The sequence below is a fragment of the Cyprinus carpio genome, chromosome B14, assembly GCF_018340385.1.
Source record: "Cyprinus carpio isolate SPL01 chromosome B14, ASM1834038v1, whole genome shotgun sequence".
NCBI classification, from domain to species: Eukaryota; Metazoa; Chordata; class Actinopteri; order Cypriniformes; family Cyprinidae; genus Cyprinus; species Cyprinus carpio.
The window spans coordinates 13,100,028-13,172,116 of NC_056610.1; the positions used below are offsets into that span (position 1 = coordinate 13,100,028).

Below are 72,089 nucleotides of genomic sequence, written 5' to 3' on the forward strand. Positions count from 1 at the left end.
CTCAACAGCTCTGGGTGATACAAGCAGAGTTATATATATGTAGATTACATATAGATAGACATAGAGATAAGTCATTAGCGACTGTTTCTATGGGCTGCTATACATTTGCCATCTGCCATATTGTAATTGTCAGTTTGTGTGTAAATGTATATTACTGACTAGCTTTTGCACTTCTGATGTTATTTCTAGTGAGAAATCAGTATTTTAGTAATTAAATATAGTTATCACCAAAACTCGTTCTATTTTGTTGTAAATCATTAAACTGTTATGCTGCCTCAGAAGCTTGTCTGAAATCAGTTTCATGAGGTGCCTTCGTGCAAAAACGCTGCATGCAGAGTCATTCATTGCCTGATAAGGCAGTGAGGCAGCAAGTCAGCATGCAGTTTCTGGGGTGTTCCGTTAGGTTACAAGGCCATTGATATGCATTTTCTAAAGTATTCTGGGAAGTGTTCTGAGTGATTAATGCCGCATTCCAGGGAACCCGTAACCCGTGTTTTTCCAACCTTTTACCCGTGAAAGTGCACTGGAACGGCAGTCAAACCCGTGACTTCCCACCTGTGAACTCGTACTAGATCGATGTACTCCCAGTTCCGAGCTCTGACGTCACATAGCCCGTGAAACAACAATGGCAGCCCCTACGGAATATTGCCTATGGATGCGGAGTTTATGCAAGTGGTACACGGCGAGAAATAGACTTTAGGGCAATATAATGTTTCAATAAATTTAATAATCTAGCTACAATTCCTTGCACTCAGGCAGTTTGGCGTGACTTGCCTGGAACACTACAAAGTCGTGAGTCGTGGTTTGAAGTCGTGATTTACGGCCTCAAAAACCTGCCTGAAACGCCGCATTAGTGCATTGATAAGCAGTTGCTAATTTTAGCACATATGCCACGTTTCCACCGAAATTACCCGGAACAATTGTACCAGGAACTTTTTTCCCCAGTAACTATTTTCCCCCCAGACCTGTTGCTTTCTGCGTTTCCACCGCGGTCTAAAGTACCGTGAAGATTAAGCAAATAGTCTGGTGACGTAGGTCTGTACGCGTTTCTCAATACAAAGTGCACAAATTTCGGACTTTCATCCTCGGTAATTCGGACTTTGCGTATTTGACTCAGGAGTGTGATCTCCTGCACACGGGAAGACACAAGTCCAAGTAATTCTGCAAACAGCAGCGTACTTGATAACATCAGTAAGCTCGCCTTGGCTACTGCAATTTTCCTCACTGTATATTTAAAATAAAATGAAATAGGATATCAAATACCACTGCCGCCTTTCGTTTTCATTTAAACATAATAGTCATTTAAACATAATAGCCGCAGAAATGTACTTAGTTCAGGGAAATGTGTATATATACAACCATTACAATAAAATGAAATATTATATCAATTGCCTCTTTTTATTTTCTTTTTAACATATAAATAAATTAAATACAGAACAAAGATTACCTGTTAGATTTAACCAAAACAAATTATATTTTATGTTTAACCACTAAAGACACATCAGAGCCAGCGGCAAATCTCAGAAGGATTAGCCGAGTTGAGACTGCTCTAGGCGGATACATGAGCGCTGAGCTCCTGCTGGTCGCGTGGAGCTGATCGTCTCCGAAACACATTGGCTAAACACATTTTTAAATAGGCGCTGTCTTTATAAATAAACCACAGATTTGAGTTTTAAACAACTACATTCTCACCTGAAATACTTTTAAAACTACATTTCATGACACAATAAAGGCCCGTTCACACCAAGGACGATAACTATAAAGATGACGATAAAGATATAGTTCTAAAAATCGTTTTCAGTATTAAAGAACAGCAGCGTCCACACCACAACTATAACGATAAAGACAAAGAAAACGATATCGTTGGAATCACTTTCAAAACGATTTTTTTTTCCAGCTGAAGAACGATAAAAAATTGACAGCCAATCAGAATCCATCCTGCTGTAACGCGCTCGAGAATTTAAAGCGCCAGACGAGCGTGAGCTTAGAATAAACAGAAGATATCGTTCGCTGGTGTGGACGCTAATATCGTTATCATAATAAATATCCCAATAGATATATACCCTCTCATGAAAATTCCAAAAAAGTATTTTTTTTTATTTATTATCCGAATAAATGGTGGTTGAAATCACAATGCTGCGTGAACTCAACCAATCAGCATGTTTAGCGCCCAAGTCGCGCCCCCGAAAGTTCCGGACCTTTGAAAAAGTACTACATCGCGAGCAGGGACTTTCTGAGGGGCATTTTTTTACCCGGAACTTTATTTAGATCCTGGATCCTGTGTTGGAAACACACCGAGTACCAGTCCAAAGTCCCTAGTTCCTGGGTAAAGTTCCAGCGGTGGAAACGCAGCTATAGCTATCCTGGCACTATGTTTTTCTGAGTGTATTTCTAAGTGGTTTCTGGATGGTTACAGCATGTTGCCATGTATTTGGCATTATTAGGGTGTGAGGTTGCTAGGTCGTTACTCACCTGCCCAATTCAGAACAGCTCAAGATCACATTTGATATTCTCATCCTCAGATATGGCTTGCCTAAGCAAGTGCCACAAAGCAAATTATAATACAATATCTATTGTCCTCTGTACAGTACAGTACATAAAATCTGTTTTGTTTAGTACCTGCATTGGTTTGCCAAATTTGGCCCGTAGATGCTGCTTTGTATAGTATGTGATTTATGTGCAGAATCCATTCAGTGTATTAGATTACAAACCATAAAGTAAAAAGCCAAAAACACTCTTACTGACTATTCAGCAATTCAAAGAAACAGTAGATCAGATGATTTTCAAGTTTTGTTTAGCGACTTTATATTACTACTCACAGTAACAGTCTGCAATGAGACATATCAAGAGCAGAGGCTTCTGGGAAATCTCTGACTGCAATGCATATAATGACAGCTCAGTGGATTGAGGTACAATGGTGAAATACAGCCCGAGCGGATGGCAATAAATGTCCAGTCACTGGCCCTACACTGCACTGTAAACAACCCGTGACTCTTTGACAGTTGGATATATCTTCAATCGTGGCAAAATGACTACCTTAATGCACTGTCAAGTACGGTTTATCATGTTTTATTTTAGCCTTTCGATGCACCCAAATAAGATGGTTAATACTGTAACTTCCCTGGCATATATTGCCAGCAGCAATGCCATGTAAGAGAGAAAACAGACTAAAAAAAAAAATAATGGATCAGATGCAGCCAAAAAGTTATGCTTCTGTTTTCAGACATGCCACAAGACAGAAGAAACTCTCCACTTCTGACAGCCTAATAAACTGCTAAGACTTCCATAGAATAAAAAACAGTTCTACCTCACTGTGCCTGCATCCACAACGCTAATCATGGACCCCATTATTAATTAGATATCTGTAGTTATTACACACATGTAAACTGATTGTCTGAATGTCTGTATACTGCTTATTGTTTGGCATTTTAAGAAGGCCAAAATCTAAATTGCACAATGTTGCATTTTCACCCCGCATTCCCTAATTGACAGGAACACACAATTTTCCAAGAATTGATGCCATGTGCTGTAGTTCAGACTGCACGGTGGTTATTAAATACAACTCTAATGGGTAAGAAAACATTTTAACCTTCTCACAGAACACATTGCCATTTCATTTTTCCCTGCTGCTCTCTCAGATATTGAAATATTTGAAAACACATTTGCTCTGAACTGTCTGATTCACCCGACTCTTCCCGTTTTGATACAGGGATCAATTTGTGCAATTATGAAGCGCAACTCAGACGGCATGCTTTCATTAAATTCCACATGATCACAAGGACATTTATTCTTATTTGCATACAGGCAATTATGAAAAATGATTATGAATTGTTGATTCAAATGTCTGTTCTTGTTTAGCAGGCTGAAATTTATATCTAATCCACAATAAACATCAAGAAACACAGCCGGGGGCATTTCAGTGGCTATTAGGACATGTAAGTACACCATCTGAGCTCCATATAACTGTGATACAAATCAAAAATTTATTTTTTTTTTTTTCTGTCGCATTTCATTTTCTTCTATGTCTTTCTTGTTATTGAATCAAGAAATGCAACAGAATAGCAGATCCAGAAAAAACAGTGTTCATTATTGATGTAATGTTCATTACTTTGTTCATTTTTTATGGTCCTTCTACAGAGTAAAGTAAAAAAGGAGACACAGGGGCGAGACATGAGGGCATTGAAATGTAAGGGCATATCATAATAGCCGTTGAGTGCCTTTAACTTATGAATTTAAGAGAGCCACCCTGCTATAGTATGAATGCCAGGTCCTTTCCCATGCCCCATTCCTCACTGTGATTGCTTTGGCCTTTTTTTCCATAGTAAATATTTCATATACTGTTCAAGGTAACATGCACATGAGAGAAGCACTGATATAAAATATTGATGCAAACAGATGTTTAGGTTTGCATTCCTCAAAAGGTGTGTAGGCATTCAAACTGAACAGCATGGATTAAATCAGACTTTATGTGATGCTGTTGAACACATGTGATACATGTAGAACAAATGTACACATCGACAAATGAACAGCAACCCGCAAAGTGTTATCACTGCATATGACACCGGCTCCTGAAATGTCTCTATTTGAAAGGAGGTCATGCACTGATTGTGTAAAGGGAGGCCACATGGAGGCCAGTCAACAGCTTCTGCGCTCTTGGCATTTGTCCTACTGTCTACTGTGACTGGTCTCTGTAATTGGTTGCAGCTCTGCAAAGAAATATGGGTAACTGTCTTGCACTAGTCACATCATAAAGCACAAGGGACTGGCAGCATTTAGCCAGCCATCCTCCAGCCAGAGATATCAGGGCCCTAAATGTCTCCGGGAATAAAAAAAATTGAGAGTAGAGCATATCAGCAATCCAGATCTATATGCCACTCAAACTCGTAACATGCACAGTGACATAGCATAAAGGGGCTGCCTGTCAGTTTCTCCTTTGCTGCTATGTCTCTATGCTGCAGCTCTGCATTTGATTGGCTGACAGAAGAAAAATGGGTCATATGTTCCAAGGTTATTGTGTTTTACCACTCACAAGTGGTTTGTATATTCATCCACTAAAATGGGTTAGAAGAATTACCTGAATTGTCTCGAGGGTCAAAGTGTTTGCGGTAGAAACGGAATTAAGGAATAAAAGATGTATGGCCTTGTGTATTTTTTCACATCTCACATCACTTTGTTGAAGACAAACTGAGGTTTGCAGTAGCTAGAACTCGTCTTGCGCCACCACACCAAAGAATGGCATAAATGAAGTAATTGAATTGGGAAATGTGAGCACTGGGGCATTAAAGTTGGCCATGCGGTCAGTGAACAGCATGCCAAACAAATTTAAAATCATTTCTGGTAGCATTGATTGTTATGTCATGTACCTGTATCTCTCCCTATCTCTCTCTCTCTCTCTATTTATATACTATATGTACTACTGTTCAAAAGATATTTAATGTTCTTGAAAGATGTCTTTTAAGCTCACCTAAGCTGCATTTATTTGATAAAAATACAGTAAAATATAAATTTTATGAAATATTACAATTTACAATATATATACACACATCCTTTTCTGTGATTAATCGTGATTAATTGTTTCCCAGAGTTTAGTGGCTTAAAATGAACTGTTCGCAAGCAGAGAAGCAAAATTGGGTTAAAGGGTTAGAATAGAAATTGTGCTTCAGTAATTTTGCATTAATTGCGTTAAATTATTTTAACGCATTAAGGATTGTAAAATTAATCGCATGCGTTAATGCATTAACATTGGCACCACTAAAAAATATAAATTTTTGATTTAATTTTGATGATTAGGGCTTACAGCTCATGAAAGTCAAAAATCCAGTAAGCTTGAGAATACTGTCAAGCAAAGCCAATTCAAACACTTGGAAGAGCTTCACAAGGAATGGACTGAAGCTTGAGTCAGTGCTTCAAGAGTCACCACACTCAGACGTCTTCAGGAAAAGGGCTACCAAGCCAGAAACAACTTCAGAAGCATCTTACCTGGGCTAAGGAGAAAAGAACTGGACTGTTGCTCAGTGGTCCAAAGTCCACTTTTCAGATAAAAGTAAATTTTGTATTTCATTTGTAAATCAAGGTCTGGAGGAAGACTGGAGAGGCACAGAATCCAAGCTGCTTGAAGTCCAGTGCGAAGTTTCTAAAGTCAGTGGTGTTTGGGGTGCCGTGACATCTGCTAGTGTTGGTCCATTGTGTTTTATCAAGTCCAAAGTCACTGCAACCATATACTAGGAGATTTTGGAGCACTTTATGCTTTCATCTGCTGACAAGCTTTATGGAGATGCTGATTTCCTTTTCCAGCAGGACTTTAGCACCTGCCCACAGTGCCAAAACCACTGCCAAGTGGTTTGCTGACCATAATATTATTGTGCTTGATTTGCCAGTCAACATGCCTGACCTGAACCCTAAATGAAATCTATGGTATATTTTCAAGAGAAAGATGAGAAACAGTCGATCCAATAATACAGATGAGCTGAAGGCTCAATAGTGCCTCAGCAGTACCACAGGCTGATCGCTTCCATGCCACACCTCACGGCATCAACATACCTAAGTTCACTAGTTCAATCTTATGTGCCATCCCAAAGAGGTTCAAAATCACTCTCACTGACCTTTTCCTGGGTTGTGCCCAGCGGGTGGAATGACCTCCCAATCTCAATTCAAACAGCTGAGTCTTTACTCATTTTCAAAAAACATCTAAAGACTCATCTTTTTCGCCAGCACTTAACCAAGTAATACTAGCATTTATCTTTTCTTTTCTTGTCTAGCATATTCTAGCTACGTGTTCTGTACTAGACTAACTGAGACTTGTCATGGCACCTGTAAACTGTTGTTGTTCTCTTGTTGGTCTGATTGCTTCTATTGTTCTCATTTGTAAGTCGCTTTGAATAAAAGTGTCTGCTAAATGATTAAATGTAAATATAAAGGTAAAAATGATTAAATGATGCTGTCTTTTGTGCTAAAGGAGCCCCAGACAAGTGTTAAGTGCATAAATGAACATACTTTAAAGAACTTGAACTTTTCTGTTTTGCAAATCCTATTTTTGATTGATCTTATGAAATATTCTAATATTTTGAGAAACTGGATTTTCGACTTTCATGAGCTGTAAGCTCTAATCAAAGTTAAAACAAAAAAAACTTGTGAAATGTTTTACTTTATATGTAATGAATCTAGAATATATTAAAGTTTCACTTTTTGAAATTTTACAAAAAAATAACTTTTTCACAATTGTTGAGATGCACCTGTATATACTGTGCTTTTGTATTCCAAAGCACTGCAGCATAATTCAGCAGTATAAGTGAACTGCACAAAAAAATGTAATATAAAAACAAAAGAAGTGTGTTTTTTTTTCATTAAACATACCATTGAAACATATATTTATTTCTGTATACAGTATTTCTTCATTTTATTTATATTTTTGTTTTAACATTTTTTGTTTTATTTTTACATTGATATTTAGAGAATGTAATTTTTTTATGTACAATTTTTATATAATATAGTTAATTAAATGTAACATTTACTTTTGGCCGACGATCAAGTTTAATATTTGGCACTTTGTAGTAAAACGTTTGGGCACCTCTGAAATAGATTAACTATGTGCCTGAAGAGTGTAATTATTTTATGATAATATTTTCTTCTCTTATTTGCAGAAATAACAATAAGAATGACATTTGGATTTATTTCTGTGTGGTGTTATCAAACCATTGCTTTGTGTGTGCACCTCAGCCAGCCTGCCACAGAAACACCGGCTCAACCAATGGCATGAATTTGGAGGCGGGGCTATCTGTTTAAAAACAAACAGAAATCAGATTTTTTTTTTTTTTAACTATCGTTTGGTGATGCTACTGTGATCAAAAAAAAAAAATCTTAACCTTTAACAAATAAAATAAAAATATCTTTCTCTCTTGACTGGCTCTTTTGTTACAAGAGCGCCATTATTCAGGGCTCCAAACTGCGACTAAAAATAATAAATTGTGAGTAAAGTTTTTGCTGAGTTCACCACTGGCGACTAGGCCTATGTATTTGCATGTTATAACTTAAAAATTGGCATGCAGTCCCTTTTTTCCTGATTGTTTTGAGATCGCATCATTTGCTATGTTCATGTATTAAACTGAGGCGATGCGCATCAAAGTTTTAGTGGAAAAAAAGAGTTTCAAACAGTCCTCTGCCACGCAGCAGCGCTGACACACACCTGATAAACGCAGCTCAGTTGTTATGGAGGTAAGTTGTGCAGCACGAGAGAGATCGAAATGACGGAGACATAAGAAGTGAAAGAGCAGAAAAGCAGCGTCTTGTAGCGTGAACAACTTGAACAAACTACAACAGTTAAAGCTGTCAGCTGTGTGGATATTGGCAATATCATTGACAATACTTGTTTATAATCATTACTAATATGGCTTCTTCTTCACAAGATCTTAAGTCTCTGCTGTGTTCTGTTAATGTGTGAACTTCATTATTTGAAGCTGCCATCTAGTAATTGCAAAAAGCTTTGTGCTCTGTTACTTTTTAATAAACAAAGTATCAGCTTTAAAATTATTCAAAATTCATGGCGAAATACAAAGAAATACAGTTTTGGCGTTCTTTAATGCTGCATGCGCGGTCCCTTTAGAGCCTCAGTTCAAGCGGCATGTAACCCATTTAATCTTTCTCTTTACTACTATAGTAGGCTACATAATGATCATGAATTAATATCAAAAGGTAGGCTATTTTATAAGAGAGCCTTAATTTAAAAAAATAAAAAGTAAATAAATAAATAATAAATTGTATTGTTAACAAATTACAATTGTAGCTCTCATTTACCTATGGCTATGACTTTATTATGACTAATTTATTTTATAGTCTCAAGCATTCAGAAATCATGCAAAAGAGAATTAAGTAGTTTTACTAAGATAAAACCAGGGTTTATTTTTGTAAGGGCTGTGATGTCCACATGTTTTTTGTTGAAAAAATTATAGGGTCTGTGTCATCTATAGCAAAAAGGTTGCCAAAAATGAAAAATTGAGTGAATATTTGAATTAAATGTTTGGCCAATAGCCTAAACAAGGATTTGATTGTCCTGTAAGTGTAACAGCAGCAATTACCCTTTGGCTCCTTTTGCAGCCATTTGTAATAACATGTTATGTACATAAATTGTTTATTTTGTATTAGCCTACATTATGTATTTTAACAGTGTTATTAAACAATCATTATTGCCTCATTGTTTTTTATATAATGCATTTTAAGTCATTTTAAAGGCCATTGATGGCTTAGGTCTGTTTTTATAACCAAAATATATATGTTATATAAATACTTCTTTGTAAATTATTATTTGAAGCAACAAAACCATGGTTAATTTGCAGTAACCATGGGTACAAGAAGGATGATTTTTGTTGTTATTCTTGTTAAAACCATGGATAATTTTCGTAAGGGAACATGGAAAGTCAGAGAGAATATTAGATGCGTTGGTGGTGGTGAAATTTTTTCCGACATTAAAACTCTTTATTAACGTCAACAGCCAAAAAAAGGTTTCACAGGAATGTGCCTGAAAGTGATACACAGGCCTCGTTTGTATAAAAGTGTATAAGGTTTGCATTGTAGTTGACACCTAGATGAACAGTTTACAGTTGTTTTTATGACTGTAAGTCTTTCTCCTCAAATGCTATTGACGTTAGAAAAGTGTACATCAATATCACATGTAACTTTAGAGGCGGTCCCTAAATTTGCGAATATCGACTGTCCAACGTTAAACCAAGTTTATGCTTTATTTTTTTTTTACTTTTTTTTGAGCAACTGGGATGGTGCCCCCATGGGAGTTGGTGCCCTATACGCAAACTGTGTACTCTGCGTATAGGGAGCGGCGGCACTGAGCGCAAACTACACTCAGAGGCCAAGTGATGCTTATTGTGTGTGATATTGGTAGAGATAATGAACAATTCTTTGTAACTGTATATTTCAAGTTGGAAAAGACATTTAGTTCCCACTTTAAGTGAACCTTAGTTCCCAGGTCATCTACAAGCTGGATTAAAATGCTGATAAAGTCAAGAAAAGATGAGACATAAACACATGACAGTATGACTGAAATGTTAAAATGTAAAAATAAATGAATTAATAATAATAAAATAAATAAAACAAGCTTATTCTGTGGCACCTAAAAAAAATATTTTTTTCTTATAGAAGCCAATGGCTCCTTACTCAATTTTTTTGTTTGGAGCCCTGATTATTGTAGAATATTACTTACTACTGCAAATGGAACATTGAACAAACACACACATCTGTTCTCATAAAAAAGGCAGAAAGGGGGACAGGTCTTCCCATCTACTGCATCATGAGGTTATTTCACCGTAATCTGTTATGTTGTTTTGACTATTATTATTGGTTTCCCTTTTCACCTCTGTTTCATCCCAGCCTCATCACATTTAAAAACTGTCTTTTAACAGATAGAAGCACACACACACAGTGCTCAAGGTCTCTCCATAACTGAACACACGGGTCACAAAATGAATGATTTCCTCCCCTCTCACCCTGTGCATCCTCTCCCGCCCTCCTACACACCTCACACAGGCAGACAGGGTCCCGCAACAAATACGCCAGTTCACTAATGTCCTCCACGGAGATGCCAGCCATTCCATCTCGGTGATTTCAAATGCCATCATCATCTCCATTACCGCTCACATCAGCATGCTGGTGCTACTGGACAGTTCTGCTCTGTGTGGCATGACAGTCTGCAGAGATGTTTGCCCAAGCTTTGCATTCTGTTATAACAATTCATCATTAACCAGCTTGCGCATATCTTTCTCTTCATTCTCCTACAGCACACTACCCCCCATGGCCAGCGTCCCATAATTCACACAGCTATACTTACGCTTCTCTGATGCACCCAGGAGCACAATGAGCTACCTGCAGATTAAAGGCTTATATTGCGGTTTACTCCCAGGCCCCATCAGCATTCTAGCGTACCATCTCTCCCAGTCACTCTTTCTCTTTGAAATCATCAAATCTAATATTCCCCATCGAGCTGCACGCCACACACAGATGCACATATGCGCCTTCGTGGAGCACAGCATGTGCATTTCGTTCCTTTCAAACCCCGTAGCTCTGTTCTAAAACCTAGTGAGCTGCTACCGTAGGCCGCATCTTAAGACATCTTAGGCGCTATCATACTGAGAAGGCTGTTTTAAGATGTTGGCATATTAATTATGCAGCCTAATAACATATCTTCTCTTGGCCAAATAAGAAGGCAGCACAGCATGAATCCATCGCAGAGGAGGCAAACTCAAAATGCATTGTTCTAAGTGCTTATAAAAATCCTTATATTAAATCAATAAAAAAAAAACTGTAAATATAAAACATTTTAAATAAGAAGAAAGCATATAACAACCCCAGGGGGGCACAAGTGGATGCTATGGGTCCACAGAGAAGGAAAATAATAATAATAATAATAATTATTATTATAAAAAATTTCCACAATTTCATAGTTTCTTATAATTTTTTATTCTATTTATTTATTTTATTCTATGACAGCCATAGATTGTATTCAGCCTACGTCTAACAGTAATGGTGGGCAGAAAAAAAGTGGCAAGTAACTATCCATTAATTTCCATATCACATTTTTACACCTTTATCATATTTTATTACACATTTATTTATTTCTCATTGCAGAAATTCATCTTTATTCATTTATATATGCATTTATACTGTATATAAATTGCTGCCAAAAAAGTGAGTCCTTGGATCATATAAGCAATTGTAATCCTACATGTACATGAAATAAACTCAGGAGTAATTAGTCATATGACATTTGGTTATGATTCATGTGATTGGCTTAAAAACTGTGGTTCTCAAAGATGACAGATTTCAAATCACATACTTTCAGTAGAAAAACACATCAACACAAAGACGGGAAACAGATCATGTCCAGCAAATTCATGGGGTCTGTAACACCCGACGTATCACTCTATGTTTTTTCTTTACATCTGCAACATTCTTTTTTAATTCACTTTTGTACCTAATTGCATTTCCCTGCGTTTCACTTTCATTCTGATCCAATAAGTCAAAATCCACAGATTTCAATTTCAGCTTAAGAGAGTGTGCGTATAGTTACACTCCATTTCCCTATTCTCATCACACTCTTCTCACAGTGAGACACCAGGCTCGTAAATTAAATCAACTCTGAGTGGGCCGATGCTATTTTTACCATTATCATGAGACCGCCAGTCAATCTAGAGGATGAGAATGCTTCTAAATGATATATAGGCACACCATATTCTAGGAAATGATAAAACAGTCAACACAAACTTGCACTATACTGCTAATCTCTCATTCTTACTTGTGTATGAGAGCCATTTTTCCTACTGTCTGATTTCAATGTTAACTGTGAAAGAGTTTGAGGGCTGACCGCACAGCGCCGGTCACTGATAACGAGATCATCTGTCCCCCCCGCACAGCGTGAGACTGGATGTGATGCATGAGAAGACTCAGTAGGGAGGTGGGACACCATTATCAAATTCATTATACTGACTTTTATACTCATCGAGACCTTTACGTCTTCTCTGGCATTTACTGAGAAAGGGTTCCTGGAAGAGGTCAGATCTGTGCCTAGTGGTAATGGTCAAAGTTAACAGACAGAGGGCATTTTTATTCCAAGCATGCTAAACTTAACATAGTGTGGGTGGTCATGGAATGGGTGAACAAGTGTGCAATTCTCCAGTGTTCTTACATGCCACAAGGCCTCCTGCTGCTGCATATGCTGTGAAATAGTCATTTTAATTGAAATTTAAAAAAAAAAATATATATTTTTTTATAATTATATATAGAGACTACTCTGTGAAGTTGGAAATTAAACTAAGAATACTGGAGTAAGAAAATACTATTTCAGTCTTTCTACTTTGTTATTTCGTATTAAATTTGTTACTTGTTATTTTTTCAAAGTTAAAAAAAAAAATATCTTATCTGAAAATGTATTTTGTGGCTGCCTTTTCCCATACAATGAAAGAGAATAGTAACAATGGGCTATAAAGCTCCAAAGTAAACAAATAAATAAAACAAAAATAAAAGGCACGATAAAAGCACCCAAATATGTACACCCACATATACTTATGTGCCCTCTAGAAGCTTGCGTTCTGCAAGTGAACGTCGCTTTATTGTGCCATCCCAAAGAAGCACAAAATCACTTTCACTGACTTTTAAATTATATGTTGCCTCCTGGAGGAATGACCTGCTCAACTCAATCCTTAGCCATCTTCAAGAAACGGCTAAAAACACATCTCTTCCATCTTTATTTGACCCTCTAACTCTAGCACTCTATTCTAATTCTATTCCTTAAAAAAAAAAACTTGTCCCTTTTAACTTGCACTCTATTCATTTACTGCTTTTTTTTCTTTAAAAAACAATAGCTCTTCTAATCTTTTTGTATTCTATTTGTTTTCTTTTTATATATTATACAGACAGAAAAGGCCTCTAAGACTAGCTTGCTCTATTCTTTTTCTATTCTATCTGTTTTCTTTTTATTTATTATATAATTTTAAAAACAACCTTGCTACATGTACTGTGTCTAGCTAACTGATACTTGTTATAGCACTTGCATATCATTGCTCTTTTGTTGATTTTGATTGCTTCCATTGTCCTCATTTGTAAGTCGCTTTGGATAAAAGCATCTGCTAAATGACTAAATGTAAATGTAATCTAAATGTAAATATGAAAATTCTGTCATTTACTCACTGTCATGTCGTTCCAAACCTGTGTGACTTTCTTTCTACTGTGGAACACAAAAGAAGATATTTTGAAGAATGTTGGTATTTGAACAGTTTCTATTGACTTCCACTGTATGTAAAAAAATAACTGATTCTTGTCTGCTCAATGGTTCTTGCAAGACACCTAGCCAATCAGGTTGCAGTAAATTTGAATATGCACATATTACATTTGTACAACAAATAGGAAGGTTTTCACTGAGTAATAATATTTACATCGTTAATTGTGAACTGTAAAATATATAAGCTAATATAAAAAAATATATATCTTGTGATAAAACATAAAATGTTAGCAGTCATTTCAATATATTTTTAACAATAAAACATGCACCGAATCGTGACACATTAAACGAAGAAATAAATAATTTATTTCATCAGTTAATCACTTACTGATTCATTGATCGACAAAACCCATTCAAATAATGCATGACTGAGATTAGTGCTCACTAGAAAGCAGATGCCACACTTTTATTTTATTTATAGGCCTGTTAGAATTATGACGTCGCTTTGCTCCATGTCACACACCTCTTCATCTCACGTGCTGCCCTTTCCCTCAAACACTGCAAAACATCAGCTCACTGTTTGTGTACGGCTCTGTGTTTGAGCAGAGAATATGAACCCTCCCCGCAATTCTCTGATAGCTTGTGTAAATATACAGAGGGACCGACGCATGCAGTGCAAAGAGCGAAATAGAACTGTCACATTACATTTGGTTAAACAGGCACATGAAGATTTGAGTGGCAGGAACAAGAGATAAAATAAGAGTGTAGATGACAATGGGTTAATTGCATGTCTTTTACACAACTGGATTCCATGGGAACCAAAAGTAAAGCTCAAGTTTTAAATTTAAATTAAATTAAAATTAAGGAATGAAAACAGCTGGTAACTTATTTCATTTGTTTTCTTCTTTCTGTTTAATTGAATACGTTCAGTCTAACACATGTTAGAATTGTTGCAGTACAACCAAAATCCTCTAGGTGGCACAGGATTGTCAATACAGGGATGGTTGAGGGGAAATATCTGCTTTCAGGTTACAACTAAGTTGCCTATTAATTCAGAAATAATTGTTTCTTCGCTCTATGAACCTTTAAACTGAGTTGGGAGCTTCTAAACAATAGCATAAAAGACTGTCATTGCTGCCCTAGTATTCACTGTGACCACAGCACTCTCCCAGGAACCAATTAAAGAGACTTATCACACTTGTCTTCATACATTTTAGATTATGTCTCTGCTAATAAAGTTTCAAAAAGTCGTTCCATACATTACCAAGAGACAAAACCGAAAGCCTGGATGAGTTGCCTGCAGCTTAACTTCTACATGGAAATGAGTCTTGTTCACTTCATCCTTTGCCATGACAGCCCGTCGAACTTCAACTAAAACAGGGGTATAAAAACTCAGTTCTTGGAGGGCCGCAGCCCTGCAGAGTTTAGTTCCAACCCTGCTCCAACGCAAAACATATATTTTTCAAATAAGCGTGAAGGACGTGATTGGCTGGATCAGGTGTGTTTAATTAGGGTTGAAGCTAAACTCTGCAGGGCTGTGGCCCTCCAGGAATCGAGTTTGACACCCCGGGTCAAAAGAGACATTGCATGGTCAACCGTGAAAATACTTGTCTGTGCCAAACTAGCAGATTTAACAGATAAATTCCATTTCCTTAGAAGACTTTGAAGCCACAGTGTACTTCTGTTGGAATGACTTGACTCAGATAAAGCTGTATAGCCTACATGCTTGATGTTAATTTGTAAATAGTCTAATGGAATAAAGCTAATTTAAAAGTTAAAACTAAAAGATACATCAATCATGCGTGACAAATGCTCACAGGAAAAAACAGCACCGACTCTTATTAACAAAGCACAAGTCTCATATGTGCTTCCCTCAAGTGCAGTAAGTGTAAAACTCACCATATGTCGGTGAAAATTAATGCTTACAAAACTCAGTGTACAGCAAATTAAATTAAGCGTTACATTTTGCAAAACACAAGTGTTATATTTGCTGTAGAAAAGCTCCTGAGACCTGTATGCAGATTTCAAGCAGCTAATTCTGTGTGCACAAACCACCAAGGAAGAAATTCATCATCACTTTTCATCTTGTCCCCAAACTCCACATACATATCTTGTATCTGCAGTTTTTCAGTCAGCTGAAATCCTGACCACAGCGAGAATTAATGACACAGTCTAGCATGACTTTGCCCACGCATTACATGCGTCGTCCCCCTGCACAAAGGCACCAGCTGAGCCAGGGTCACGATAATCACATGATTTAACACCTGTGCTGTGTGCATACCTGATATAAAATCCAATATGAAATGAATACAACCTCCACATCTTATTCCACTCATGGCAGATTTGATTGCCTCTGCGTGTTCAATACAATACAGAAATGTAGAAGTTTCTCATCTCATTTCACATTGATGTTTCTAGTTCAACAGTCTTGCAGTGTAGTGTGTGTGTGTTAACAATTACTTCTGTATTTGCACTGCGCCTGTCTGCGTGACTGTGCCAGTATTATTCTGTTAAACCGGAGTTATGCATGTGCTGCCTTCTATTGCCATGGAGTCATTATGTGGCATAGATCTCAGAGCTGTTTTAGTGTGAAACAAACCATTAAATACCACGAAACATCAAATAATTCATCAAAGTAATTACTAATACTTACTGAGGTTTTAGTCCAAAATTATTTAAGCCAATCACCCATGCCTTATGAGTCTGACTAATTACTTTATAACAGCAGGTAAATGGTGTCAATGTTGCAGTTACAGTATCTAACTGTATAATGTTGGACTGGATAATACCATTTTTAATTTTCTATATAGTATGAGGATTTAAACATACTATAATAACATCATTGTTTTTTTGCCATTGACTGCAGACCCTTTAACCTGTAGTGTTTTCTCAATTTGCGTAATTATCACTGCAAGCTAAAATAGCCACGTTTCCAGTGGTTCATAGACTGCTCATAGCCTAATCACTGTATGCTATTATTTTTCATTGCCTTTGGAGATTTATTATTAACACGAATGTGCAATAACATTTAATTTACTGACATGTAGCTTAAAGGCTTGTTGCATGCATCAAGAACTCTGAAAGAATTATGCAAAGAACACTGTGAGGTTAAAAAGGCAGTTTCTTGCGGGTGGTATGTCCATATGCATCCATAAATCTGAGCTTTCAGTGATTAAATAACTCTCATTGAAGAGGAGTGTCACAAAGTGCACGTAGCCTTTATTATTTCAGCGATTAAACATCTTTAGAGCCATCTAAATGTCTAATTTTCAGTATATAAGAATGTAAATGTTTGTCAAGGGGTATATGAACTAAAACCAGACAAGAACCAGATATCTTAACTGAGATAACCAGGTCTCTGGATGTTGGAGGGAGACAGTGATAAGAAGGTTATGAGGGCCAGATTACTTGAACCCTTGAGCATAGCACAGTTTTTCTGATTCATCCCTAATTATTTGCACGAGTTAGAAAGAAAAAAGTGCCTAAACATCTATTCAAACCACAAATGTCAGTCCCAATATATTATAGCATGAAAACACTGCAGTTGTGTCCTTATTTTAACTTAAGGTTCATGTGACTTGAATATTTTCTAATAATTCCTGCCCATTTCTCAGTGGTACATCAAAAACGAATAAATCACCGGTTGTGTTTGCAGTACAGTGACTGTTCTGTGGCATTCACTCTCACGCTCATCTCAGCTATTTGTGGACGCCTTGTTCTGGATGAAAATCGGAAATAAATTTTGCAGCATGTTAAGTGGGCAGATAGTCGCTGCCAGCACTTCACACAAACAAATAAATCATTATGAACAATCAGCTGGTGAACAAACCTAGTTAGTGCTGCATTTCAATTATGCCTGGGTGTGTTTTTTAAGCTTCCGGTTGTATTTGTAAGTGGCTCAGAATTTGTTGTATTGTATTTTGGATGGTAGTATACTGTTGTCTCCCCTCCATGCTGATTAACTGATTTGTTAACCACCATAACCAGTAGGAACCTGCATCCGGGTGGTGGTTACCTAATGGTTAAAAATCAGGGATTGCAACTGAAAAATTCCATGTTCAAGCCTTTCAGTCCATGTACTATAATCATTGTGCCCTTAAGCGAGGGACTCAACCCTATAATATATTTCACCAGTCAGGTTCCGGAAGTGAAAAAATGGAAATTGATTTTTAGTGATAATGTATAAACCTCTCAAGACAGACCAACTCTGCGCTCTGAGGGTGTTAATCGATGGTACGTGCTTCTGCAGAAGCCCAAGTCACTGTTAATTTAACTACACTACTCATAGTCCCAGACTGAGATCCACCACTCATAAAGCATTGATGTCACTCCTTATGCTTTCAAATAGCTCATTTATATAGCACATTTCATACACAGTGGTAATTCACCAGTTTTTTTTGTTTTCTTTTTCAGTGTGCTTTATATACATTTATATTAAAAATAGTGATCATAAATAGGTGAACAGGTTCAAAGATTTTGCACGGCTTTACAGGAGCTGCATTTGTCTCATAAGCTTTAATGTGAAACCAGAAATCCTGTCAGACTGCATTATTCAATTTTCCATCAGCACTAGGTTGATTAAACTTGGCAACATCCTTTGAAACAACAAACCATGCATTTGAATCAATACAATTAAATAATTTTGGCCCAGGCTCATATTCTCTATATCCCCTTTGACATCTTGAGTAGTGGTTGTACAGTCACCTTCCTTTCTTGATTAAAAAGCATCTTGAGATGAAAAGCAGCTCAGAGATGAGATCTTAAGCCAAATGACAGACAGAATGATCAGAATCTAATTTTCATACATTTTACAGAATAATCATATAATTGTGTAATCTCATGATAGTCGACAGAGTTTTTTTTTTTTTACACTTTTGTGTTCGGAAACCACAAGGTTTCAGTAGCAGTTAAAAAATGGCAGTGACCATAGGGTGAGATAATTGTTGAGTTTTATTGTGAAATTCATCACCAACAGCTTATTTTTAGATGAGCTCAGTTTCCATTGATTTCCCAGGGATGATGAAACGAACATAAATGATTTCATATTTTATGACTCACAGGAGAGTATGTTTACATATACATTTACATTAATACTCCTGTAAGCAGTGGTACAAAGTCTCACAACTTTTTTACGGAAATGCAAAACTAGCTCTTATACGCAACAAGACATATGACGTCACAAAAACATACAATTATGAGTTAGTTTGTACAAAATAATTGTTTACATTGCTGTTATATTTATACCATTCAATATAAACTCAATGTAAGGTCAATATTACATTTTTAAGAAGGTTTACTATCAAGTTCATCTAAGGCAGCTTAACTGATTAATTAAAACCGACGACCGCACAGTGACAAGAATGCAGGCGAAGACTGTTTACCCAACTCTCAGAGTGGATAGTGAAATTTATGACAGTACTGACAGTTTATGTCAGTACAGACTCTGCCCTCTGCTGGACATTTCATTCATAAAGGCCTTGTTTCAAAACCCAGTTAGCTGCTTTCCTTGTATGACCATTTTGGGCATGATAGGCATTAAGAAAACATGATGGTTAAGGGATCGCGATGTGTAGGCTTGAAACAGGAATTGTTATCTTGCCAAATATCTTCCAGTCCTGTTCTACAAGGCATCATTTGATCTTTGCAGGCATGTGACCACAAAGTGAAACAGCCATACTCTCTATTTAGTATTTTTCCTTTTGGTCAATCATCTTAGTGTCATATCCATGTTTTCTCTGTTATCGCTTTGTTTTTTTGTTTTTTTGTGACGACTGAGAAAATTATTTGCCTGAAAGCATGCATTTCTCAGTCCTTTCAGAGTGATATCCAGGAATCTTGCTGTTTATGTTACATTTTGTGACAGTCATCGAGGATTGGCTATGCATTGCAGTTGAACATACTGTAGATCACAAAATGAAATGCAAATTCGCTGTTTTAATTGCTTTGGATATCAAAGACTGTATCAAAGGCAATATAAAGGAACACAAGGAGTTTTCACTTCTGCCGGGAAACATAGAACAAACCAATCTACTTATGCTGATTACTATGAATGAGGACATGCATTATTACCATGAATGAATCCACATGTATCAACAACTGCAAATTACCTTCCATAATCAGCAGACTTAGAAAAGAGAAGGATGAACCAACTGTGAAGTAATGAGTCGCACCAAATTGGCAGTTGAGCTGGAGATTTTGACAAGTATTCCATAATTATGCTGCTCCTTGAATAAAGCCTTCACCTTCTCCTTGATGCTCATTGATTTGAGTGAATTATTCATTTCAGGGTGCAATGATGCCAAAGTCAGTGCTGTTTTCATCTGACCTTGTCACAGTGAAAGTTATACTTTAGCCCATAACAGGGGTCTATAAATTTTTTAGGCCAAGGACTCCTTGGTGGTCGGAGCATCATTACATACTTTGATATGACACTTAAATCACAAAGCCATTCAAATCATTAATGATATAGAGTCTTTTTTATATTGTACAATACATTGTGTGACAAATACTTAATAGAGCCACTGTAAATAGTAGTAAAAAATTATATACAGTAGTATGCGATACTTAATATACTTAATATATAGCATATAGTAATTATGATATATGATGAGCTGTATGACGCTCTTTAGCAGGCTAAGGCTGTGACTAAAGATGTCAGAGTGACTGAAGATCATTTGGTCACTGGTCACCCATCCAAATCACAAGACATGCAATCAACCTCAGGCTAAGCCACCATAACGACTGAATGTTCTTCAGCCAGTTTAATTTTATGGAGACAAAAACATAAGCAAGCACACACACACACACACACACACATTGTAACAAAGGCTGTGAGTTTGATTATGTCCTTCTGAAAAAATGAAAACCTGTGACATTTGAACAGGTTTTGAGGTTGATATGGTGGATTTATGACAGCAGTAAATGATTGTGTGCAAGAGAGAGTGAATGAGTGTGTGAGAGTGCTGTGATGTGTGAGAAGAGAGAACATGAACTGAAACAACTGTTGCTTAGGTATACTCAATATTTTTGTGGAAACTGTGATACCGTGATTTTTAATAAATGCTATTTATTAAAGAATCCTGAAAAATGTATCAAGGTTTCAACAGAAATATTAAGCAGCAGAAAAAAAAAAAAAAAAAAAAAAAAAAAAAAAAAATTCAACATGTATAATTAGAACCGTTATTTATAAATAAGTACCAATAATAATTCATAATAATTAAGCACCAAATCAGCATATTATAGGATCATGTAAATACTGGAGTAATGGCTGCTGAATATTCAGCTTTTCCATCACAAGAATAAATTACATTTTAAAATATATTAAAATAGAAAATAGTTCCTTTAAATGTAAATAACATTTTACTATATTACTTTTTATATTTTTGTAAATAATAATAATTATTATTGTTGCTTTTAATATTATTATACATTAAACAAAAATACTGTACCCAATCAGACCATTTCTACCAGGTCATATAGATCTATAGACATCTGGAAGAGGATGAGCACCTTAAGTTACTTCTCTATCTGTGAAAAATAGGTTTCCAATCTTCAAAGGACATGCTTTGTTCTCTCCTGAAAAATGTTCCTTCAGATCTAGGCAAGATGATGGAGTACCTGTTTTTACAGGAACGCAGTGGCGCTGAAACTTGTTTAAGGATGTGTGTTGGGGAGATGAGGCTTTAGTTTGTGTTTAAAAAAAGTGTGAACAAATTAATGTTAGACTTTAACTGTTAATAGAACATAATCCATAAAAGGGCTGGGCAGCAAAATCAATTTAACAATTAATCTGTACAACCTTGAAACACAATGAACAGTTATAATGCACAGCCAATATAAGCTTAAAGAGTGCTTGCAGTGACTAGGTAATGGGTTCAATTTCCAGTGAATGCATAAACTGATCAAATGTATAAATTAAAGCTACTTTGGATAAAGAAAACTATAAATTAGCTTCAATGCAAATGATTACACTTAAAAAAAAATAAAAATAAAAGGTCTAATAAGATGTGCATGCAACAGGCAGCAAGCAGTCGAATCAGGAGACTGATTGTGACCACTGGAGCTTGGAGCTTGGAGCGTCTTGCTGTGATGGACTGCACAATTGAATAATCAAATATTTTTGCTCTTAAATATTGAGTGTGACGGGTGAGCTTGGGGAGAGGACTCTGAAAGGGTGGAGATATACGCATCTCTTTAAACAGCCGAACTGAAGGAGACAGAGGCGCAGAACACGCACAGAGGCTCCGGCTTTTGGGCACTTACCAAAACAGTATCTCAGGAGACTGAGGAAGCATCGGCAAACTGAATGAAAAGCAAAGCAGATGACCACGGCGATAACTGACAGCCGAGGGAAGCTTTTACAACTTTAAACGGTTTTGATATGAAGTAGAGCGCTGCGTAAAAGCTTGCGTAATCGTGCGCAGACCAGACCACAACTTTTCATAGTTATTTCTTTTTTAAGCAAAAAGTTTTTTTTTTTTTTAGGATGAACACCTCGGATATTCTTTGCGATTCCGAATTTGCGAATTCGTCTAACTTTTCGTGTGTGAACCGAACCGTTCCCTCGTACAGCATAATTGAAATCGCGTCTTTCATGCACATCTTCCCCACTATCTACGGCATTTTGTGTTCAGTTGGAGTTCTGGGCAACGGTTTGGTGATCTATGCTGTGGCATCATGCAAAAAGAAGATTGTCTCTGATATTTACGTGCTGAATTTGGCCATAGCAGATCTGCTTTTCCTGTTGGTGATGCCGTTCAACATCCATCAGCTGGTCCGGGACAGACAGTGGGTCTTTGGCCACTTCATGTGTAAAGCTGTGGTGGTGGTGGATGTCAGTAACCAGTTTACCACAGTGGGCACTGTGACAGTGCTCTGCATTGACAGGTGAGAGTTGCATGCATTTGGGAAGTCAGAACAATATTAATGCAGGCCTGTTGCTGCGTGCATACTTTACCGTTCTTGCAAAGTAAGCCTGAATCTATAAAAAATAAATATCACAAATGAGATCTAACTGCTATATCATCAGTTTACGATTCAGATTCCTACTAAAGACAAAAACGGCTCCCCAGCTAACAAAACAGGTTGTTTTATAAGAACATCGTTCCCACGAAGTTATGAAAAATATGTTTAAATATATGTAGGCATTCAAAATGTCTTAATTCAAAACTTAATATGACTGTCCAAATAAAACTTTTCTGGAATAAAATATTATATGATCAATGTAAAAAATAACGTTTTTGACCAGATAACTCTGTATGAAAGTTCTGTTAACGTTACTGGAGGAACGTTTGTTCATAACTTTGAGGAAACACTTGCCAAAATTTTGAGAATATTACTTGTTGCTGAGTCTCATCTGCAGTTTCATAAGAGATAACAACTTTGTGCTGAGATTTGCCAAAATTCCAAAGTCTGTAATCAAAAGATTTCAATGTGACTTCAATTTTTTTTCTTCCCAGTATATAGATGCTCACTATAGTAATCAGTAATTTTTACTGTAATTACCGCAATACATAGATGTGTTTTTTGTCGGCATAAATTATTATCGTCATAAATATTTACTAAAGTTAACGTTTGAATTTAATAGAACAGTGGTATTTGGATGTAACAATAAACAGTGACATCACCATATCCGAGCGTTTGGATGTGTTTTCTTGGGACTTAAAATTTGGATTTAATGGAACAGTGCTTGGATGCTTGGGCAGAGCATCCATAATGAGCGACATCACCATATCAGAGCGTTTGGAACTGTTATGCTGCTGGACTGCTGTAATACCTAGCTAGTGCAACCATACATTCCTGCACGGACTCTCAGATCTAGCAATGATAACTTGCTTGTTGTGCCTAAGTATAAACTCTCTGCGTGGATGGTAGGGCTTTCTGTATTATAGGCCCTAAGCTATGGAATAAGCTGCCCTATAATATTTGTGCTGCCTTCCCTCTCCAGACCTTTAAGTCTCAATTTAAAACTCATCTATTTACTTTGTTCTCTAAATAACTCATTTACCTCTCTGATTCTCTATTTCTCAACTTCTGTTTGTATGACATATGACCACCTTCTTAAACATAATTGGTACATTTATACATTCATTCATACATTTCTTTCCTTGACCTGTGACATGTAACTGACAGGTTTCTTTCAGATACAAACCAGTACAGTCAAGATAATAAATGTGCTTATGAAGTGCATCAGCTCTGAGGTCAAAGAATTCTTTATTCAAACTCTAATTACAGAGCACAGACTATTTTCACCAAATTATATGAAATTACAGCCCAGCTGTCCATCGCTGCTAATCAAAGTCTAATCTAGATGTTCCACTGAATGTATGCAAAGAAAAAAAGAAAAGAATGAAATCAGTGCAACTCTTACATCCATGTGATCCAGGCTACACGACCTTGAAAAATGAAGCATGCTGCATCGATCATTTTTGTATCAAGACTGTACTACAGCAACAACAGTGTGTGACACTGAAAAACCCTGTTACTTATAATTATAGCACACAAAAGCACTTTAACACACAGTATCTCACCACATACTGTACAAAGAATGCACATAAAAAATAGAGTGCACAGGAGAGTTTTTGCTTAGTTGTAGGTTGTAGAGTCCCCAGAAAGCCTCTTGATGCATGATTAGGTGATAAAGCTCCACTATATCACTTTTTCATATAGTGTCATTGCTGTATTCCCAAAAGGAATTCTGTTGGTTTTTACTGGGTCACATGTTTAAATTTTACTTCGATACAGCATCTTAACTGCACATTTTCATTATCTTTTGCTAAGCAATATAATCACACATTCTATTTAAAAGGCAACCTTAAAGTCACTGTTACTACTGGGATCAATACATGAAACATGAAGCCAGACACATTCTCTTCCCTTTATAAGAAATTGCAAGGGAAAAAAAACAAAGATTGTTGTCTGACTAGAGTATACGAGAGCTGTGTTTCGACTGTTCACCAGTAAAGTACACATCTCTTGATTTTACACACAAGCTTTTTATCTGATTTCTAGAAATCTAGAATAATACAAACACAGTAAATGTATTTCTTAGAAAGCTGTCACGTGCTGTTTTGCAGCTCTAGTAGCATGTGAACTGTTTGCTTTCCAAGAGTCAAGACAAGTCAGCTTTATTTGTATAGCTCTTTTCACAATACATATTGCTCCAAAGCGGCTTTGGGTAAAATAGTGCCTTAATACCCCTAGTGAGCAAGACAAAGGCAACTGTGCCAAAGAAGGATGCTGGAATGAGGAAGAAATAAGCAGCAAAATGTTTTTTTAACATTGATAATAATAAGAAATGTTTCCCGAGCAGCAAATCAGCATATGATGATTTCTAAAGGATCACGTGACACTGAAGACTGGAGTAATGGCTGCTAAACATTCAGCTTTGCCATCACAGGAATAAAATGTATTTTATAACATATTAGACTGAAAAAGAAAGTTATTTTAAACTGTAAAAAAATATTCACAACATTACGGTTTTACTGTATTTTTAAACTATGGATGGATGCAGGCAGTTGTTTTGTTGGACAATTTGTGCAAAAGATACACATTTTTATTTGGATATGGCAATAGAGTGGCAACAGGAAAGCACTGGGTGGAGCAAGATCGGCAAAGTACCTCAAGACAGGACTCGAACTGGGGTCATCGTGAACGCAGTTGCGCCATATGTCGACGCATTGACCACAAGGATATTGGCACCAACACAATTAATGCAAAAGATACATTTGTCAATACAAAGTTATTTATGCTACAATATAGTTTCAACATCTATCTGTTTTGCATGAATATAATAATAGCCCTGCATTTGAGTTTTTATTAAAGTTTATTCCTGAAAAAAATGTGAATTTTCTTCTCATACAAAAAAAATTTCTTATAAAAAATAAGATCTCTTTCTTCCAGAAAATGGGAAAATAGATCAAATAGAGATCAAATTACTCGTGCTTATGTCTCCAGCTTCTCAATATTTTTCTCTATAGAAAAAAACCCTATTAATCTCACAAGTCTGCTTTGTATAGAGTATCAGAAGAAATTTTAATCATATCACAAACTGTGCTCAGATTTGCCCAGATACCAAAGTCTGCTAAAGAGATCAGATTTCAGTATGAACTCAAACAATTTTCAGCAAATTTATCTGAGCTAAACTATAACTGTTTCTGTTTTTATTTCTCCTAAGCAATTTTGGGAGAAACATCTTATACAAAGTTGATGCAGCAATATTAAAAGAGCTAAAAAAAAAAAAAAGTTTTATTAACTCTTGGGTGGCACTACTTTGATTAATGTGATTTATTCTTTCTTTTTCCAGGTACACTGCAATTGTACATCCTACATCTGAAAAGAGGACCATTCAGTGGACCATCATCATTAACATTTTGGTGTGGGTGGGCAGCTTCCTTCTGAGCATCCCGGTCATGATATACGCTAAAGTCATCTCCAAAAAGAACATGGACATGTGTATGATTAACCTGGATGGGCCTCAGGATATGTACTGGTACACGCTCTACCAGTCTATGCTGGGTTTCATCGTGCCCCTTATTATTATAAGCACATTTTACACTCTCACTCTGTACCACGTGTTCCGCTCCATCCGGCGAGTCAAACGCAAGCAGTCAGTGTGGGCCAAACGGGCCACTAAGACAGTTGTGATGGTGATCGCCCTGTTCTTGGTCTGCTGGTCTCCCTATCATGTCATCCAGGTGATCAACCTCAGCATCCAGCAGCCCACCAGCGCCTTTGTGTACGCGTACAACATCAGCATCTGCTTAAGCTACTCTCACAGCTGCATCAACCCTCTAATGCTGCTGGTGTTCGCCCAAAACTACCGCGATCGCCTCTGCCATCACAAAGAGCTACGATCCCAAATCAGCTCATCCAAGACCACCGTCAAAACCGATGGAGGGTCTGGCATGAGTCCGGACACCAGCCACCGCTGTACCGTTATCTAGCACCCGTCGAGCCTCACTGGACATGCTAACTGAGGAAAATGAAGCAAAAATTTGAAGCCTGCACTGCAACACTTGCTGCACGAGTGTCAATCGCATGGTAGCTTGTTTCTCAAAGGGGAAAACTGTGAAATGAAACGCCACAGTGAATTTTTACGAGGCATGAAGTAGTGAATCAGCACTCGACTGTGTTTGTGGTTTGTGTCACACTCTGGAAAAGTGATTATAATATCCTGTTACTGTTTTCAATGTTTACTGTTAATTTATCTGTTATTTGTTGTATACTGTTACGGAGTGTCTATTTACACTGAGTGCAAATATCTTACGTTGTTGACAGAGGCTATTTACACTAACTCCGCCCACCAATGTGTGATTGGGATAGTCAACAATACAAAAGACGGCTGGAAAACAACAGCTCCAGTGACGAAGACTTTTGACGTGAAGGACACGTGTTCGGATCCGCCTTTTGCCAACCTCTTTCTTCTCCCTTTTCAATTTTCATATCACATCCGAAAGGCATTTATTTTTTGGAATTAAGTTGAAATAAAGTATCGACTAGGGGTAGAGTAGGTGTAGGGAGGGTTTTATTGTCCCAATAAGGTGGAATCCATCTAATCATTTCAATTAAAATTATAATTTATACTCAATATCTTATTATTGCATACTGTTTTATAATGTACAACACTGCAGATAATTGCCAATATTGTCAATATGTAGTGTAAATAGCAGAAAATCCTGCTTTTTTTACATAGTGTAAATAGAATATATTGCTATTTGCACTGTGTAAATAGCATCGCTAAGAAAATATGCTATTTTCAGTTAGTGTAAATATCCTCTAATTGCCATTTACACTTATCTCTATTTAAACTATTTAAACTTAGTGCAAATAGTTTTGAATGTTTCATCCAAAAACCAAAGTTCTGACATAAATAAAAAAATGTCATGTTTATATATATATATATATATATATATATATATATATATATATATATATATATATATATATATATATATATATATATAAAATTTTTGTTTTTAATTGTTGAAAGGTTGAAATTTTCAGGTAGTTACAGTGAACAGAGAGTGAGGCTTTCAAGCTTCATGAAAAAAAAAATATCAGTATGTAAAAAGTATGAGTGTAGCTTCTGTTGGGTATTTGAAGTCTTGAAGTCTTACAATATTTTTTTTTTTTTATCCTTTGAGTGAGGAACAAGCTATACTTCAAATCTGTGTCACTGATAATATTTCCTTTCAGTGAGATGTTTTCGGCTATAAGCAGATCATTTAATCTGTGAACTGGATTACTTCAGTTTGTAAATGAATTATTCAGATTGATTTAGTGAATGAATATACTGATTCATTGAAATGAATCAAAATTATCCATGCACACGATTTGTTTTGCTATAGTATAGCTTTAGAACCTCAGAATAAAGCGCATTTTGAGAGACTATTATACTTTTTGAAGCATTAAAGCTTCAGTGCTTGTTCATTGAAAATACACTTCTTTTCTGCTTTTTGTATTCCACATGAGAAAGAATTTCAAACATGTTCATAATGACAGGAGAGTGAGTAAATGATGACAGCATTTCCATTGCTTATTCTCTTTAAGGACAGATAATGGTCAGGAATTTGTAATAAAGTATTGGTGGCTTTTGTTTGCATTCTTAAAGAATGATAATCCAAATCAGAATTGTCTTTTATGCAGATGTCCAAAAAAAATAAAATAAATGTCTTTGTAATATGAAATAAAATTAGTGTTTTTGTGGGTACGTATTATGTTAAAGAAATTCATTAGTGAGTAAATTAAGCAAATATGCTTAGTCAAAGACACAGGCCTAACTGATCATAAATATGACATTCCATGGCATTTTAAATTTTACTCTCATAAATGTGTATAAATATCGGCTTAACATTCAAGTTTTACAAAATATATTCCATATTTAAATGTGTTGGTTTTAAATGTCTCCAGATGTTACTGGATCCTTTGACATCATGCTGTCATGCATGTCTGTTTAATCTTGACTTAGGACATTGTAGAAGATATAATATCCGTGACTATATGCTTCTGAGCATTTTATTACAAGAATTCACAAAGATATCCAGTGTGAAATTCCCTGTGTGGTTCTGCTTTCCCAGTTTTTTTCAAAGAAACCCCTGCGGCCTGTGTGAGAACAGTCATGTTCACTGTTAACGTGTGACACTTAAACTATGTGTGACTAGTCACATTTCAGTCTTGCCACCCTCAATCAACACATTATGATGCCTGGCAAATAAACAAAGAATTTCATATTATATCTTATATATTCTCTCATGCACTGACAAATTACTTTATTGTAGGGAAGGCGAAGAGAAAAGGCAGATGACAATGTTTAGGTTATTCAGGGAGAAGAACTGTATAATTCATGGTCACTGATTTAACATATATATATATATAGTATACATATACTGATTTAACATATACCATTTAAACTCTAAAAAACCTTCACCATTTGAATCTAAATCATGTAGTTCTTGTTTCACATTGTAAATAAACAATCACAATAGTATTGTGTTTACAACACTATATTGAATGTGAAGTACCAAAGAAATAATTCAGCCAAAAATCTTAATTTGCTGAAAATGTACTGACAAATATCCAAATCCAAAATGTAGATGAGTTTGTTTCTTCATCTGAACAGATTTGGACCCTCTGCAGTGGATTATGGACTTAAAATGTGTTTCACACAAACATGGACGCCTATTTTGGTTAAATTGCCGTAATGATGGATTCATTTCAGACAAACACACAGCTTTTTACTTCACAAGACATTAATTGAAGAACCGGAGTCATGTGGATTACTGTAATGTTTTTATGAGCTGTTTGGACTCTGATGGCACCCATTCACCGCAGAGGATGGCGAGCAGCTGATGGAATGCTAAATTTCTCCAAATATGTTCCAATAAAGAAGCAAACTCATCTACATCTTGGATAACCTGCGAGTGAGTACATTTTCAGCAACTTTGAACTATTACTTTTATAACTTAATAACTCACCCCAAAACAAACTGGTGTGTTTTTCTGTCTTTTGTCAAACACAAAAGGATTCATTTCTGCAAATGAATTTTATGAGATTTCAAAGATATGGCAGAGAGCTACTGACAATTTCTGTGAGACCATAATTTGCCCAGGGAATTTCCTCAGGGGTTCCTGACAGTTCTATATACAGTATTCACCCTAAAGCTAATACTAAAAATGCAAACGAAGTGTTGTTCTCCGTGTTACAAAGACTTCAGTCAGTCTCACCAGATGCCCCGTGCCTTGTTATGGGTGTAATTGCAAAAAACACTAAGCCATTTTCATCAGTTGTCACACTCCTGGAAATAAGACTCTAGATTTATGATATGGATCAATATGAGGAGTGTACAGATCAGTTGCTGAGCCCCCACTGGGCTCTTCTGGCCATTGCATGGTGCAACTATTTCCAACATACAAGACTGTGCTGCGAAGGAGAGGCACAGAAACATGGAAGGTCCAAGTATGGATTAAGGATAGTATATTGGCTTTATAAGGATGCTTTGAGTGCACGGACTGGTCTGTTTTTCAAGAAACATCAGATAATATTAATGAGTTGACTGATGTAGTGTGTAGTTATACTTCATTCTGTGTTGAGAATATGATTGAAGATGTTCACCTGCCATTCAAATAATAAGCCTTGGTTTAATGCAGAATTGAAAAGAGTTCTCAAGAAAAAAAAAAGGTTGTTTTTAAAAGTAGTGATAAAGTTGCTTATTCAATAATTAGGAAGGAAGCAAGAGCAGCTATTGTGAAGGCAAAATATAATTACAAAGAAAATATAGAATACAAATGTTTTAATTCTGATCAAAAGGCCGTGTGGGGTGGGATGGGATGAAATTAATGACAGGCTTACAGGAAAGTGACAGGGCAATGATATTTTTAGATGGGTATACTTCTAATACGTGTTTAGAACTAAATACATTTTATTTAAGATTTAATATGGATTATGATAATGTTAAATATGATTCTTCGCAATGTAGTATTACAGTGTTTAATATTGATGCTCCCACTGTGGCTATAGGTCTTTTAAAAGGATAAAAGCAAATAAAAGCCTTGGACCAGATAACAGTAGTGGCAAGGTGTTGAAAACATGTAGTTTACAGTTAAGTGGTATATTTACACCGATTTTTAACGTGTGTCTTTTTAAATGCAACCTGGATCTTAATATGGTAAGGTGGATAGTCAATTTTTTTATCAAACAGGACTCAGTGTGTGAGAGTCAATGGTTTGCTATCTTTCAAGTTATGTTCTTCTATAGGATCCCCTCACACTAATGATTGCAGGAGTACATTTGAAAACAGGTATATAATGAAGTTTGCAGATGATGCTGTCTTTGTGAGTCTGAGGAGACATCTCATAGACCTGTGGTGGAGGATTTTGTTTTTCCTGGTGGGCAAATTGCAGTTTAAATTTAAATATAGTCAACCAAAGACATGATTATAGATTTTGGAAAGATTGCTATTTCTATTTCTCCTACTGTCATTAATGGGAGGGACATTGAACTTGTGGATGAGTATAGATATCTGGGTACAATGATCGATAATAAATTAAATTTTGATGCTATACTGAGGCTATCTGTAAAAAAGTCCAACAACTTTTGTTTTTCTTAAGAAAAATGAATTATTTTAAAGTATGCACAGTGTTAATGACACTGTTTTGTCAGAGCTTAGCTTTTTGAATGATTATGTGTGAGACTGTGTTAATGGGATGTGTGACACCTTTGCCAATAAAATTTCCCAAGGGATGAATAAATTAAAATAAACACTATTTTATATATATATTCCTAACTGAATGTTACTACATTATATGTTTCAGAAGAATTTAGAAGATATATATATACATATATGTATCACTTTCTTTGATACTTTTACAGTATTTTAGAAGCTCCTTTCAGTGTATGGAGAAAAAAAAAAGCATCCAGAAAATTCTACAAAATATATTCTTTTGTGCTGTACAGAAGAAGTAACAACATGAAGCTCAGTAAACAATGACGGAAGTTTTATTTGGGGGTAAATTATTTATTAATTTACTTTTTAAATTCTTCTAAAAGTATACGTGTCATAAATTAAAAATGTTATGTACTTTTATTGCCCAGAAGCATGTATGCAATTTTACTCTGCTCCGCAATTTATCTATTCACTCTGTTATTTAACTAATATTGACTATGTAGTAGACAAAAGAGTAATATAGTCTGATAAATCATCTTTCAGTCCATATATCTAAAGACAACTTACAACATCTATTGCTTGTTCAACTGTTGCACATTATTAGACAGTTTATTTATAATGATATGGGCAACCCATTTCATGAACCTCATTATGGCCTATAATTACTCTATACAATCCCATAACAGCCATTTTTCAGTACCAGGTGCAGCCTAAGTTGTAGACATTCTTCCCTCATCATGTTTCCCCTGCTAAGTTATTCCCCTCATAAAAATGGCTGGATGAACTGAAAACTGAAAAAGGATGAAGTCAAACGTCTCCCCAGTCGAGCATATTTAAACATCACTGAACCTTTATGGCAAGTTCAGGAGCTCCAAATGCAAAGCAGATTTCCACTTCATTCATACTTCAAATAACCAGAGGCTTTTCTACTTAATGAATAGCCATCTCATTTGTGAGTAGCATTGGATAAAAGCATTTGCTAAATGGATAATTGTAAATGTGGTCCGTTATCCGACTGCAAACATTTCAGAACTCGTATGACCTTCCAAGAACTGAAGGTATTTTGATGGCATGAGCCATACTGCTGGTATTAATATTAATGTTAACAATAAAACATTTACCAAAACAAAATAACACAATTACATAGAATAAAACATAATATTTAACAACATACCAAAAACACATAAAACAGAACAAAACAAAAAAGCATACAAATTTCTTAAAATTAAATAACATTAAAATAGAATTAGCACCACGCAAAACATTTAATAACATAATCATATAAAATATATCATAAAACATAATAGGACAATGACAAAACATAACATACATGACATTGAACAAATTAACATGACATCATTTTAAAACATTAACAATATAACTTTTATTACATAATATAGTGCTATGTGTTTGCCCTTATGTTGTCAGCAGTTATTATTATTAACTTGACAGCAGACAATTTAGTAACCTGTGAAGATGTCTGAGACGTGTCTTTGAACTGATAGATCTGTGTATAAATTACTATGTATTTACATTTACCAGGTAATGTATGGTATTTGTTAGGCCATGGCTCTGATCATTATGCCCTTATAACTGGGCTTTTCTTCCCAAACATGATAGCTTATTTAAAAATAAAAAAAAAAAGTATAAAGACAGATAATGCAATTAGGAATTACAAAGAATATGAAGAGACTGCACATAATGAAATCTTTCAGACATCTTATCTGTTTTTTTTTTTTTTTTTTTTTTTTTTTTTATATTAGTATTTTTTTATATGAGATCACAAGTTGTATGATCATAGTAAGTGGCTGCATTGAAAATCACAACAGGCTAAGCTGTGCCCCCATCCATTTAATACAGCCTGTGGTGCTTTTATGGTCTAATTCAATTAGGGACAGACACAAAGATTTTGATAAGATTATGATGATATTGAGATGGTTTAATGTCTTTATAAATGTAAGTGGTGCTTCAATCATGTTCTGCTTTAGCCCTCCCTAGAATCACAGCAATAAATCACTTGAGCGATACATCTCGAAGGGCTTGCATCATCCTACATGTAATATAAATATCATTTAGGAGTCTTTTGGATAAAATCAGAGATCTGTGCCCTGTTTTTCCTTCTATGACTAAGACAAACCTGCTCAGACCACACACTCACGCGCACACCATGCTGAGTTAATTAGTTTCATACAGCCAAAAAGTTTTCACAAAGCAAAAAAAAAAAAAATTTAAAAAAGGAATAAAGGCCTTTTATCAAAGGGCCAAAAACTTATTAAGAGAAACAGTGGTGTGTAAGTATACACATAATGGGCTGCATTGAACAGTTTAAATTATCTAACCCTGAAAGATTAAAAAAATGCCACACAAAGCATCCCTTTGCGTTGTGTCCTTGCGCAATGCAACCGCACAAATGCTACAGGGTATTATCACCAAATAAGAAAGATTTGTCATGCCTTCCTTAGAGATCTCTGTTTGAGAAAATTGTTACATGATTGAGAGATTTCTTGGAAATTTAGTGTAATGAAAGGTGTGCGACAGAAAAAAAATAAACAGAAGCAAATCCCATGACGCCTTGAGCTTCTTTCTCTTCCTCAGTGGGAACTGAAAATATGGATGAAAGGTACAAAACAAAAGAAAAATATTCTTTTCTAACACAGTCTCACATAAAAAAAAACTAACCATCTCTCCAATTAATTCAAGGTCATATGCAATGCAACATTGTCATGCTCAGTGGTCCTGGGGGGAGAGGGAGCAGAGTATTGACCTATCCGTGGCATATTCATCATTCATCGGTAAATCTTTATTTAACCACCTGCTTAACCAAAACTCACTCGCCCAGGGCTGCGATTGATTTTTCTGATGTTAGATGCTAATGTGCTTTGAAAGAAAAAACACCATATGCTTCCAATCCCACAGGGTGATGGACGTCATCTAATTTTGATAAAAATGAATATACCACAGCCAAAAGTCAGTTCAAGTGCCCTAGGGCATCATTTACATATTAGATACCTTACTCTAAAATATTAGCAATGAACAAAAGTCAGTTAAAAAGAAAAGAAAATAGATGTAGGCATATGGAATTGTGGGCGTGGAGTTAATCCGTAACAAATAATTGATCAAATCCACAGTGAAAACAGCTGAGAACAAATGTCATTATCGATCAGCTGGTCTGTGTTCTTATATTAAATAGTTTAAAGATTTTTTTTTACATACACAAACCTACACACACACACAAAAGCAGCTGATGCAATGCTAAATTTCTCCAAATCTGTTCAATTGAAGAAACAAAATTCAAGAGATTAACCAAACAAAATAGTTAAAAAAAAAAGTCAAAATAGTCAAGAGATTATGCAAGCAAAATAGTTAGTTCGAGCACTAGTTAAGCACATGCTAAGAATTGACCTAGGAATTTGTTGGTTACTTTATCCTAAATGATAATCAGCAAGAATCCTGAATCAGACATCAGACAATTCATTTATACACCTCATTATCCAGAGAAACCGAGGAGTTCTAAATAGCATTTCCACAGCCAGACACAAACGTTTTGTGATCCTTTTTAAACTCAACATGCTTTGAAATGAACAAAACACCCTCATTACGAAATGCCTTTTATCCTGCACCACCAAATAGACTGTGCCATTTTCAACTGGTTTTAAAGGATTGTCAGTTTGCCCAAGGCTAAACTCTTAGGGTTAAGTGATAATTCTGTCATCATCATTTACTCAACCTTATGTAGTTCAAAACCTTTATGATTTTCCATATATAAGCCATGGAAAACAAATAGTTTTTATAGAATGACAAAGCTGCTCTTTGTCAATGAAAGTGAAAACTGCTCCAAAAATAACGAAAAAGTAGAAAAGACCGGAAAAGTATAAATGTGGTGCAGTGTACTTATGTGTTATATTCAAAGTCTTCTTAAGCCATATGATTATGTCAACAACAGACTATTCGCCACCATCTGGCTTAGAGCCATATGGGTCACATTTAATGTGCTTTTCAGTTATTTCACATTCAGTTATAATGACTGTACATTAACGTTTGAGGGAGTCACAGGATCAGTATATTTTAAATATAAATGCAACATTAAACATCAGGTTTGAAGCAACTTTCAAATTTTGTGTACTACAGCAACACTTCTTTTGTGAAGCTAACTTTAAATGAGATTGAAATATCAGCAAAACAAGAATGATAACAACATGCAAGTAATAAGTAAAACGTGTTCATGCTGGGATTTTTGTGGAGCTTGTTAAATAATGTGTTTTGGTTGACGAAGTGTTAAATTGAGGGAAAGAAAAAGAGAGAAGGACTAATCTTAGAGATGATCAGGCCTCACATGAAGTCAATCCCTTCCCCTCCACACCGCTCAACAGGAAGCCTCCATAATGTGATATAACACTTCAAAGAAAATGTTACTGCCTCAAAATTAAATTCTAGTCCAAGGGAACACTTTCAAGCTAAAAGCACTGAAGCTAAAGTTTTTTTTCCCCCATTCTCACAAGATAGATTCATGCTGAGAACCAGAATCCCACAGAGATGAGCAGTGTCAAACATGAATGAACAAGACCCTTCGACCTGTGCCTGAGAAAAGTTTCTCCTTCAGTACTAAGTTGCTTTGAAATGTTTTCTTAAAGGCATAGTGCACCCAAAAACTGAACATTTGTCATTGTTTATTCGCACTCATGTTGTTCCAAACCTGTATGACTCATGTTCGTCTGTGTAACACAAAAGCAGAAGTTCTTTAGAATACCCTGGCCAAACTTTTTAATATAATGAAAGTTTTAAAAAGTACTGGAGCTGTGAGGAAAGTTCAGCACAGCAGTCGATATGTCTAGCTGGTTAACCAGGTGATCCGGTTCACAAACCCAGTCTGAACTTAATGATCCAGTTGCAAAGGTTTATCAGTGAAAAACAACTAAAATATGGTCTGTTCATTATACATGATTATCTTAAGGATATTTGATTATAGTAATTATAGCAAGACTTAATTATAAGCTGCTTGTATCACACTATTATTGTGCTTTCACATCCTACATAAGTTTGACAGCCTCATTTCCCATTCACTTTAACTATTTTAAAACAAGTGTGTTCTAAGTAAAAAGGAGATCCATAGAGCTTTGAAACAATAATGATGAAATTGTAATATTCGGGCGAACAGCCTGATTCCAGGTAAAATAAATTATATCTCACCAAAGTAAACCAAAGCCTCCAAAATATGATTCACTACTGACTGTTACTGACTGAACCGAAGGCTATATCAATATATATTGATTTTCACCATCAGAGAACTGTTCCTACAGCTAAAATATGATCATAATATGATAAAATATGATAGTGTGTCAAATTATGTTGATAATATAACACTAGAGGACAAAACATAATCCCTACTTAAAGATTGAAATATCTGGAATTGTTTGTTAGTGTTACTTTTAAATAATATAAAGCTGCAGACGATGGCTTTATAAAAGACTATTGGCTCTTTTCACTGTAAGACAGCTGCCATACTGAGCATTAGGATTTCAATCCAATTCAGTTTTTAGACTACTGGATAAATGGATAAAATGACAGAAGCTTAGTGAAAAAACAAAACTGACAATCTGTGCACTATGGAAAGTAAAATTAAGGCAGCTATCAATGTTATTCACAACGTATCACTGAGAAGTGGATTTGGACCAATTTAGCTGTCAAATTCTAGTAGCAGCAATTCTTTTAGGTGGGCTATTGAACGGTCAAAGAGAAGATTCATTAAAAGCATCTGGAGCAGAAAGCGTAAGGACCAAAGCTCTTAGAAAGAAGCCTTGCTGCACCCAAACAAAGCACTAGGACATAAGACCTTCTTTCACTTCATAATGAACGCTGTTCTCACCTTGCTTGACACAACAACCTTCTGAGAAATAACTCTGCTTAAGTGAGCCTATTTCATATAAAACTTTATCATTTGGATAAAAGGCTGCTGAGCTTGAGTATGCCAACCTTTCATAAGATCTTCTTTGAGTTTCATTCATGTTGAAAAGAACAGCATGGCCTATATTGTGTTTTGAATGCTGGTCCTCAGCATGGTAAGGTAGTTTGTCCTCAGGGTGCAAACCACAAACAACTAACAAGGCCATGTTATGTGAACAGCTTAATCAGCACTGAAATGTTCAATACAAGTTATCGCCAGACATTGCTCAGTTTGTAAAATCAAGCATAAAATGTGTTTATATTATATGGTGCATTGCACCTGGAGAAATATTAGCCACAAACTTAAACATTATTTGTTCACTTGAAACTAAAAGAATCACTCAGCAACCTTGTCTATATTTAAAGTCCAAAAACAATCAGCAGTTCTCGGTGCTGCCACATTGAGATCACATGATGGCCTTGAAGTTATTATTACTACTATTACTATCTTCATTAATATTGTTGACTTTATATGTCACTTTCAGTCAGTGCTTAAGGTGCTTGTCAAAGCATTAAGATAAAAGTACATCTAAACACAAAATATACAAACCAAACAAATATAACACAGCTATTCAAATGTTTAATTTGAATTATTTTTTCAGCAGGGATGTATTACGCTGTTCAATAGTGACAGTAATGACTTACATTGTTAAAAAATATGTATAATTAGAATATATGCTGTTTTTTTTAAGTTTCTACAAATCAAAAAAATACTAAAGAAAAATTAAATTCCCCAGGTTTCAAAGTTTTCCAAAATTTCTGAAGGATCATTTGAAGACACTGAGTAATGGCTGCTGAAAATACAGCTTTGCCATCACAGGAATAAATAAAACTTTAAACTACATTAAAATACAAACAGTTATTTTGAATTGTAATAATACTTTACAATATCACACATCCTTGGTGAGCATAACAGACTTAATAAAAAAACTTCTTACTTAATTGATTGCTGTGAATTGTTTGTTTTTATGAAATGAGGGAAAAGTCTAAATTATTTTCTGTGGCATAAACAGCATATTACAAATGCTGTCATAAGAACTAATCGGTCTTAATCCAGGAACCATCTTTAATTAGAATGTACGTTTCTTGATTGTCTGAGTTGCAGACTATAGTTTAGATGCTTTCTGAAAGCTTTTGCCTACCAGTTAGACTGGCCATATAAATATGTCTGTCTCGACAGTTTGTTGATATGCTAATCATTGCACTCAGCAAACTGTTGAGCGCGGATGTTTACCGAGACTTAAACTGTCACAGAAAGTACAAGAAGATAATACCCACATTTACCGCATGTTGTCTATCAAAAGCAAACAGAGAGAAGGGCAGATTAAATACGGGGCTGAATCTGGAATTAACACACTCCAGCTTGAATCTATCATGTGTTCAAAGACCTATCTCTGTTCCTGAAGCTAATCGAACCTCACTTACCATCTTCGGGCGTGTTTTTGATAAGGAACCCAGACTCCTCTGCCGGTGGAGCTCCGTTGTAATCTGTGTAGTCAAGGAGAAACTCTTTTCCGGTTTGGAGTGCTAATCTGATGCATGACCTTATTGCAGGGTCAGCCGTAGATCAGAAAAGACTGAAAGTTCATTTGCATGCTTACGTGTGCATTTTCATCACAAGATGCCTTTTATCTTCATTATGACAATCCCTAAACTGTTCCGAAGACAAATGGCGTGTAAAGCAGACTTTAGTGTTTTAGTCAATATTCCCCACCACCCAAGTATTCCATTATTCTCCCCCAACCATAGATCATGGACCAACTCCATCACCGTAAAAAGCACTTTGCCTTGTTTAAAACCAACAAAGCAAGGTTTTTACATGTGCTTTAAGTGGTTTGACATAAGGTTCTGTCAAATAAGGATGGCACAGGGCCTAATTTAAAAATGTAAAAAGCAGAAGCACATTAGTCGACAAGCTGCTGTACAGAATTAAGACAAATATGTTTTATGTAGGAAGCCAAGCTTGTGCCTTCTGAGACACTTAGCACAAAAAAAGTTATCCACACAAAATGATAATAAACAACATAAATGTTATATAAAACACCCCAATACATAATTGATCACAAAAACTGTTGAAAGCAGAAGTGTGTAATTTAGCATGACAAAACAGAACAGCACATGACAAACAGGTTTTTCAAAAATAATGACTGCTTTCCAACAAACACTCACCTTTCTGTCATTGATTGCTCTAATTCATTTATAATCATGTATGATATCACACAGAAACAGTGCAAATTATTTACAAACTATTACTCAGACTATTTACTTGCAATCAATTGCATTCGAACAGTATGTTACTGTAAATGCACATACATTTAATAATACATTTTGTAATCATTTTTAAATACATTTTGAAATGCATGCATTGCATTATTAAAATATATTTTCGCTATATCGTAAAGAAGCATTTTTTATTATAGATAGATAGATAGATAGATAGATAGATAGATAGACAGACAGACAGACAGACAGACAGACAGATAGATAGATAGATAGATAGATAGATAGATAGACAGATAGATAGATAGATAGATAGATAGATAGATAGATAGATAGATAGATAGAAATAAATAAAAAAGATAGATTAAAAGGCTGTAAAATGATCATTTGAAATGGTTTATGGCTAAAAAGAATTACAAATAAATTATAATCTTCACAATCTAAACATTCTCATCCAACATTCTGCCACAAATGCTGTTCATTGACCTCAATTTGTATCAAACCTGGATTATTCCTTTAAAAATTCTAGCATTTTTAGAGTGATATTTTTGAACCGTGCACCAAAGAAGTACTGTTGTGTTGTTTAAGTCCTTTAAGCTAGACTAAAGTCCTAGATTTAATTCCTAGGGAATGCATAAATGTAAAGCAATAACATGACACCTGATTTAATTCTGTACATGGTATATATCAAAATACCACTGTATTATCATCTGATACCACCACAGTAGTGTTTTATAAGGCTGGGAAGAAAGCAAAGCTCAACATAGAGCCTGGTGAAGGAGAAAAGACCATAATAGGTGAGATCACATTGCATGCAGCCTCACAGGCGTGCTGTAAAATTTTAGTGGGAGGTAATGCTGAGGGCATCCATATAAAACAGACATTACATTAAATGCACAGGCTGTGAACAATGAGCCAATGTGCGTAACGTTGCATGTGAAAATAAAAGCATGTTTTAAAAGAGGGGTAATTAGAGCTGTGAGAGCAGCACTTAACCAAAAGGGAACATTTAATGCAAGTTTATGAGAGCACTGAATCAAAACCAGATATTACACATGCAGTGTATAATCATGCTCAATTCATATTTTGCATAGCTAAAGCAAAACTAAAGGGGGGGGGGGGTGTGCAAAAGCACACATCTGATGGGCGTTTCTACAAATTAAAGCTTGGATGGAAGTGCCAACATACTGTAAATATACTTGTGTACATTCAGACTGAGCATCATTCTGTGAAGCATCATCCCCCTATTGAAGTAAGAACACGTTAAGAACAGCAAAACTCTCAATCGCATAAACGAATCTTCCCATTAATTGAACAGCACTCTGATTCAATTGGTTAAAGCTTCCTGGCAGCCACTGGATATCGAATCGAATTACGCAATCATCCAATCAATTCATTACGAGCAATAAATGCCATGAACTTTCTGCTGAACGGAGGCATCTCCATGACACAGCCACTCGCCATGGGTCAAGATGATGGACGGCTGGAGCATTTGGTAAGAAGCCAAAGTAGCGTGGAAAGTGTGGGAGATATGAATCAATTTCGAGTCATTTGCATGACTAGACAGGGAGGGAAACCGCTCTAGGAGGATTCCCAATTCTCCACAGGAAGGACCTTCCCTGTCGGGCTTTATCTGAGTCACGCAGCGAAGAAAAGACCTAATGCCCTCAGACACCAACTCACTCTCAAAATCCCCTCGATCAGGGTAAACAGTGTGATTTTGTTGCGTGCTGAACGTGGCTGACCCTGTTCTCTTTATTAGCTTTCAGAGAAAAGCCACCAACCAGAGTTAAACAGAACACATTACGTTTTCAGACACATTCATTCCCTCTTTCCGGGCAGTGGCGAAAACCCAAGTGCATCTCCCCTTCTGGGCGGTTATGCAGCTGAAAGAGTCTCTCAGATAGCGCCCACATGAAACGACAAGGAGCTAAGAGGCGTCATGTGATGGTCTCCTTGTTCTAGTCAAGTGACGCAGGTTTGACGGCATCACCGGCTGAATAGAAGCCTTTGAAAATGCCAAACTAACATGGCTCATGCAGCCCATAAATAAACAGTCGATTTCGTGGTTGAAATCAACAATCATCATGACTCACTTTACAGACTTACGAGCTGCTGCAATGGGACACACGTGTGATGATTTGGATTGAATTAATACAGCAGCGTTTAATGGCTTGCCAATTGGATAGATAACGTTCAAGCTCCAAGTAAAATTTCAAAGATGAAAAATGTCTCCATCATTATCTCAGCCTAATGGATAGATCTTTCATTTCAAATGAAAATAACACTGCTCTGTTGAATTACACACACGTGTCCAAATATTTCATGTCTTCTGCAGCCACTCTCTTCTAATTATGTTTAGAGAACAGTCATGAGGTTTGAAGAAGAATCGGATGAATCAGTTCACTGCAAAACAAGTCAAACCAAAATTTATTCAGACACCTTCAAAATCTCTCACATTATCACAGTTTATTCGCTATAGTTTAGAAAATGGTAATAAAATATGATAAGTTAATTAATCACTCGATAATGTGAGATTACTATGATAGAAAGGTATGTAATTGACTACAATCAACTAAAAATTGTTCAGCTGTTAAATTTAAGTACACAATTAGATAATACCAATTTAGGTCAACCATTTACCAAGCAATGCTTAATTTTGTTCAGTCTGTGGTGTAAAAATGTCGCATAAGCAATTAAAGAAAAAACACTTAAGCAAAACATGGTTTTATTTGAAAATAAAATAAAGTTAATCAAGTGCAAAAGTGGGGTTGTGAGAAATACCCATAATTCTTTGAACTTGAATTTAGTAAGTAAAAACATTTTCTGCATGCTACAACTTCATGTAATTACCACATTAGATTTACTTGGGTAAACACAGGTTTTGAGAGGTATCTTTATTTCATTTGTGATAACGACTTTACTCCAAGATTTTGAGGGAATTTAACCTGTTGGGGTTTGCAGTGTTTAAGGTCTATACTCACTGTCACAAGTCACATTGTAATTGTAAGAGTAAAAGCCTGTTTTGATGATACAAAACAAATAAAAACATTTTGCACCAATTTTATCCAATATAGATGCCATTGTCACTAAAACTGTGCTTTTAAGAAAGCTATAAGTGAAACTAGCAATCGATAATACTGTGATTCTTCAAGAATTAAAGTAGATTAAAAATGAATCACTGTCAAAAAGTGTAGCATACTAAAACTGAGGCGCCAAGGCAGTTTCAGAAGTTAATCTATCATCAAAACAGACTTTCTTTAAGGTTAGAGCACAGAAATAGATTGAGCCAGAGACATCTTAAAGTCCTACTGAAATGTCACTTTCCTACTTTGAGACTTTGAGTAACCCAGTCAAGGTTTAGCCATATCCTGAAATGGCACAGGGCACATGGGGGAAAACAGATCAGAAGTTTTCTAAAGGAAAAAAAAAAGCTACAAGGAATCTCCCTGCCTTTAGGCAATGCTGTGATGCACCTTCAATCTGCTGATCCTATCGGAAACATGCTCTCTGGAAAATATCAAATGCAGAGCCTTGGTTGGTACAGGAACGCTTCAACAGAAATAATCCCCTCCGGTCATATACTCTCAATATTTCATCATTATTTGATTTGACTTCGATTGGTGGAACATGCTAGAAAAGCAGTATGGAATCTAATTGAGTCTATTTATCTGCGGGGGGCATCATTTTAAAACTTTAAAAGGAGGTGGTCTTGATAATGTCACTATATTGCTTATTGACATGCACAGCATGACGGCACCTTCAAAACACTTCACAAGAGGGTTAGCAAGTAATTACTGAAAGCTTCACAACTAAAACATTCAGTAAAGAAAACCATTCAAAAGCCATTGAAGGAGTAGCAAATTAAAAAAAAGAAACCACAAACAAATACGCTAAATGAAAACTAGCAGATGGTGGACACAGTATTTACTGCTGCATGTGCAGAGAGACCAAAGAGCACGTAAGCACATTAAAGCATCTGGTAAATGACGCTCATGCAGTGTTTCTGCTTTACTTGTGTCAGCATTACACAATATTGTGCAAAAGAATGATGAGATAATAAAGAAGAAAATGCTTTTAGGTGATTTTACAGGATTTAGCAGCGGTTAGATACTGTGAAGGTTTGTCACCATCTGGTGGTCATCGTGAAAATGACATCAGTGTAAAACCTCTGTTTATGGAATATCGATGTCCTTCAACATGTGCAGATGCTGTCCGTCATTCACTTTTTATAACAGTTATTAACTTGGAATGGCATAAATGGCTTTACTATTAAAGAAATTGTTCACCCAAACATCCACAAGAAATCCACACATAAGAAACAAATTGTTATTGTAGGAAAATCCATCATGAAAGCGTATTAATTTTAAATCATCACTTTGGCCAAATTAGTAGTTCAAAATCCATAATAATGCTGATGATGATGCTCATTGATGGACTGGGGTCGTGTGGATTACTTGTAGATTACTGTGATTTTTTTTTTTAGCAGCTGTTTGGGCTCTCATTCTGATGGCACCCATTCACTGCAGAGGATATACGTTTTTTGCATGAACTTTTCCTTTAATGTTTAAATCTCTGGCATGGAAATATACGTCTCTCAGCTCTGTAATGTGGCTATTATGACAGAAAAGGTGTAAAAAAGGTAATAAAATAGAAATGCAAAATGTATGTAAATAAAAATGTAATAACTGTAAACGATAAAAATTTATCAAAAATCATTTTAATGTCAGTAACGGTAACCCAATATAAAAATACATATTCGAAAGAAAAAGATTAAAACAATGCATATAATTTGTAATTTAACTACATGTGTCATGTACAATTTCATTAAATACTTAAAATTTTTGCAGAGTGGAGTTACTGGTTCTACTAGTTTGAATTATTTGTAACACCATTGACAAAATAACAGGTCAGCCAATGGTAAATTAAATAAATTAAAATTAAAACAGCTGGGAATGTCACCATAATTCTAGAACGATCCATCTATGAACAGAATTTTCAGTCACATGTTTGACAGAACTTGCAGATGAAAGACACTGATTGAGCTCAGAATGTCATAAATCCATTTTATTATGAAAAAGAAAAAGCATATCTTGTGTAATAGTATACAGTGTAACAGACCATCTCCCACAAGAAAAGTCCATTTGTGTATGCCACCAAGAAATCAACCTTTGGACAAGAATTACAAAAAAATAACATCAAATAAAACAAAACCACTGGAAAACAGTGGCAAAGCTATGGTTTCCAAATATGATCCTAATTTTCTATAGATTTTTTCATAGAGTGAATTGCTACATTAATTATGAGTGTTATTATAGGTTAGTATAGTCATTGACTCAGTAAAATGGAGAGCACAGGAAATGCTTTAGGCCTGCAAGTGCAATATTCATTATCCAGTTTAAGAGGGTATTTTGAGTTATGCTAATATAAAATTATCGGATAATGAAGACTAATTCAATAAACTAGTTTAAGGACATCTGATTACAGCTGAGAACCGTTTGTTTCCAGAGTCCTGAAATAGTGCTCCCCATAATGGGACTGGATAAGTTAAAAAAAAAAAAAAAAAAAGTGTCACTCTCACCATTCAAACAACAAATCCACATTATATTTTTTGCATTCCGTGACTAAGAAACAAAATGATCCTTTGCCTAAAATGCATCTAAAGAAAAGCTGAGACTGAGAGAAGACCTGCTACCACTACTGACATGTTTGTGTCGAAGATACTTAAAGTTGGGTTTTTTTGTAACTCTTCTAAAAAATTTTCACAATGGTTGCATTAGAGTTATGACTCCCCAAATAACCATGTTTAAAGTCATTTCTCCATGATGAGGTAGAATCCAAACATTTCTATGAAGACACTTTGAAAATTAGTATGGGAATGTAAACAAAACAAGCAAAAAATTATGTTTGGAAAAAGACATCTTTAAATCATTGATAAACTCTTCTGATATGAATTCACAATCACAAAATATTTAGCATCAACGCAGTACTGTTCTGTACAACTGTTCTCGATTGGTCGACAGAAGCTCCAACTTATCCGATAAAACTGTGCTTAAAGATTTGCAAACATTTCGAATGACTGTAATGTAGAAACTATCACAGCTTTTACAGAGAAAGGCCAGCAAATAGGCTCATTGGTTTTAATACCAATCATCGAAACTGTGTCTGATGAACCAACACAGAAAAACCGCTGCAATGCAAAATGCACTTCCTAAAATTTTTTGCCAATGCATGCACAAGGAATGTCTAATTCACTACACGAACACAGATTTGCCATGTTTTACAGTCAGACAAACATTAATTTTATTCACATGTTTGTGCATTGCACTTTGAAGGGTAAGTTATATATGACATAACATTAGTAAGAGATGATCTTTACATTCATGATATGCAAGAGGCTCCCTCAAAAGGGAATGTTAGAGTTCTTTGTTAAGAGGGAAAAAAAGGAGAAAAGACAGAAAAGGCCATTGCATGATGAAGAAAAAAAAAACAATATTTTGAGTGAATCTCACAAAAACATGTCATGGTTGCAGTTCACCCCAGAATATATGTTATTTTGCATAAAGAAAATGAAGCTTATTTTTAGGACCATTAGGATTTTTTTTTTTTTTTTTGCATTGGGGCAATAGTTTTCGGCACATTTCCATCCTAAATTCTCATCGCCTCTAGAGTTACTTTTGAAATTATTTAAATTCTCTTTAATCTGATTCATTCATTTCTTGTTACTTTAATACATTATTTTTCTGTATATATATATACACACTTTTTATTATTATATTAATGAGAATTTGGGTGTAAATGTGCTTCATTTTCTTTAAGCAGACTATATTTTTCCATTTTCTCTTGAAATGAAATGCAACTTGGACATGTTCTTGATAGCTTTTCCTAAATTCCCAAAAAGGGGCTAAATATCATCTTTAGCATGTAATCTTGTATCGGCATAAAAGATTTGCCACTTATATACACAATATACCGAAATCTCCCAAAAAGACCACAGAAGAGAAACCTCACATTTTACTAAGCGCTCTGATAACACAGGTTATATAGACCCTTGAAACAAGAGCAAAGCTTTTTAAACAGATGAATCAGATCAGTCTGGCTGACATGACACTCCACTGCTAAAACCATCAGAGCACATTCTATACACACAGTCGGCAGTACATCATTTATCTTACTTTGCACATTATCAGCGTTAAGGTCGTGACTCCTTCTCAACACAACGGGAATTAACACAGCTAGGTGAAAACGCACTGGTATGGTATTCATAATGAGATGGACACACATCCGCACACATATGTGTGCATGTGTTTAAAGAGGTCTGCATTGCCGTGCATTATTTTAATAGATGACTGCATGCATATGGCGCGAGCAAGAGAGACTGAACAGTAAAAAAAGCCTTCGTAAAGGTCCATGTGCTGTGTAACTGTCGTTGGCTTCTGCTATCATCTCTATAGGGCTCAATAAGGCATGTGATCATACGCACGGCTAATTCAATCAGTCCGCTTCATGTGCACTCAAGTCAGGTTCATTTGCAAAGCATTCTGCATGATCTGAAGTGTGTTTCCCAGAGGGAATGTATACCTCATGATTTCTATTAAAAGTTCAGTTGGTTAGTATAGCGATGTATATTTTAAAGCAGCATCATATTTATAATAATACATTATTAGTGTCACTATAGCATATCACTATCAAGCAGAGTAGCGAAAACAAAGATTCATAAGCAAGTCTGGGAAAGCGGTTAATTTGATTTATACTCACAGAGACCCAAAAAAACAAGAGAGAATGAATAAAACATAGCTATACAGACAAATAACAGCACATTTCTCCACCCCACCCCCCATACCCAACAGTAGTGGTAGAACTCACAAAAATAAATGCATTACGTGTAATTATCAAGTACGTCATTCTGATTGGCTACCCTGTGCAACAGAGAGCCAATCAGAGGTAAGAGTCTAACTGTCCATCCGCTCGAATGACTGACAGACAGAATGTTGTGTAAAAAGCTGAACCCACACAAGTGTATAGTGAAATGCACTGCTGTAAGGCTTTGTTTAGTTCATGGCTCCTCTGTATAAAGTCCCAGTGGTTGATTTGAGTGTTGCTCTAAAAGAAAGTCATCCACAGGTTAATGAAAACAGCCTCCACTTGACATTATTCGCCAACACGGAGGAGTGTCTGTGAACGTTTTAATAAGGGCAAACGAAAATAGCGTTCGATCAAGAGACAGCTGCGAGATCACAGATAGCTTGATCTCAATGTGACATCTCACGTTAAGCTCCTTCTGGATAGTCTCCATAAGAGCTTGTTTTCAGATAAGGAACCACAAAAAAAAAGAAAAAAAAAAAAGACATAGATGGACAGTATATTTTGTAAAGTCAGCTAACATATAACATCCGTAGTGTGAAAAGGGTGGAATTTCCCAGCTCAGTGGTGTGTAAACAGTGCTGATTTGCAATTAGCTCTCTGCCATAATCAGAGGTCACTGTCACCTGCCGCCCTCTGCAAAGGGTCACCAGTTGGCTTTAACCGCTCTGATGTCACTCACCAGGTTCTGAGCCAGACATATCCCAAAAATCTGAAACATATTTTAAGAGAAGGCATCATAGAGGAGAAAAAATACAATATACATTCAAAGTACTCTCACATTTAGTTAAACAAAACCTGAAATATCCCTATAACCTACAATTGTATTTTACTAAAACAGTAATATAAAAATATATCAAATATATATATTCAAAATAAATTGTGTGTGTGTATACACACAGACACGGACACACACAGACACATATATACACACACACACAATAACTTAAAAATGTATATATATATATATATATATATATATATATATATATATATATATATATATATATATATATATATATATATATATATATATATATATATAATAATAATAAAGAAAATTAAAACTTTTTTAGGACTTTTTAGAACATTTTCATGACAATAAAGCATATTTTTCTTGCTCTTCCTCAAATGCAAGCCTTTGCAATCTCATTCAGTCTCCGACAAACAAAGACACAATATTTAATTTTTATCACGTATTTCTAAGTATACATTGTAGTATATTTGTTATACAGAATAAGAAATAAAATCAGCATAACTTAAATGCATTATATGATTAAAAACAAAACAGGGTGAATTTCATTATTCTATAAAATTTTTTCATTACAGTAATAATAATAATATTGAGGAGAAATGTACTGGTATACCACAATGCAAATTTAAATTTTATATTTTTTCTTTTGATCTTGGGGTAAATTATGAGCTGGGATTTTTAAGATTCACCTAGCCAAGACATCCATTATGCAGGAACTTAAAGCTGAATTTTAAAGTTTAACCAGAAGGTGGAAGCATAACATTCATTCATGAGGGACCATTTTAACACTCAGGCCTCATTCAAGCAAATCTGTTGCCTTTACTACATCATTAAAGTCATGCTTTAAACAATTTTCATTAGCATTGTCCTTACCTGTAATAATGCAATCCCCACAAAAATCCCAGCAACAATGATCAGATTGTCCTGAAGCCACTTTTCAAACTGCCCCACACAGCCCTTTGTATAAATGTACTTCTGCTGATCCAACTCCTATTAAAAAGATTATTCAAAATAGAACAGTACTTAATGGAAAACGTCAGATCTAAATAAGAAACTGACTCTCATTCAAGTGCACCATGTAGCATATCAAGTGTTTGCTCCTCTGAGTTGACCTTTACTCTTTACTCAAGTCCAGGATAAACAACTAGGCCTTCACCTGGGTGGACCTTTGAAAACAAATATCCTCTCTGGAAAACTGGAAGAACTCACTCCCACGCCAAGTAGACGAAATGTCACACAGCTCACCACATATATCCTAATACAGGGATGATCCAGTTTGTATTACACAGCCATACAGGAATGTCTTAACTACTGTCTATCGAATTCTAGGAAGGAAGGGAGATGAAAAGGTGTAATTTAGAGCAGTCAGTGACATCTGAAGGTGAAGAAAGAGAAAGCCACACAATTCAGCTTTTGTGAACCATGCAAACATGTTCTTCCAAAGAATCTTTGTCCCCCCAGGGAAGACGACACAAAAGACTTTAGAAACGTATCGCCAAAACGGTAGGAAGTCAGAGAAAGCCAGTGAAAAGCTGTATGACAGTTAACTGCTTGAACTCATTCATCACAGATCTTTATTAACTACTTCTCTTTTTCTTGTTCTCTTCAAAGCCTTCCTCCAGATGCTGAACAAAGAAATGCAGAATATATAAACGTATGATTCTTTGAGCAAACATTTGTTTATTGTATTTTCAATACTTATTGTTCAAAACAACAAATCAATTAAAAAAAAAACTATAAAACCAGAGTTAATCTCTCCAAAGGTGGATTATGAGAGGAAGAGTATCCATGGATACAGAATAAGTACTCTGTGCCATGGAGAGACCGTGGTGAACCGTGGGTGCAGTGTCACTCCACCCATTCTGAGAGGCACTGGGCTGGCATAAGCCGCTGACTTCCCAATTACAGAGCTCCACAATTTCCCGTGGCTAAAACTAGAAGCTAATTATCACTTTTAAAGGCTTAAACTGTTATTAAGGAGGCGAACAAGAGGAACTCAAATGCTCTCAGAATCTCTTACATGCTTAACCCTTCTGTGCTCCTTTCACAGGGTGGTCTGACACAACACAATTCATACACTATAATGTTTTTTCAGCATTTTGAATATACCATGAACAACTGTAACATTTCTAACTTGTAATAACACGCTCACCCCTTGAAGCCGCACATCATAGCCACACTGTGTATTCAGAACATCCTCCTAGAGAGAGAACAAAAGAACATGCCCAACTTATTTCAAAACATTTCTATACGCTATAAAAAAAATATATTTTTCAAAGTTATTAATAAAACAAAGATTATTGGGGTAAATCTTACAAGAAAATCACATTTTAGTCTTCAAAAGTCTTAGGTTTAATTTAGTATGTTTTCAATGTGCCATTTCTTTGTAACTATTTGTACAATTTCCAACCAATTTCTAAGTGAATAGAATAAAATAGAATAAAACATAATCTGAAGTACAGAATATAAACTTTCAGATAAAATTAAAATTAATTAGGATTAAACAGAGAACAGAATAGAATGGTAGTATAAAAATATATTTCAATAGAATAGGATAGAAAAATATTGTGATTTTAAATTTTAAAAAAATGAAAAATAGATTAGAATGTTAAAGGCAGAACAGATTTTTTTTTAACTATACAATATAATAGAATGGGATATAATTATTTTAAAATATAATTTTAGAAGAACTAAGTGCAATACTTCAGACAGAAAAAACAGAATAGAATAGAATAGAATAGAATAGAATAGAATAGAATAGAATAGAATAGAATAAACTGAGAGGGTTTAATCATGCAACCTTTGTAACAGATAAACAACAGTATTATTATCATGCTAATTAAAGCACCACTAGATGGATATATAGAGGTTTACATCTATCTATCTATCTATCTATATATATATATCTCTCTCTCTCTCTATATATATATATATAGAAAAACAAGAGAAAAAATAGTTGACTCATGACACTAGTTACCTTAGCAATAGCATCCCTAGTAACTTACTAAAAAAAATGCACATCTCAAATATGTTGTTCCACTGAGCTACAATCCTTAGCTATATCCTGTTATTCAGACCAGCAAATAATACTAAACCTTTTTGAATGAGATCTATAAACAAACTTTAAAAGCTCAAAGCATGCAGCACAGATTGTGAGGAATGACACTGTTAACAGTGTGAAACAGGAGCAGGGAAGTGCAAGTGGTAAACAGATGAAACGATTGTTGCTGGCACTCACAGCAGGGTCTTTAACGCAACAGGAGAAGGGAACGCCACACCTTTCCCGGCTGGGGTTGGAGTCGGTGCAGTTGAAATAGATGTTCAGGTTCCAGTCATTCGGCCCATGAGCACCACAACACGACCACTGATGTGATATATAACATCAGAGGTGACATTACTATCATTATCATCATCATCTTTACATCATCACATAGCTGTAATTTACCATAATGTTTTTCATATAAAGCTTAGTGACTAAGCAGATGTCTCATATTCTCAAGAGCACATTTATATACTGTATCAAACCCATTCAAAATACACCCACAGCACAGCAGAAAACAAGAGGGGACGAGAAGTGCTGACTCACATATTCTTGAGCAAAGTCAATGAGATTCTGGAGGTCAATGTCATCCCGATATGCTTTAACATTGTTGTTGATGAAGAAGTTCAGCTGGTCTTTGATCCAGTCTTTAAACACAAAGGCTAAAATGCCAGCTGTGAGCTCTAGGAAAAAGATGAGGCCCAAAAACACTGAAAACTAGAAGAGAAATCACACAGACAGTGGAGTCAGAATTTTTAAGGGAAATAATTCTTCAATAAAAATCATTCCAATACATATGCCTCCAGGAGGCATTTCAATTTTTTCTGGGTGTATTCTTATGTAATATTAGCCAATTCATTTCATTTGCACAGTCGTTTCAGGGAACAAATAAACCCTGAAATGAGTGAAGAGAGGAAAACAGGTTGCAGAAAAATGAGAGGCAGGGCTCGAAGGCCGGATGCAAGGGTGGAACTCACAAATTTGAGCAGGAATGTGTTCTCCCGGAGCGCACCGATGCATCCGGCAAATCCGAGGATGAACATCACCCCTCCTACGACAATGAAGAGCCAGACAGGGTCGAAGCCGCCCAGATCTGTGATGGAGGAAATGTTTGACAGCACTCCCTGTGGGCCAGACACATCAGACAGAATTGTTGTAGGTTCACATCCTGACCTTAAAATCCTCCACCACCTGCTAGGCCGCCACAACTGACGGTGTTTGGGCAACGGTTTGCAGTGATTCATGCCTTCCATGTTTGGATTTCCACATCAGGGTGGAATCTCAGTTCAACCCCAGAACCAACAGCAGGGTTTTGACCATGCTGACAGCGAATATAAACAAGGTTTCCTTTTTTTGTGTGTGTTCTTGCCTGGTTTGTTATGATGGTGTTAGAAAAGAAGGCTCTGAAATCTGCCTGAACACTCATTTAAAATAAACAGAACTTCCACCAATCAAATTCAACAGCCTTAGTTCGATTCTTAATGCTTTATTTCTGTGATTAACATTTTGCTAATTAAAACTGAACCACTGTATTAATTATTTACATCATGTTACCGAGATGTCCCTTAATCGGCTGACATTAATACAAAGTGCCATATGGCCTACACGTGTCTTTTAAGCAGAACAATCAACGACTGAAATGGAGCAATTTCCAAGTTATTAATCAGCCAATTGACTTCATTCATTAAGTCGCCTTACATTAGTGTGAAGAAATGACATTCACCTTCCATGCATGAATACGTAACAGCAAGGGTGACCTTTTCCAAGAGGGATGGCAAAAAAATCACAATAAATACAAAGCCTTATTGAGCTGTGCAGCACTGTTACAAAATAACAGAGACATTAAACTGCCATGGAAATAAATAAAAGATGCCACCCATATGCTCTCAAATGTCATGGTTTAAGGGTATTAAAAGGGAGACTACAGACATCAAAAGAGAAAAAAAGCAACATGGGGGATTCACATAAGTGCTTTCAGCACCTCAGAACATATCACAAAATAAAACATGAAGACCAACAGGAAAAGTTAATGCTAAATATTCATTTGGGCACTTTAACTGACAGACTGAATGAGACAACAGGGTATCTGTAGGTAGTTTGTGCTGTTAAAGTGCGCTGTTGTCTGATGTTTACATCTATGATTATGTTGCTCAGGCAACAGCATGGATAATAATATAAGGAATCTGAGGCATGTCACCGATCCTTGTGTTATTCTGTATTTGTGTTTCCAACTTGCCTTTTCTGCCCAGGCCCAAAGTCCAATACCCAGGAATGCAGCTCCCAGCAACTGCAACACACAACAGAATTTATCACATTTACAGCACTTATACAATTCATTCCTGCTCCATAATGGCAGGAGGTTACTGCTGTGTACAGACAGCACTGCTCTCTTTATCTGAGGGCAACCCATCTAAAAAAAAAAAAAAAAAAAAAAAACAGCCTTGGCGGAGATTCAATAAAAGATCCGGGAAGCAAAGATTTCCCTGCATGCACTGCCATATTTGGCATAAGGTTCCCTGGGAGGGAGCCAAGACTTGTTTTTACCTGAATGAGAGAAATCACTTGGATGCAACCGCTTACAGGAAACTGTTTCGTTTTTGTTTTTATGGTACAATAATGTTACTGTTTTGGCATGTGTGTCCAACACGATCCAAGTCAAATCAATCTCTAAATTTACTATCACACTTTAAAGAGATATTTCAAAAAAAAAATAATAATAATAATAATTGTTAAATTGTTACAAATCTTTACAGCTTTTATTCTTCAAAAAAAAAAAAAAAGGCTAAGCCAAAGAACCAAAATTGTAAAGTCATTGGGAGTGTAAGATGCATTGTCTTATGTATCATTATTTACTGATGTGAGATCTGACATTATCAACTCAAAAAAAAAAACAAAAAAAAAAAACATTTTGCACACAAAGGAAGTGCAAAACCACAATGTCTCTGAGCAACACAGAGAACGGTTTCATTACTCAATGAATGAGTGAACAATTTAATATCACACTCATAAAAGACAGTAATTAGTTTACACTGTGAATGAATTTGGCCACCTCTGCATGTTAAAAAGTTTTTAAAAAAGGCCTAAACCACTCAAGATATCAGACCCTTTTTAAATCAGCAAAATATCATCCTCTTATCATTGCTGACGAAATATTGAGACATTTTTGCTCATTTTTTGGTCCCACTCCTCACTGCTCTCACTAAAAAGAAGTTTAATATGTCTTCCCACTCCCTTCCACAACTTTTACACTTTGTTGTAAAGTCCCACAGGCATGCAGACCTCTACCTAAATCACACAGTAACTCATATATTATGTGTTTGCATACATTGCCAAAACACATCACACCAGATTTCACGTCAATATCACTGATCATTCCAGTCAAACATGGTCTGTCCTGATGATTTTTGAATATACAACTGAAATTTGAAACCTACAGAATAAAGGACAATTCTCAGTGAATAACAACACAAGTTTCACAAAGCTATTGTACAGCTTCAGAAAACTTGGAATGGGATTCACATATTTCATTTGGTCCACTTTCAGAAAAAAAAAATCATACGCCACTCTTATGAGACAGAAACAGAAGAGAGGGTACAGGAAATTACTAGAGAGATAGTGTGAGAGAGAAAGCGATAGAAAGAGGGGAATGGGATGAGAATTTGAACCAGAGCAGCACATTTAGCACATGCACCAACCACCACACCAAGGCACCAACTACAATACAATTTTTCTTGGACTAAACATGCAATAAAAGATGTTTCTCTGTGAATCTGATTTACTGCCTGACCTTCTCACTCTAATGTGTTATCAAATCTACAGATTCCCTGACTCCAGCTGGGCTCTCGGCGGTGCGTGTTTGACTGCAGGTTAGAGCAATTCCAGTGTGAGGGGAAACGTGACAGCAGGATGCTGAGAGTCAGAGGTCGGGTATCAGCAGCCGCAAATCCCATAATCCCATTTCCCCGTGGTCTCGGCTAATCCAATGGATGGCTGGGACTGAGCTGAGGGCCAGTCATCCACTGCACACACTCTCTGTCAATACGTACCACTGACTCCCACTCATCCTTATCATAAAGGCCTATCTCCTCCACTCCTCTTTACCCTGATTCAGGGGAGGCCAGTGATGTGTTGCCCACGTGGAAATCGGGATTAGACACGTTCAAGCATCACAAAGCACTTAAAAATCTTATTTAGTTATTCCGGCCATACAGAGAATGGCTGCTATCTCACACGATGGATGATTAGACTTACAGTATCTCTGTTTTATCACTAACAGCAGCCAAATAAACTCTTGGCTTAAACTCTCAGCACTGTGACAGTGAACAGAACCACTTTTTCCACCAGCTGTTACATCCATTAGAACTGCTTTTGCTTTTTCTCTCCTTAAGCCATCTTCTGACATCTTTATCTTTATCGTTGATTAAAAACTGCAGCACTGTCATGGAAATGTATACTTTTGGAAAGTCTGACAAGTAGTATTTCTGGATTTATTGCTAAGGCAAGCATCGATATTAATTTTTATTATATTAACGTATGCACAATACCCAGTGTTGTTATTGTTGTTCTCAAAAACTACAACTATTAAAAACTGTTTTTGGTCATTGCTGAAATATAAATTAAAAAAAATAAATATTTACTTTCAGAAATTAGAGTAAAAATAATGGGGAAAAAAATAAAGAAATAAATTAAAAAAATAAATGAGGTTAAGTTGACGTACTAAAATTACTAAAACTGAAAGAAAAACAATTAAAATAGAAATAGAAATAAAAATTACATAATAAAATTGACAAAAGCACATATAAAAATGTAATGAAAATTATTCAATCAATGTTTTGCTAGATTTTTTTTTTTTAACAATTGTAAACTTTTTATCATTTTATCATGACTCAAACAAAACTGTCACTTTTGTTTGAATATTTGATTTGATATGATTTTCACCTGGTGGGTGATTAAAAAAACTATATAACCTATATAACTTTCTTGCATCACAGTGGAACACAGAAGAAGATATTCTGATAAACTGTTTTTGCCAATGGCAAAAGTCAATGGGGTCCAAAACAACTTTCATTGTACGGGCAACGAACATAGATAAACTCACACAACATACAGGTTTGTATCCACATAAGGGTGAGCAAATAATGACATAATTCTATTTCTATTTCTATTTTTCTTTTAGTATGCACCTAGAACCCGCATAGAAACACATTAAAAAAAAACCTTAGCAACTGCATAGCAACATGCTGGCAATCAACCACAGCAACATATTTTGCAATGGCAAACACCATTCAGATTTTCTTATGAAAACTGCAGAAATCTAGTGTTGTTCTCGTACATTTTGTTTTAGGTTTAACACTTATAATGGAAGCCTGTTTTTGAATTGTTGGCCTAGATTATGGAAATACTGAGTTTGTCATTTCCAAAAGTATGGAACGTGACTTCTAGACCTCATCAAGGGGACGAATCTCACTTGACGTGAGCTTTAGTCTATTTTAAAACAACAGAAACTATAAAACGATGAACAATAGCAGTTCGTTATTACTACATAATTTCTGAATGTCAGCAGTGGCTCAATATCAGCACGTTAGAGTCATTTTTAATAATTGATGGAACAGCGAGAGTGACTCTGGCTTGATTCATTTGTGTTTTAGTGAGAATGAGTCAATGTGTGTGAGTGAGAGTAGGGCCTGCTGGGAAATGGCATGGAAATAAACTCCCTCGCAGAGCAACAGAGGAAGAAGGAGGTACGGACATGTGGTTCCCATCTGCCGTATGAACCTGGAGGATATGAAAAGGAAAAACATACAAAAACACATGAGCTCCACACGAGCTCAAGCAAGGACACAAACACACACACTAAATACAAATGTGCACTGCTTTGTACAAAATACACAAGCGACGCACATCATGTGTGCAAACAAACACAGCAGTCAATGCTTTTGTCGCATCAGGGGCAGTGTGTGTGACAATAGCTGCACAGCCCCATCGGCTCCATAGCAAGAGGCTGAATGGGGCTCACTGAGACACACACTCGGGCCCCTCGGACACTGTGGGAACAGCACGTCCCCTCTCACGCACACCATTTGTTCAAACCTAAACGTCTTCATTTGAATACAAGACAAGGGGGCTGCGAGGCTCCCAAATGGAAAGGAGGAGGAGACTTTGGAGAGGAGGAATTAAAGGCTGCTGGGGTGGAAAGGGGGGAGGTCTGACGGTGGGAACGTTAAGATGTCCCTTCAAAAGCCTCCCGGGTAGATATCAGACTGTGATTACAGAGCGAGGCATCTGTAATTACAGGCCATCAACTCGGCCCGGTCTGAGGCTGGCAAAGTGAGTGCTCTGTAGGGATCAGGTAGGTTTCTGCCCGATCAGACTGTCTCCACTTTAAAGCAATCAGACAGACATTAGACAGTATGGACGCACAGGGGTCAAACAGTCTGCTAAGACAAAAAGAGTCGAGAGGCAATAAAAGGCTTTCAGAAATGATGAGGGGACAATAAGATGACAAGAAGAAGTATGACGATCAGACGCTTATTATTAATTATTAATGCTACTGCTCATAATTTGGGTGAGGGATTTGAACGTACCCATAACACAAGTATGTAACTTATCCTGAACGGTTGAAGCTATGGATATGAATGATACCTCCAATCATTATTCTGGAGAAGTCTACTATTACTTTTCTAAGTTGTACGATGTACAATTTTCTCCTGGCAGAGAATAAAACAGGCAAAAACTGATTAGATTTACACTGAATGAGGGAATTCAGCCGTATCTGCAGTGGGAAGTAAGCAACAACTTAGCAACCACCCAGAACACCTTAGCAACCACGTAACAAAAAATATGCAGAGGTAAAAAAAAACATTCACCTTCACCTCCACCCACAAAAGTGGTGACTTTTGCCTGGGTAAACACTAGTCAAATTTTTCTAAAAAAAAAAAAAAAAAAAAAAAAAAAATGTAACAATCTGTTTTCTCTCTCAAAATAAGTCAACCAATGTATTTATTTGTTCTCATAGGTATAGCTGAAAAATGAAAACTCACATTTAATTCAAACCTGCTCTGTTATTTATTTATTATTTATAGTATCAATATTTTTATATTTTCAGCTATATGTCAAGTAATGAAAACAATTTTTAATAGTTTTAGTTTTAGCTAACAATAACATCGCAACATAATTTTAACCATTTTTTTCCATATACAATGAAAGTCAAAACAACACTGACACTCATTGTATGTACAAAAACAGCTTCTTAAAATATCTTTTCTGAAAATATCTTCTGTGGTGCTCCACAGAAGAAAGGAAGTCATGTACGAAAGTGAGTAAATGACAACAGAACTTTCATTTTCAAGTGAAGGTTAAAGAATCAGATCTGACTTTGGGAGAACTGCTCCTGAAAAGATCAAGTCAAGTGTTTAATTTAGCAACAAGAGGGTTGATTTCAGCTTCCAGGAGTATAGACTGGCATTCTGGCCATGATTTGGTGAAAACACAGGCGTCTAGGTTCCAACAAAACACAACAGGCTCTCTATAACATGGGAACAATGGCAGTGGGAGGACTAGCTGCTACAGAGGACAGCGGATCATTATGCAAGGTTAACATTTCAGACGGGACGGCATTAAAGCATGAGGGGGCACCAATTACCCCCACACCCACCAGAGGGGTCTTCAGTACCCCATTCAATACTAACCAATGAAGGCTGGAATTTATGACATCAAGAAGCTTAACAGAATCACGCTCCAGGCGATGTGTTCACCCCAGAAGTGACTCATGGAAGCTTCCCGCTCCAAGACTATCCTTTTATTTCACGATTTATCACTCTCTTACAAGAAAACAATAGAGCAACGTGATTGGTTCTTCATGATGATGTAATGGAGAAATGTCCATATTTTTATAAAGATTAAGAGTCACTTATGAGACTTTTTTTTTTCATCATTTACTCACTCTCAGGTTGTTCTGAACCCATATAATGGAATTCTGTCATTACAGTTCAACTGGATGTGTACCCGGATGTCAAGCCTCAAAAAGGGCCATAAAAAGCACAACAACAGTCACCCAAATGGTTCATTTGTTATTTTCCAAGTTTCCATAAGCCAATGAATAGCTATATAGACTATATAGATATAGTCTACTTTAATAATGCCTTTTCGGAGTTTTAGTATATAGACAGCCTTTGATCAATATAAACTCTCAATATATAGAAAACATATATGTGAAGATTAGTCAAAAAACAATATATTAATTTAATATATTAATTTATTAATATAAATATAATTTATATTAAATATATATATATATATATATATATATATATATATATATATTAAATATACTTAATAAAATAATTTAATAAATATTTTAGGTGAACTAAACATTTAATAAAGCAAAATATTCTTAAAACTTGAATCAATAACAATGTTTTCATGAAATAAGTTCAGCTGGAACACGTAAAGCAATAAAAATAAAATCAACCACCTAATTTTTTATTTTTATTTTTTTGATTTGAATATCAGATAAAGAATAAGAACAGAAAGCAGATGAAAACACGAACACTGACATTTCATGATTTAGCATTACAATCAACATCACCATAACTGAACTGCTCAAGAACTGATACAATCAGCTTTCCTCCGAATCACTACAAAATATGGAAAAACTGTTTGTGGAAAAGAGAAACATGGAAATAGGGACAAAACTGTATAATTTCCAACCCAGACATGGAAAAACTGAATGGTGTGAGGTCATCTCTGTTAAACCTGTGAACTGGCCCATGCTGTCCCAACTAATGAGACCTGGATAATCCTATTTACCCTCCACTCCCCTCACCTCTCAATCGGATGTATTCTTCAGATCTGGAAAGGTACTGAGAAACCACGATTTCCATAATCCATTCCCATGGGAAACAGGTGATTTATTTATTTTGTTTTTATTTTATTTTATTAATTAATTTATTTTTACCTGGATGTGTATTTGAGAATGTATCCGACAACAACATACACATCACTAGATAAATAAAATTCAAATAAATAAATATTCAGCACTGGTACGATATATTTCATATAAACACATTAGTGTTACATGCTGTGAGCTGAATGAGGCAAATGTATATCCTGCTGAACTTGTTTTGCAATCCTGATTTGTTTACTTTAGACGCTGGAAACACACAATGAAAAGATTATGGGGGCAATTAATTTAAGTTTGAGAAACATAATTAAAAGCAAATGAACTGCAGATCCACAAAACTTACCCAAAATATGATGTTGAATCCGAATAAGAAGTATTTAACACAGCAGCTGACCTCTGCTCCTTTAAAATGATGCTGTTTTCTGCTCATTTTGTCCTGGCCAGCTAACGCTGTTGTGTTGATTCAACGATCAGCTGCAAAAAACTAAACGGATCGGCACAAACACGACTCGAAAACGATGCATGCAGCTATAGTTCAGCCGAAGAGGCTGCGAACCAGGAATACATCGCAAACCACAACAATGCACCATCAACCAACGCTGAATCTAATCATCAGTTTTTCAACATATAAACAACGCACGAGGAGTTAAATGGGTGGGGAAATGATTGTTCCGGGTCCCCCCTGATAAACCCCGAACGCTTTGGATTGGTGTCATGAGATGTGTTTGATATTTTAACCTTGTTGTGAATGTCCCGAGGAAAACAATCCACAGCAATCTAACAATCCAGTGAGAACAGAGAAGCGCGACACTGCACTCAGAAGACACGAGCTCCCTGTCAACTGAGCAAGCTGTCATAATAAAAGTCCTGCCAGTATCCATTAATAGGTGATTTATTTCAACAAGAAGTCATTGTGAAATAAACAGTGTCTTTTACAAGTATACAATGTCTTTTACCCTTTTAAAGTATTTTTGCGATCTTCTTAGGTCGTCTTGACTAAACAGTGTTTTTCCAAACACCAACTCAACTCCTAATGAATGTGTAAACAGTGTGTTGTTTTTATACCTATAAATATAAATAATCAAATTAAATATAACTACTATTCAGTTTAGTATACCACCCCTTCCCACTCCACCCCAAGCTTCTCCCACCCTGTGAGACTGTATTTTGCATAAATTCATTCAAATTAGTTTTTTTTTTAATTATTATTTTTTAAATTATTATTTTAACTTTTTTTGCCTTTCCTTTTGACTTACCCTTGGTTTCCTACATTTATGAATTTACTTCATTGTTTTTATAGTCCGTTACACTGCTACACAATTGTATACTTTGTCAATACTGTAAATGCTGACAAACATGCCATTATATCATGTAAAACAATTATAGACTGCTGAGGGGTTGTTTTATTTTGTCACTTCCGGTTGTTGTTGTTATTCATCGTCGCTTATTGCTGTCATTGGAGCTGTTCTTGTATGCAGCATCTATGCAGCATTGAAGGTCTCTCTGGAGAATGTGAAGCGTGTTACCCTGTTAACATGAGTAAATGTCCTAAACAGGATATAAACATGCATCTGAGAGCCTATATTATCTCATGGACAATCCATTTTATTTCTCATTTCTATTCTCTATCATGTTAAGGCTGTTTACAAAAGAACAAACTGTTCCTTGACGTCACTAGTGACCATGTTGGCGGTGTTGATGAAATAATACAGAATTCATTTTTTTTTTTTTTTGAGACTTAAAATATTTTTATTAGGTTTGCATAATTTAAATAATAAAATACACCGTGTATAATGTCTGCACACATGTAGTCGCTACCGACCCCCAAATAATTTCATATAATAATAACTAATTTCGATTTGTATTTGTATATTTCATATTTGACATATTCTTTCGAGTCTGCAGCGATGGATACAGTAGGAATGAAACCAGTTTACTATTTTAGTCCTACAGGTGGCGGTATTGACCAGGCATCTGTTCATCTCTTCAAGAAACATTAGGCCCAACTTTTCGACTAAAGAATTTTTACTTAATCCTAGTGCATGAATGCAATTCGCAGACTAGATTGAATGATTTTTAAGACTTTGTCTATACTGTCCAATTCTCAGTTGTGGGGAAAATATTAATAGTAGTAGTAGTAGTATTAATTATAATAATAACAATATCCTAAATAGGCATATTTCCTACCATATCAGTAAAGGAGCTCAGAATATAAACCACAAACCTTTGCTATAATTATATTATGTTTATAATAATGTGCATTTTTCTAAGATAGTGAGGAAATCAGTTATATGGATGTAAAACTATGCATTTGCTATAATAATAAAATTAGAGATTGTGCTTTCAGCATCAAAAGAATCAAGAAATGAAGACCTTTAACCAAGAAGATGACATTGTTTGTGTTTATTCACTTAATTTAAAAACAGAACAGAAAACAGACAGAGATAATAATAAGGCTGGTTATTCAGACATGATATCAAACTTAAAAGAAATCGTATATGTAAGTTGAATCATGCATAACATCTCCCATAATCCAAATGAAGGATCGCACAAGCGCACAGGGGCTGTAAAGCATCCTTGACAGTACTAACATTAGTCTCACCAAAGGTGGCAAGTCAATTTACAGCTGATGTTCCTGTCAATCAAAATTCCTCATATGCAAATACTCAAAAATCTGCTGATGCACCAACACAGAGAATGATTTTCTCATGTGTGGTGATCCAATATTTGAGCGCAGGCAAACATGAGTACACTTGGTATGGATGACCCTTGAGACTTAATCCTTAATGAGTGCTAGTGTTCAGCTCAGACAGATTTCAATATGTAATTTCAGAACTAAGACAGACAAACATACGGTATTAAGTAGTGTGAATAACTGTTTACCACACAGTATACAGTGTGTACTGTCAGAAATATACCAGTCAAGTGTAAATGCATGCTGTAGACAGTCTGACGGTGCCAGAGGTGATGTTTACGTATATGATAAACCTTACAAGTGCCCCATGAAATATGTTTATTTGTGTGAAATGTATATATAAAAAGCAATTACCTCAGCTTACTGTACCAACAGAGCACTCAATCACCCTAAACCCAGAATCCCTTTTATGTGAAATGCTGAAATGCTGTGAAGATTAACTTGATTGTATAAAACATCAGCAAGAATCCTCTCTTTTGCTGTTTTTGCCCTCTTGGGAAACTGAAATATAATAATAGCAATCTAAGCAAGGTGCATTAATGAACGCTGAAATTTAATCATACCTCCATTTTATCTGAAATCACACTGTACAAACCTCCTAATGCTTTATTTTTTCACTTCTCCCGTTGTGCATCAGAACATTTTAGTTCCATCATGTATGTCAGCACTTAACTAATATGGAAACCTTATTGGATTTCAGATAACCTCCAGCTTCCATTTATAGTATACATAATATAGAAAATCTCCTACCATTCTCTCTCATACCATAGAAACCTTGCTGTGTCATTCTTTCTTTACATCTAAATGAACTCACAATCAGCAAAAAGCAATCAGTTCCTTCCAAGTTTGACTCGAGTTGGACCTATTGTCACATTCCAGTACTCTCTAACACATTGTCAAAACATACTGTACAAAAAAGCAAAAGGGTCAATCCCTTTTATATTTACGTAGATTAAAAAAAATAAGGTTAATAACTAATACTGCTTTAAAAAGTCTTGCACATTACTTTTTATCTTTGGTTCTTTGATACACCTTTCCGAGTCCATGTAATGCCTTCTTCATTAGATTACAGACAGCTGCATAGATGAGAACAAGATGTGACTTTATAGGAACAGTTCACTTTCAAAATGAAAATTTAGTCTTCTTTTATTCACCCTCATGTTGTTGCAAAATGATATGACCTTGATAAAATCTTTCTTCCTTCCATAGAACACACAAGAAAATGAAAGTGAATAGGAACAGATGCTGTCAAGACTCCAACAATGACAATATAGTCACATATTAGTCATATTTCAGAATGTAACTTCATTTTGTGTTTCATGAAAGAAAGTCAGTCATACTGATTTGAGTAAACATGTGAGGTGAGTAAATGATGTCAGAATTTTCTTTTTCTTTTTTTTTATGTTAAGCTACACTACCATTCAAAAGTTTGGCGTTGATTAGATTTTTACTGTTTTTGAAAGAAGCTCACTAAGCCTGCATTTATTTGATCAAAAATACTGTAAAAACAGGAATCTTTTGATTGATTTTGACATTGTACTCCAGTCTTCAGAATCACACGATCATTCAAAATTCATTCTAATATGAAGATATACTGCTCATGAAACATATCGTATTATTAGCAATTTTGAAAACAGTTGCGCTGCTTCATATTTGTGTGGAAACTGATATATTTTTTTGAATTCTTTGATGATTCGAAAATTCAAAAGAACACAGTTGATTTATTAAAAATAAAAAAGCCTTTTTATCACGTTTGAACATTTTAATGCATCCTTGCTGAATAAATTTCTCAGTAAAATCTTACTGATCCAAACTTTTGAATGATGTGTATTTTTTTCTTCCATCACACGGTCAACATACTGTACTGTATTCAATGTACTGCAAAATCCACAATGCTTTACATTCAGTATTTAAGGGACACTTTGGTCTACAACGAAATCAGGCTGAAGTATAAATCATCAAGTGCTTCCTACAGATCTTCAGACATGCCTCCCCTCTTCACCTGCAGACCGCCGGCCCAGCCACGGGGGCAGGTGTTGTAGCTGCGCACTCCAGGAGAGCGCAGACCCGAATCCTCAGACTCCACCGAGGCATCCGAGTCGGTCAGCGAGCGGGTGTTGTACAAGCGCACCGGAGAGTGGATCATGCGGGTGGGAGAGGGGCTGGTAAGGGTGGGCGACTGAGCCCCCAGCATCCGTGGCTGAAATGGACTGACAGGATTGTGTTCATAAGGCACGATGCCACCGCTCACCGGGGAGATGGGCAGACTGTGGCCACCCAGCGCCCCGGGAGACAGACTGTTTTTCCGCTTGGCGGCATTGATGATGTTTTTGGCCAAAATGCGGTGGTTGGCTTTGGTGTCCTGGCTGACGGCCGTCGACTGGCACCTGGTTTCCCAGGGTGGAGACAAAGGAGAGGTGGCGGTCGGCTTGAAGATGGTACCGGGAGATGCTTTGGTTGCAATGGGCTTGTGGATAGGGCTTGGGGAAGGGCATGTTGTGACAGGTTTATGGATGGGTCGGGGTGAGGGGGAGATTGGTGTGGGCTTGTAGATTGGGGTGGATGATGTAGCGGTCACTAGAGGGCTGCTGGGGGACCAGACAGCGCTGGAAACCACCTCAGGGCTGGTGAAGCGTCTAGTGAGGTTGGGCGTCCTGGAGGTTGGGGTGGTGGAGCCGGGGTTATTGACTGGTGCCGGGGTCTCCTCCTTAATCTGATAAAACAAAAGATTTTGAAAGAATTACTCTTAGAGGTGAGACATCACTTTAATGTAGTGTCTCTATATCACTAAAGATACTCACAAACACACACACTGAATAATAAAAAGGCTCAACAGTAAGGATTTTGTCTGTATGCCACAGTTCAAATTTTATATATTATATATTTTAATTATATTTTTATTAATTATATATTTTTAGATAATTTCATATAATACAATATATAATAATAAAAATATAACTATATATTTAGATTTTAAAGTTCATAATTTAAATGCATAATTTATGTTAATATTATTTTACATTTTATTCACTTTTTTTAAATTATGTTATTCAATAGAATCAATTTGAACCAAAACTAATTGAAGATAATATTTTTAAATGTTTTATAATTTTTAAATATTTTAACATTAACATAAACATTTTTAACTTATGTTATTATTGGATATTTTTGTTTTACAGCAGAATTTGAATATTTAAAGTTTGCATCATCAGTTTATTACTGTGAAGCTGCATTGAAACAATCTGTATTATATAAAGCTGTACATAAATAAAATGATAAATTAAAATGATCTTCGAGATTCGATTTTGAGATTATTTACAAACATTTGTGGATATATAATAGCTAGACATTATGATAGAGGAAATTAACTTGACCTGAGCAGATAATGCTGGACATCATGTTAGATAATTTTATTTCGCTGACAAGGTTAAAAAGCTAATGAGCATAATTTGCAACCAAATGTCACAGCAAAACAAGGCATAAAATTTGTGAGGCATAAAAGTCAAATATATAAGGCGTTGATCCAACAGTGCATGTGGCAGTTCATTCAATTAGACCAAATACTAGGTCAGCACACCTTCCTTACTGTTGAGCCCTGCATAACATGTCACGATTCATTTCTTTTTATGTTATAAATAATGTTAGATAGTGAGAAATGTTAGTGTACAGGAACAAAGATATCATTACACTCAAGGAACAACTGCAGCAGAACAATCGTGTATCCAAAGGTTAAATAACCATTCAAAAATCCAAGCTTTCCAAGTTCATGCCAGGTACAGGTTAGCCTCTAAACCGCCACTGAAACATCTAAAACACCTCCTGCAGCACTGCATGCAACAAGATGTGGTTATCGATATCAGGCCTTCTCATGCACCCTGTGATTACATCAAGCTGTTTATTCTTGACCGATGTCTGAGTAGTTTCCCAGCACACCACGATACCATGCCATCTTCAGATCGCTTGCATACACGCTGCCAACACCACTAACCTTTACTGAGATATGCAATTGCACTGCTGAGGCTGCTGGGTATGTTTTCGCCTCCAGCAAATGTGTTTTTCCAAGCATGAGGGAGGCCAGAGGTCAGGCCGTTAGCCTAAAGCTCAAGCCCACAGCGGCCAGTTTCGGCTCAGATGTGCATTTTCAGGGGGCAGGCCAGGAATGTGTGGGGCACATACATATTCAGTCAGCGTTAAAAAAAGTTTCTAATTTCATTTCGGGTCAGAGCACTACGCGGCGGGTGGCTGTGATACGCATATCTTTGTTTTGTTGGTACAAGTGTATAGATAAAAACAACTCTGTGGGAAAGCCGGCCTGGGATTCTCATTGCAGGATAGATACTACTGAAAACTGAAACAACTGATTAGAGGGGATACTGCAAATAAAAGAAGAAATTCACACAAGAAATTCAGCAGATTAGTAAACAGAAGAAGATAATAGAGTATGAAAACAATAGACAGAAAAGAAAGTGTTTCATTGTTTTAATGAAACAGAGTAGACAAAACCATTTGAAAGTGAAGAAGCTAGAATGAAAAATTTTTTTTAAAAACAACCAGCATTAAAATAGGTACTACATACTGCATGTAGTGATAAAATTCAACTAAATGAAATTATGGCTTTGTTTAACCCGATACCTGCAGTGGAGCATACAGTAGTGTATGCACACTACATTAAGCATTAAGCAAGCTGTAAACTAGAACTATAAATCAAAGAGAAGCACACAGAACTAATTAAGAAAAAGAACAGTGCGGGTGCCATAACACGAAGAGGGTCTCATATCGCCCTACTCATATTAAATTGTATTTCGTACATCATAAAAGGCAAGACACCATCTGCTAAACTGCTTATGAGTTTGTACCAACTCCAACCTGAAAACTTGGAGGCAAGCGTTGGAAAATGACACACTGGTTTTGTACCTAAAATATATCTGGCATGAGCACAAAACTGAATAAACTGTAGTTCTGAAACACAAAGCTGCACTAAATTACAACGTCTTGATTAAAAAAATATGTAAGGGTCAATTTATGGCCCTCTGGTGGCCAGTTTATGAGTTACAGTTAAAGGTCAGTTTAACAGGTAGGACGTGACATTTATTGCCTCCACATGCAATAATAAACAAGAAACAACAAAAACAAATCTGACCAAGATTGCTAAATTTCAAGTTTCTTGTAGGCCTATTTTTTGTACCTTACTGCTCTCTTGTTACGTCTTAGTGGACAGTCAGTGTCCAAAATGTGTCCTTTTTACTTTTCTTCCATTATACTTTGGTCTGAAGAGTATATAAAGCAAAGAAGAGCAGAAATGGAAAGGTTTAAAAGAATGAAGAGGGTTTCCACACCTGTGGGCTGATACCAGATTTTTTGGTGGAAAACGTGGGACGTGGTGCTTGGACGCCAGAGCGAGGTGAAGCCACACGTTCTGGAGCTAAAGGCGACACTGGGGAACTGATGCTGCCTGCTGTGATGGGACTGAGAGGCGTCACAGGAGGCGAAAAGCAATGGGCTGACCGATAGACTGCAGACGGGCTGTACGGCGATGGCAATGGGCTTGTTGGAAGGGAAGATTGTCTGGAGAAGGAGTGAGCTGTCATGACAGGTTTAGGAGCTGGGGCGGCTCTGGGAAGAGTGCTGTAGGGGTCTTTCGTTGGGTTGAAGATGAAGAGGGATGAGTTAAGCTGGTATGGCTGATGTTTGGACAGCTCCATCTCGATTTTGGTGCAGCCGTTCTCCAAGGGTATCTCTGGAGGTGGAGCTGGAGCAGACACTGGCGCTTTGGCAGGGACAGTCTTTTTCTGAATGGCCTGCTGAGATTGAAGTGTCTTTGAAATTTCTGCACTTATATTGGAGGAGTTTATTATGGCCTTCACTCGACCGGGCATATTGGATGGATATACCCATGAAGGAGGCAAGGACATGGTAGGAGAGAGTGATCTCGGGTCCTTGCTGTCATGGACATACTTTTCCATCCTCGACTGGCGTTTGGCAAACAGTTCAGCTCCTTTTCCTGAAGCATTGGTCAGGGCCTGCTCAGGCTTGTGCTGTATCCTGGCACGCGTTCTGGAGCTTTTCAAACTCGAGGCCCACTCTGGCACCGCAGCTTCCTCGTGAACGTCCTCTTCCTTGGCCAGGAAGTTTGAGGCTTCGGCCCCAAGAGCCAGCAGCTCCTCCTCCTGCCCTGCATCTGGCTGGGGTTTTTTCTTCTTTTCATCTGCACACTGCACCAAGGACAGGAGTTCGGGATTCGGAGCCACTTTTGGTTTCTCCTGAAACGTGAACATCGACTTACGGGTTGCTCGGCGAGCCCGGCCCTCGTCAAGGATCCCCGTTTTGATGGGAGTTACAGATCTCTTCTCACTCAAGTGGTCAGGGACAAATGTAGGCTTGGGGACATACGGGCGGATGTAGTGAGAAGAAGGCTGAGGTGAGCGAGCATGGCCTGTGTTAGATGGAGGAGGGCTGGAGTAGCTGGGGAGAGGAGGAGTCGAATATGAAGGTGGAGGTGGTGGTGGAGAGAAAACAGGTCTTGGGTGCACTGGGTAAGTTGTAGAGTCATGGGCTGGAGGGATGTCCATGACCGGACTTATAGCTTCAGAGGATCCTAGTGTTGTTGGGGAGAAAAATGGGCGAGCTGTTCTGTTTATGATGGTGGGCTGTTTAGTCACCGTCTTATCTGATTTTCCATTGCATTGTGCTTTGTATCCATTTGGGATTTCTTTATTGTGTGCTCCATTGGCTTCAGCTTCATCTTCACCAGTTCTGTCCATAACAGCCGGGTTACTGTCACTTCTAAGAGTAAACTCATCCTTCACATTTTCTGTGAGGTCTTCTGAAAGCTCCTCATCCTTCTCATTGACGGGGAGAAAGTGTCTGTCTTGGCTGCTTTCTTCTGCTACAACCCCCCGTGTAACCTCACTAGCATCTTCCATGCCACTCCCAGTACTGTGGATTCTGCCGGCCGACCACGTGAGACCTGTCTTAAGGTTCCTGTGATTCAACTCTGTGTCCTGGTCCTCAGTTGAGCATTTGTCCCATGTCTGTGGACTTTCAAAAGATGAATCATTAACATTCTTAGATGCCTCCACTCCCCCTCCTCCAACGCTTATGAGTGTGAAAGCGTTCACTCTCTGTCTGCGCCGGTTGAAAAGTTGGACGCCTTTAGAGTTGGAATTGGCCTGGAGCTGAGCTGCAATGATCTGACTCTTGGTTCGTGCCTCCTTCAGCTCCTTCTCTGACAAACTGGCACTTCTGCTGAGGTCTGTAATGGTAGAAAAATACAACAATCAAATCAAGCGAAATTTTCAGTTATATAACACATTCACAGCTATGCCATTTGCAGTGCTTTTCAGTACACAAAGCTAAGTATTGCTCAACCCCGCTTATAAATGTAAAATTTTGCACAACCCACCAAGTATTCACAAGTCTTATGAGGGAAGAGTTATTTTAAATGCCCTTAATAGTTTCAGCCTAACAAAGGGTGTTGCATATAATATCACAGGCTTTTTTATTAGAGAGAGTACTTGGACAGGTTTTGGCAAATATTAACTTGCCTTATATTTTATTTCATGATCTCAGCATTGCTGTCACAATCATTTGGTTGCTATTTAATTTTCAGCTATAGTAGCAATGTGCTCAAATGGGAGGATAATTATTTAAAAGTCAAGAGTATTATATGTCTTTCAAGTAATTCTAGCTTCCATGAGTCACCCTGTTAAAAAGATGAATCATATTAGTTTATCGTCTTTTTTGCGGACAGACTTATAAAAGAAACGCTGACACATTAAGTTCAAGGATTTGTGGTCAAAATTATTATTTTCACAGTTTGGTGTGATTCACGGAGCTTGCAGGCAAATTTTTGTAGACCATATAATGCTTTCACACATTTATAGTTCTAAGTACCTCCTGTAAATAAATCGTAATGCTGATATTTGCAGTTCTACCCATAGTTTGGCAAAGATGGATGTTAAAACAGTCATCTATTTGTTGAAAATGGCAAAGGTTTATTGACTGGGCTAAAAAGCTCCATTCTGAGCTGCAGAAAGTATTTCCTTCACCATGGGCTCTAGTCCCTCCCTTAGCATTCCTCAACTGCCGAGAAAATTCCCTGCTTGAGACTGCAGCATGCCTTGAGAAATCTCTGTGAGGCACAGGAACCATTGGTCTATATGCTGACATCCCGACAGGTTCATGGCTTTCCATCATCTACTTACAAGACAAAGTATACATTTAAATGCTTGAACTTTGACCTACAGTGATATACTGTGGCATCAAAGTTTCAGTAAATAAAACAAGTGTGCTTGAAGATCCTGCCTACAAATGAATGAGTGCCTTAGGAAAGGAACAGAACTTTTAAAACACAAACCCCCAACATCTTATACTGTTAACGATTACATCACTGGCTGTACGGCTTGACTCTATATAAGTGTGGTTAACCTGTGCAAACACAATCTGTTTCCCTAATAGACCTTTGAATAATTAACCACTTTAGGTTTCCCTGAGGTAGTTCTTAGCTTTTATCCTCAACCCCAGACTTGGCAGCAAACCTGAAAACCTGTTTTTTCTCTATCCAAGCAGGTAGGTCTTTGTTTTGCCATAGCCACAATGGGAGTTAAAAATTAGTAAAAAAAGCAAGAGTTCTGAGTCTTTCCCATTTGTTTTATGTGCAAGTTTGCCAGACTCAAAGGAGCTTTTATATCACATGGCATAAAATTATAATAGAGCATGCATAATGTGCATCTGCCTTTCATTCCACCAGCAAAAACACATTTTTATTTAGTCAGGCCATGCAACACAACCTCTAGCACTGGGATAAAAGCTCTCCATTTTCCTTCTTTACGGATATTCATCTTTACGGTGTTTCAAAAAAATTTTTTTATAAACCTGGAGCAAATCCGATAGTCATAAACACAGATGCAGTTTTCTTTTAATTTTTTCTTCTTCTTTTTTTAAAATAAATTAAATAAAAAATATGAAATTACTTGATGCAGTTTTAATTTGTTCCTTATTCTTATAAATTTCCCTGTCATATCAGAGCCAGACCAGAATAGTTAATTTAATAGCTATGACTTCACTCACTGACTGCTTTCTACTCTTTAAAAAAATAAACACACTATAAAATGTGGTAATGTGCAAAAAATTACCTAGGTTGATAACTAATTTAACATTTTTTTTTTTACCACATGAAGCACATTTTAGGTTATAATATTTTTTTTTACACTGTACAATCAAAAAGAACTTAAAAAACGGTATGTCTGAGATCCACAAAGAGCAATTTGTCACTTTAACTTCAAAACAATCTTGTT

The 72,089-nt window shown here is 36.3% G+C and overlaps 3 protein-coding genes across 5 annotated transcripts in view; 1 reads left to right on the plus strand and 2 right to left on the minus strand.

The window, feature by feature from the left end:
* Positions 1-21,817: 21,817 nt before the first annotated feature.
* On the plus strand, positions 21,818-27,579 carry LOC109110756 (melanin-concentrating hormone receptor 2-like). Its single transcript, XM_019123724.2, has 2 exons — positions 21,818-22,603; positions 26,022-27,579. Exons 1-2 carry the CDS (start codon positions 22,203-22,205, stop codon positions 26,659-26,661), a joined length of 1,041 nt encoding a protein of 346 aa, XP_018979269.1. The 5' UTR covers positions 21,818-22,202; the 3' UTR covers positions 26,662-27,579.
* A 17,012-nt stretch (positions 27,580-44,591) lies between these two features.
* Positions 44,592-60,925, minus strand: LOC109110189 (tetraspanin-17-like). The gene is made up of 8 exons (XM_019123231.2): positions 60,442-60,925; positions 53,433-53,483; positions 52,174-52,320; positions 51,743-51,913; positions 51,395-51,520; positions 50,309-50,356; positions 49,030-49,146; positions 44,592-48,114 (listed from the first exon to the last, which is right to left on the minus strand). The coding sequence occupies exons 1-8, from the start codon at positions 60,526-60,528 to the stop codon at positions 48,049-48,051; spliced, it is 813 nt and encodes a 270-aa protein (XP_018978776.1). The 5' UTR covers positions 60,529-60,925; the 3' UTR covers positions 44,592-48,048.
* Positions 60,926-64,536: 3,611 nt separating this feature from the next.
* Positions 64,537-72,089, minus strand: part of LOC109102819 (synaptopodin-like) — a 16,114-nt gene continuing 8,561 nt past the window's right edge. For all 3 annotated transcript variants that reach the window (XM_042738131.1, XM_042738132.1, XM_042738133.1), the window contains 2 exons: positions 68,130-70,045; positions 64,537-65,506 (listed from right to left, as the gene is read on the minus strand). In XM_042738131.1, the coding sequence (XP_042594065.1) occupies positions 64,763-65,506; positions 68,130-70,045 (2,660 nt within the window). In that variant the 3' untranslated portion in view covers positions 64,537-64,762. The remainder of the gene's footprint in view (positions 65,507-68,129; positions 70,046-72,089) is intronic.

Excerpts from the sequence above, each read along its gene's own strand:
- LOC109110189 (XM_019123231.2), bottom strand. The coding sequence starts at position 60,528 with ATGAGCAGAAAACAGCATCATTTTAAAGGAGCAGAGGTCAGCTGCTGT. Across the intron at positions 50,357-51,394 it reads GTTGCGTTAAAGACCCTGCT|GAGGATGTTCTGAATACACA; the intron begins GTGAGTGCCAGC and ends TTCTCTCTCTAG. Across the intron at positions 48,115-49,029 it reads TGGGGATTGCATTATTACAG|ATTTTTGGGATATGTCTGGC; the intron begins GTAAGGACAATG and ends AATATGTTTCAG.
- LOC109110756 (XM_019123724.2), top strand. The coding sequence starts at position 22,203 with ATGAACACCTCGGATATTCTTTGCGATTCCGAATTTGCGAATTCGTCT. Across the intron at positions 22,604-26,021 it reads ACAGTGCTCTGCATTGACAG|GTACACTGCAATTGTACATC; the intron begins GTGAGAGTTGCA and ends TTCTTTTTCCAG.